The sequence below is a fragment of the Canis lupus genome, chromosome 12 (assembly GCF_011100685.1).
Source record: "Canis lupus familiaris isolate Mischka breed German Shepherd chromosome 12, alternate assembly UU_Cfam_GSD_1.0, whole genome shotgun sequence".
NCBI lineage: Eukaryota > Metazoa > Chordata > Mammalia > Carnivora > Canidae > Canis > Canis lupus.
Window position 1 is genome coordinate 2,551,763 of NC_049233.1, and position 56,913 is coordinate 2,608,675.

Here is a 56,913-nt window from a genome sequence, read left to right on the forward strand (position 1 = left end):
TCCAAACTCATTCTATGAGGCCAGCATTACCTTGATCCCATAACCAGACAAAGATCTCATGTTCCTGATGACATGGTTGCCAAAACACTCAACAAGATACTAGCCAATAGGATCCAATAGTACATTAAAATGATTATTCACCAAGAGCGAGTGAAATTTATTCCTGGGCTTCAAGGGTGGTTCAACATTCACAAATCAAGGTATGATATACCACATTAATAAAAGGACAAGAATCATATGATCCTCTCAGCTGATGTAGAAAAAGCATTTGACAAAGTACAGCATCCTTTCTTGATTAAAACTCTTCAAAGTGTAGGGATAGAGGGAACATAGTATCATAAAAGCCATCACTAAAAGCCCACAGTGAATATCATTCTCAATGGGGGAAAACAGAGTTTTTCCCCTAAGGTCAGGACCATGACAGGGATGCCCATTCTCACTAGTGTTATTCAACATAGTACTAGAAGTACTAGCCTCAGCAATCAGACAACAAAAAGAAATAAAAATTCAAATCAGCAGAGAAGTCAAACTCTCACTCTTTGTAGATAACATGATACTTTACAAGGAAAATCCAAAAGACTCTATCCCAAAATTGCTAGAATTCATACAGTAATTCAGCAATGTGGCAGGATATAAAATCAATGCACAGGAATAAGTTGCATTCCTATACACTGAGACTGAAGAAAGAGAAATTAAGGAATCAATCCTATTTACAATTGCACTGAAAATTCATAATATACCTAGGAATATGCCTAACCAAAGAGGTAAAGGATCTGTACACTAAAAACTATAGAACACCTATGGAAGAAATTGAGGAAGATACAAAGAAATGGAAAAACATTCCATGCTCATGGATTGGAAGAATAAATATTATTTAAATGTCTAAGCTACCAAGATCAATCTATACATTTAATGCAACCCCTATTAAAATACCATCAACATTTTTCACAGAGCTGGAACAAATATTCCTAAAATTTGTATGGAACCAAAAAAAAAACCCCAAATAGCCAGAGGAAGGTTAAAAAGAAAACCAAAACTGGTGGCATCGCAATGCCAGACTTCAAGCTCTATTACAAAGCTGTGATCATCAAGACTGCATGGTACTAGTGCACAAAAAGACACAGAGATCAATGGATCAGAATTAGAGAACCCAGAAATGGACCCTCAACTCTATGGTCAACTAATCTTTAATAAAGCAGTAAAAAGTATCCAGTGGGAAAAAGACAGTCTCTTCAATAAATGGTGCTGGGAAAATTGGACAGCCACATGTAGAAGAATGAAACTGGACCACTTTCTTACACCATACAAAAATAAACTCAAAATGGATGAAAGACCTAAATGTGAGACAGGAATTTTTCAGAATCCTAGAGGAGAATGCAGGCAGTAACCTCTTTGCTCTCGGTTGCAGTAACTTCCTGTTAGACACGTCTCCAAAAGCAAGGGAAACAAAGGCAAAAATGAGCTTTTGGGACTTGATCAAAAAAAGCTTCTGCACAGCAAAGGAAACGGTCAACAAAACTTAGAGGCAACCTACGGAATGGGAGAAGATATTTGCAAATGACATATCAGAGAAATGACTAGTATCCAAAATCCACAAAGAATTTATCAAAGTCAACACCCAAGAAACAAATAATCTAGTAAAGAAATGGGCAGAGGACATGAACATATATTTCTCCAAAGAAGACATGCAATGGGCAACAGACACATGAAAAAATGTTCCACATCACTTGTCATCAGGGAAATACAAATCAAAACCAGAATGAGATACCACTTTACACCAGTCAGAATGGTTAATAGGACAGGAAACAACAAATGTTGGTCAAGTTGTAGAGAAAAGGGGACCTTCTTACTACTGCTGGTGGGAATGCAAGCTGGTGCAGCCACTCTGGAAAACAGCATGAAGGTTCCTCAAGAAGTTAATAATAGAGCTACCCTATGACCCAGCAATTACACTACTAGGGATTTACCCCAAAGATACAAATGTAGTGATCCAATGGGCACCTGCACCCCAATGTTCATAGCAGCAATGTCCACAATAGCCAAACTGTGGAAAGAGCTGAGAGGTTCATCAACATATGAATGGATAAAAGAGATGTGGTGTATACACATGATGGAATATTACTCAGCCATCACAAAGGATAAATACTTACCATTTTACATCGACATGGATGGAACAGGAGCGAAATAAGTCAATCAGAGAAAGACAATCATCATATGGTTTCACTCATATGTGGAATATAAGAAACAGCACAGGAGTCACAGGGGAAGGGAAGGGAATCTACCATTCAGGGAAAACCGAATGGGTAGTCATTAGAGAGGGAGAAAAATCATGAGAGACTCCCAACTATAGGAGACACACTGAGGGTTGCTGAATGGGAGGTAGCTGGGGAATGGGGTAATTGGCTGAGAAGGAGGATAGGTGATGTAATGAGCACTGAGTATTATACAGAACTGATAAATTCTTGAACACTATATATGAAACTAATGATGTACTCTATGTTGGCTAATTGAATTTAAATTTTAAAAAAAGAATTTGGGGTGCCAGAAGCAAATTTGTGATCTTAGTGAGTAAGAATACATTTGGGAATGAGGAACCAAAAGTCTGGGTCTAATCAGCTTCTTCTTTGATATGACTGCTGACGGGGTGGATCCACCCAATGTATTAATTTGTGCTTTAGTGTCAGTATTTCTCCTAGGATGGTTTTGTCTATCACATTATGCTGGAAAAGTGAATGTTGGTGGCATTTTGTTTTGCTTATTTGTTTATTTGAACTCATTATTCTTAGGAAATATCCACTAAATTATAATATTATGAACTTTAAAAAGGCTCTGTGAAACAAACTCAACCCTATTTTGAGGTGTTTTTTTTCCAACTTGTGCTAGATTCTGTTGTAAACAGAATATTGTAAATATTTTTAAGAATTTTTGTATCAATATTAATAAGTAAATTCATTTAGGTTTTTTGTTCTCTCGGTTTTTTTTTTTTTTAAGATTTTATCTATTTATTTGAGAGAGAGAGAGTGCACAAGAGAGCATGAGCTGGGGGAGAGGCAGACGGAGAGAGAGAGAGAGGCAGACTCTGCTGAACAGGGAGCTCAATCTCAGGACCCAGGGACCATGACCCTAGCTGATGACAGCTGTTTAGCCAACTGAGCCACCCAGGTGTCTCTCATTTATAGTTTTTATTTTTGTGCACTGTCATAGTTTAACATTGATATTATACTTACTTCACTAAAAGAATACTGTTGGAATTACTGCTCTTGAACCATTTATTTAGGATTAGAATTCTCTCTCTTTTTTTCCTTTAAAGTCTTTATTGCATTGCCCTAAATATCTGTACCTGGAGCTTTTACTGGGGTAGCTCTTTTACAATTTTTCCTGTTTCTTCGTTGGAAATATTCTATACAAATAGTCCACCTCTTTTTTTTTTAAAGATTTTATTGATTTATTCATGAGAGACACAGAGAGAGAGGCAGAGACATAGGTAGTGAGAAAGAAGCAGGCTCCCCACAGGGAGCCCAATGTGGGACTTGATCCCATATCCCAGGATCATGCCTTGAGCCATAGGCAGACACTCAACCACTGAGCCACCCAGGCGTCCCACAAATAGTCTACCTCTACAGGGATTGGTTTTGGTAAACTTTTCAAGACAATTCATTTAATCCAAATTTTCAAGTGTATTTTTATAAAATTGAACAAAGTAATCTATAATTTTCCCCTGTTCATGTATTAATTTTGTCCTTGTCATTTTTTATTTTCTCTACTTTTTCTTGATTAGGTTTGTCAGTGGTTTATTTTACTGAAATTTCTTAAAGCTTTTGAATTTATTCTATTTTTCCATTTTCTAACTCTTTAATTTCTGCTTTTATTTTTATGACCTGTGATTCATTGTATTGTTCTTTTCACTTAATCTTGGTTTCATTCTTTCCTTTAATCAATTTAAGCAATTAAGTCCATGAATTCTCTGCTGAGTACTGCCTTAGCTATATCCCATGACTTTTGATATATGATTTTTAATTATAATTCTTCTAGAAATTTTTCATGTTTGTTTTTCTCTCTGATCAAGAAAGACACAGTTTCTTTAAGTTTCTATGTGGAAAAGTATTTCTCTTTCCTGATTTTTTTTTATTGTTATCTGGCTTGTTCCATTATGGTCAGAGAATAGTATTTATATCATTTCTACTTTTAGGAACTTATTGGGGCTCTTTGTACCATAGTATGTAGTCCATTTTCATTAATGTTTTGCTGGAATTTGAAAAGATGTATTCTCTACTTTTAATGAAGAAGTCTTTTTTTTTTTTTTTTTTTTTGTTCATGATAGTCACACAGAGAGAGAGAGGCAGAGACACAGGCAGAGGGAGAAGCAGGCTCCATGCACCGGGAGCCCGACGTGGGATTCGATTCCGGGTCTCCAGGATCGCGCCCTGGGCTAAAGGCAGGCGCCAAACCGCTGCGCCACCCAGGGATCCTGAAGAAGTCTTAATATAGATCCATGAGATCTAATTTTATACTGTTGGAATATCTTCTGTGATCATACTTATTTTTGTTCACTGAGAAAAGCAAATTAAAGTCACCTAATATTAGTACATTTCTGAATGTTTTCCTTGTATCTCCCTTAATTTCAGGTTAATGAGAGTTACTTATGTGCTGTCTGAACTTAAATGCACATCTCTTATGCTCTTATATACTCATTATGAATTTTACATTTTACATTAAAAAGTGCCTTCTTGTCTCACTCAATTTTTTCCGTTTGAATTTCACCTGTTATAACAATGGTGTTGTTACCTCTGTTTCTTTCTTGTTTGCATTCTTTTGTTATGCCTTTCCCATGATTTTATTTTTTGAATAAACAAATGAAACTTTCTGAGTCACTCTTAGGTGTGTTTTTTGTATATTACAAACAGTAGTTTTTCTTTCAATCTAATCTAAAATGATTTTTATTTTATATATCAGTTAAGCCCATTTGCAATTTTAGCAAAGATATTCAGTGTAATTTGTGATTTGTAAGTGATACTATTTTCTGTTAAATATACCATTTATATGAGTTTTTTTTTTTTTTAGAAAATCTTTCATTGTGCCTCGTGTTTTCTAAATTGCAGTTTTTCAGATATTTTAAAAGGTGTATATTTTGGGATTGTCCTGATAATTTTATTCTTCATTTAGTTTCCTCTTTCTTTAGTTTCTGTTAGTTATGAACATCATAAAATTGACAGCTTAAATCCTCTCCTTTTCCATTTTTTTGTGTTTACCTTTGTACTCTTAATGTGTTCTAAATGCTAATACTTGGCTTATCCATTTTGTGAGATAATTTTAGACTCCCGGATAATTATAGACAAAGTCACCAATAGGTTTATCCTACATCCTTACTCATTTTTCCATTTAATCTGTAATTATTGAGAAATAAGTTTGTTTGTCAATTTCTTCTTATAATTCCATCTATATTTTCCTACCTATTTTGTATGTATATTTTGTGCTATTTTTTGCTACGTGTAAACTGATCTGTTTTAATATAATGTTCTAGTAACTTCTTAACATTATTCAATGATCATCTTTCTACTAATTCTTTTGATGTTAGACTACATTTCTAGGTATCAAAGTAACTACAAACATTGTCTTCTGTTGGTGTTGATTGTTTATATCTTATTGCATGTTTTGATTTTAACCTTTTCCTGTCTTTAGGTTTTCTTTGTGATTAATGGGAAGTGTGTAACTGGACTTTGTGATCCCCTTACTGACTGCTTCACCTTCAGTGATACATGGTTATTGCCACCCACAAGTCAATGATCCTCCTCCTGACATCAGAAGGTCAGGTCAGTAGTCTAATGCTAGGTCACCATGCTCACATCATTTGCCTCACTTCATCTCATCACATAGTCATTTTATCATCTCACATCATCATAAGAAGGGTGAGCACAGTAGATGAGATATTTTGAGAGACAGAAGCAATATATAACCTTTATTACAGTATATTGTTATATTTGTTCTCTTTTATTTTTAGTTACTGTTGTTAATCTCTTATTGTGCCTAATTTTTAAATTAAACATTATCATAGGTGTGTCCATAAAGGGGAAAGCAAAGTATACATAGGGTTCAGTTACTATCTGTGGTTTCAGGCATCCATTGGGAGGTCTTGGAACATATTCCCCACAGATAAGAGCAGGACAACTGTATTGGTAATCCAATCTGAAAACCTCTTTTAACTTCAAATTTAATCTATTTATTGGGATTACTAAATTTTCTGGATTTGCTTCTACTAATACTGTGTTTTCTATTTTGTTATGCTCTTTCTTTGCTTCCTTTTTTTCTCCATCACATATTAAATTGATTACATTTTTAAGTATTCTCTATTTTCCTCTTACAGGCATAGTAATTTTAAATTTTAATTATATTAGTTAAGAGTTACCCCTACATTTAAAACTTTTTTAAATTTAAATTCCATTTAATTAACATATACTGCATTATTAGTTTCAGAGGTAGAATTTAGTGATTCACCAGTTGCATATAACACTCAGCACTCATCATATCAAGTGGCCTCCTTACTACTCATCACCCAATTACCTCATCCCCCCACCCATCTCCCTCCAGTGACCCTCAGTTCATCTCCTATAGTTAAGACTCTTATGACTTGCCTCCCTCTCTGTTTTCATTCTATTTTATTTTTCCCTTCTTTCTCCTATGATCCTGTTTTGTTTCTTAAATTCCACTTGAGTGAAATCCTGTTGTATTTGTCTTTCTCTGACTGACTTATTTCGCTTAGCATAATACCATCTAGTTGCATCCATGTCGTTGCAGATGGCAAGATTTTGTTCTTTTGATGGCTGAGTAGTATTCCATTATATATATGCCACCTCTTCTTTATCCATTCATCTGTCAATGGATATCTGGGCTCTTTGCATAGTTTGGCTGTTGTGGACATTGCTGCTATAAACATTCGGGTGCAAGTACCCCTTTGGATCACTATGTTTGTGTCCTTTGGGTAAATCCCTAGTAATGCAATTGCTGGGTCATAGGGTAGCTTTATTTTTACTCCTGCATTTTTAACGTCACTGCCTAAATTAGCAATATCCGAAGTTAAACTCTACCCTCCTTCCAAATAAGGCAAAGACTTAATTTTTTTTTAAGGTTTTATTTATTTACTCATGAGAGAGAGAGAGAGAGGCAGAGACACAGGCAGAGGGAGAAGCAGGCTCCATGCAGGGAGCCCAACATGGGACTCGATCCCGGGTCTCCAGGATCATATCCCTGGGCTGAAGGCGGCACTTAAACCGCTGAGCCACCTGGGCTGCCCAAGACAAAGACTTTAGAATGTTTTACTTTATCTGCCTCATTCTCATGCTGTGATCATTCCATCATGTCCTTAAATTTAATAGTCATAATTGTTGGTGATTTTTATAGACATTTTTCATTCCTCATGCATATTTTAGGCAGATGAGTTGTTGTTGCTGTTGCTTTGTATATGTGTGTGTTTCTCATCTTTGCTTCCTGTGTCCCAATTTTTCTTGCTGAATTTAGTATCCTTATGTATGTGGTAATAAAAGAAAAACAAATGACAACTATCATATGATGTCACTTTCTTTCCGTAAGATTGACAAAATCTAAAAAGTTAACACTCTGTGTTGGTGAGAATATGGGGAAACAGATAAACTTATATTGCTGGTGGAACTGTGCATGAATATAACCTCAGTAAAAGCAATTTTTCAACATATATCAATATTAGTAATGTATATACACTTGGACTCAGCAACTCCCCCTTTAAAATTTGATCCTATGGATATTCTTGCACATGTGTATTATAATGTCTATAGAAGGCATTGCTTATATTAGCTAAGGACATCCAACCGCCCAACTACCCATCAATAGGAGAAGACAAGCTAAATGAAATATGATACTTCCATAAAATAGAATACTATATAGCCATATATTTCTGAGTGTAAAAAATAAAGTTCAGAACAGTGGATCTAAGGACTTGCTCTTTGTAAAAATAGGGAACAAGAGCATATATACATATTTGCTTAAATATACATGAAATTTCCCTAGAAGGATAAACACAAGGCTTACGCATGAGTTGTGTATACAAGGGGTCTTGGTAAACCACGAGAAGGATGGGAGTGAGGGTTTCCTCTGCATACCTTTTTGTGGCTTTTGGATTTTAAATCGCATTAGTGTATTGCTTATTTGCATAAATGATATCTTTTAAAAAGAGAATAGTAGGAGAGTAAGCAGATAGAGGGAGTATAGGTAACTCTTTTGAGGAGTTTTGTAGTAAAGCTGGGCAGAGTCCATCTTTTCCAAGCTTTGTGACCCAGGCAAGTTAGTAAAAGTGCCTAAATCTCCATTTTCTCATTCTCAGAACTAATACAGTAATATCTGCCACTTAGGATTATCTTAAAGTAGGAAGATATATGTCAGGCACTTAGCATAGTACCTGAATGATTATTGTCATTAAAGTTATTACAATTCATAAGTACATAAAACTCTAGTTTCAAAACCTACTATTTGCTAGGATCATTAGATGGACACCAGACTCAATCAGATGGGTGCTTTTATTGCTCACTTGGCACCAAAAACTGGGAAGATCTTTGTTTTCCTCACTCCCTACTTCTCCAAGATTCTGACAACTGTACTCTTCCTCCTCTTGAATCACAACTACCATGTGGACTACAAGTGGCTATCCGACTCAGCTAGGGCATAACGGACTTGGAATTCAACACTATTTCCACATGGGGCAAAGTAGATGGGGTGGGAGGTCATCTGGGAGTTCCAAAGAAATCCATGAGACTTTCCTAAGGTTTCCCCTCTCCATTCATATCTTCCTTTGGAATGAATAAAATATGACCTAATGGGAAAGATGACAAAGGTACATAAGGAGGAGAAGTTAAGTGGTGGACAGATGAAATGGTGTTAGATGGTAGGCAGGGTGATTACTATTATCTGTGGTTACAGGACCAGAGCACACTTGTTGGTATTTGCCTAAGTTCCACACTTTGACCTCCAGGGAACATTTTCAGAATGTATCCCTGATATAGGACATACTTAGGAATTTCCCTGAGGTAACCAACTTTCCAGACCTTAAGGTCCTGAGATTTGCCACATCTTTCTGAACTGCCCCACTGGATGTCTGGGTTTTCTTCCCAGCTCGATCACTGAGTAGCCATGCGATTTCAGTCCAGTTTCTCTTTTTGTAAAGTAAGATTTGACTGCTATGTTACTTTTAAGATGCCTTCTGGGCTTAAAGTATTAGGAGTCTATGGGTGTCATTATACTGAGGATATCAAAGAATTTTAACAGACCATCTTCCATGAGGGCAACAGTTTCCATTAGGTTGGGAGATACAGGAATTATTATTCCCATCATATACATAGAGGAAGGACGTTTGGTTGAGGGGGGAAGGAATTAGGCCAGATTTCTCTCTCTCCAAATGGGTGAGGGGATGGGATAAGTAGGTGATAGACATGAAGGAGGGCACATGATGGGATGAGCACTGAGTGTTATATAAGATTAATGAATCACTGACCTCTACCTCTGAACCTAATAATATATTATATGTTAATTAATTGAATTTAAAGTAAAAAAAAAATGAAGGAAAAGAAAAAAGTGGGTATTTCACGGTAGGTGATATTCAAGACACAAAAAGCAGACTGAAGCAAAGGTTGATCTGCATAAGAAGCTCCCTACTCTGACCCCACCCTATTCCCAAGGGTTGCCAAGCAGGAAAAAAAAAAAAAGCAAAACAGCAGAAGTTCTGGCTAGTTCGTTTGAGAACTGGAAAGTACCTGCCGTCTCTGGGAATGTGAAACTTTCTCTTTCCTAGAATAGGAACCTTCAAAGGTAAGTCCCTCCCAAAAGGCAGTAATGAACACAGCCTTGAATCTTCAGTGGTTGGCATGTGAAGGGAGGACTGAAAAGCTTTACTAATTTGTGTGGTCTACTATGAATCGAGCCCTGTGCCAGGTAGTTGATATAAAGCTTAATAAGATATATGGCCTTCCTCCCAGGAGCTCATGGTCTAGTGAAAGAACGGAGGGGTGGGAAGACAAAGAGTTTAATCCTTGAAAGAGGTAAACCCCGGAGTGATAGAAGAGCCTGGAGAGGACACTTTCTCCAGACTGAGATCAGGAAAGGCTTCCTTGAAGACCTGACCCCCTGAGTTCAGTCTTGAAGGACTTGGGGTAAATCGGAAAGGGTGGTTCAAGAAATGGCAAGCACACACCATAGGCAAAGGCACAAAGACATGAGGAGGGCAGGGAATTTACCACAGCTGGAGCTTAATGCAACAGAAAGGGTGCTGCAAGTGAGCTGCACAACCTCGTATGCTCTGAGGAAGATGTGAGCAGAAAGGAATGAAGAACACTTGAAGGATGTTACAGAAGTGACGTTGCCCTATGTGTCTGCTAGAAAGAAAAATGACTTCACAAAGAATGGCCAGAAGAGGTGAACCAATGGAGGGGAAGGCTCTTTGGAGATGAGATTGTCTAAGACTAAATGAAAGTTATAATAACAACAGAACTAGAGAGAAAGCAGTGATTTCAGAGCTATTTGCCTGATCTGATTATGGATTCGAGACTATGAACACATGATACAACATAATTTATTGGTTAATATTGTGGACTCAGGGGTCAGGCCTAGATTCAACTCCAACTCCACCACTGTGTAACCTTGGGAAGTTATTTAATCTCTTTGAGACTCAGTTTCCTTGTCTGTAAGATGAGATAACCAATCTCACAGGGTTGAGGAAAAGGACTAAAATGTCTGAAAAGCATTCAGCATAGTTCCTATTCACATGAAAACTCTATAGACAGATGTTATTAATGTTTTATTAACACTATTAATTAGGAACCTGCTCTACCCCTCCATACCTTAGCCTCCTCCAAAATATCAGACATCAGTGTGAATGGGGAAAGACACAGAAAGGCAACCTCACAAATATTTATGTCACAATGGCTAATATCTATCTCAAAGAACACATAAGACACAAGATAGCTGGCAAAATAGTAGCTATAGCGACCTCTGGGAAATGAAACAAGGGTTAGTTTTACTTTTCTTGATGAATACGTGCTATTTACATAATAAGGAAAATATTTTTAAATAGATGTATCATGCCACAATACACTATGCAGCACCAGGGAAATGAGGCTCTTGGACACAGAAAGCACCACCACCTCTCCCCACCTCGACTGCCAGCCGTGGTAGGAGCACACGTGGTCCAAACTTCCATCATGCCCCAAGCTCCAGGAGCAACTATCCAGGGGCACAAGCCCAGGGAAACTCGGAGCACAAGCTCCTCTGGATCATGCAGATGGCCAGGAGAAGGGCCCTAGAGCCCTGGGGCCTCAGTCCTCCAGTAGCTGCTGCACCAGGCGGGAATAGAGGTCTTGCCCCTCCAAGATCTGTGCATGCTCTAGCAGCTCTCCCTCCCTGAGCACCAGGATCTGGTCAGCACTCTGCACAGTCTCCAGCCTGTGAGTGATCACCAGCACCGTTCGGTCCCCATGAGATTTCCAATCCTGCAGCTGAAGAGGGAGGATCATAATACCTCAGAGAGATAGGAACAGGGGCACCTGGGTGGCTCAGTTGGGTAAGCATCTGCCTTTGGCTCAGGTCATGATCCCGGAGTCCTGGGATCAAGCCCCAGCTCCCTGCTCAGCAGGGAATCTGCTTCTCCCTCTCCCTCTGTGCTCACCCTGCTTATGTTCTCCCTCTCACTCTTGCTCTCTCAAGTAAATAAATAAAATCTTAAAAAAAAAAGAAAGAAAAGAAAGGTAAGAACAGGATGGGCACCATATCCCAATTGGGCACCATCTCTTGTAGCATCAGGTAAAGGAGGTGTGAAAGATGAAAGTCAGGAAGAGTAGATGATAGAGTCTACCCTGCACTTCTCTATCAGCTGTCCAACTGCAGGAGGCAGGTAGTAAAGGAAGCTGTGGAAGAAGGGTGTTTCCACACCCCATGTCCTCCATTCCACTCCCTGCCCCCCGGGGAAGCACAGATACCCCTCCACCAGTGATTACCCTCCACCAGTGAGCCGTTCATCTTCTCTCTGCCCAGTTCTGTGTAGGCTGATCCTTCAGGGGTGCTCCTCAGGCGCCCACTGCCCCCACCCTCCCACACCAGTACTCACGGCGGGCTCACACTGGACATCCAGGGCACTGGTGGCTTCATCCAGGATGAGGACTCGTGGGTCCCGCACGAGGGCCCGGGCAATGGCCAGGCATTGTTTCTGTCCCACAGCCAACTGGTTCCCTTTCTCCCCTACATCTGAGAAAACCGAGAAATACCTTTCCTCAGACACAAGTGGCCTCGACAACATCCTCCCCAGGAGCAGGGACAAGTGCACACCAGCAGTTCCACTAGCACCCATCAGGAGTGCTCACAAGAGAGCAGGGGCAGGGAGGACAGGGCCTGCTAGGCTGCCCTCAGAGAGGGAACACTACTACCAATGGCTGTGAGGCTGTCAGGAACAAACCAGATGGGCAACTTGAGAACTTCTGGTGCTGGAGAAGGTGGGGAAGTCGGAGCCAAACATCGGGCAAGGAAACAGCAGATAGAGTCACAGGGACACAACCCGCGCCCCCACGAAGCAGCTCCAGGTCCTCCACTGACTGAAGTTACCTGTATATAGTCCATGTTCCATCTCCTGTATGAAGCTGGATGCGTTGGCAGCCTGGGCAGCTGCCAGCACCTTCTCGTCACTGCAGCTCTGCAGCCCGTAGGCAATGTTGTCTCTCACAGAACCTGAGAACAGCACAGGCTCCTGCCCGACTGAAGCCACCTGTGCAGAGGAGATGGGAGCATGGGACTGCGCATCAACCCCCGTGGCAGGGATCCCCTTCTCCTCTTGGCCTACCTCTCTCAGAGTGGACTCCTTGGGTTTCTTCCCACTGACCCCCCCTTCCCATGCTCTCTGCACACGCTTCTTCCCTCCTTTCTTCTATCCCTCCTCCTCCTCTATGACCACCCACCTGTCGGTGCAGGTAGCCATGCTCATACTGCCAGAGGGGCTTCCCATCCAGCAGCAGCTGCCCCTTGGTGGGCTGGTACAGATTCTGCAGCAGGGCAGCCACGGTGCTCTTCCCAGACCCATTGGGCCCCACCAGCACCGTCATCTGGCCAGGACGAAGGGTGAAGGTCAGCCCCTGGAAAGGCCAGGAAAGGGTTAGAGGCTTACCTCAGTTCCCTACCCTTCTCTCTCTGTCAAAGGTAAGATCAACTTCTCAGAGGCCTTGCTGCCTGAGAGCCACGGGTCCACATTCCCTCCTTGTGGCCCCTTTCAGGCACCTTGAGGACAGACTGGTCAGGGCAGTTGGGATATGCAAAGGAGACATCCTGAAATTCCACCAGGCCCTGCAGAGTGGGAGGGGCCAGCGTCCCCGGAGGATGCAGGTTTGGCTTTCGTTCCAAGTACTGAAACACCTTCTCAGCAGCCCCTATGTTGCTGAGCATATCCCCACACATGTACACCAGGGTCTGGAAAAGAGAATTGAAGGAGTCAGCTAATCAAATGTTGCTTCACCAGAAACCAACTCCCCAGCTTTCACACACTCCCAGGCCACACTCTGCCCAAGCCAGGCTTCTCCTTCCCTCATCCAAAAAGGATTGCCTACTTTAAATGTGCAATTGGTTGTTTTTTTTTTTTTTTTTTTTTTTTTAATGATAGTCACAGAGAGAGAGAGAGAGAGGCAGAGACATAGGCAGAGGGAGAAGCAGGCTCCATGCACTGGGAGCCCGACGTGGGATTCGATCCCGGGTCTCTAGGATCGCGCCCTGGGCCAAAGGCAGGCGCCAAACCCCTGCGCCACCCAGGGATCCCTTAAATGTGCAATTTGGATGGAATATAAAGGCAACTCAATACCCCAGTATGCCAATTTGCAACACAAAGGATAGAGAGGTCCATACTCCTGTTCAGCGCTCCTTCTATCCCCAGACCTTCCAATTACTGTTCTGTATTACTTGTGCACAGTAAGTTCTGTTTTGCCTAACTAGACAGGGAGCTCCTTAAAACCAGGCACTGTGGGCAGCCCCCGTGGTTTAGCGGTTTAGCGCTGCCTTCTGCTCCAGGGGTGATCCTGGACACCAGGGATCGAGTCCCACATCGGGCTCTCTGCATGGAGCCTGCTTCTCCCTCTGCCTGTGTCTCTACCTCTCTCTCTCTGTTTCTGTGTCTCTAATAAATAAATAAAATCTTAAAAAAAAAAAAAAAAAAAAAACAGGCACTGTGCCCACCTCATCTTTGCAGCCAACAGAGTACCTAGCACAGTTCTCCATACATAAAAGACATCTCACAAATATCTAGGAAAATTATAAAATAAAGACCAAGATGAAGTAACTATTTTTGAAATCTGGTAAATATAGGGAAAAAACTAAATGCTATTCCACCTTTCCTACTCAGACTGTACCACTGGTTTACCAAAGAGTGGATGAAGAGAAGTCTCCTTTCCTGGATAGATGTATTCCAGCGAATAAATGGAGGAATGGTAAAGTGTCACTGTCTTGCAACCCCTAATAATGGATCTAGGCAATGAACATTGATGGCTGATGCTACCACAGACATACATGAGAGAGATAAAGTGTAATATATGCAGTGCATAAATGTATACATATGTTACATGTATCAGACAAGTGGAAATATAAACACTGTATTTGATAAATTTTAGGAATTACTGTTTTGAACTTTTTTGGTGTGATAAGGGCTTCATGGCTATATTTTTTAAATGTTTATGTTTTAGAGACATGTATGTACCGAGGCTTTTATAGATAAAACTGTATCTTGAATTTGCTTCAAAATAATATGGGTAGGGGTACAGTTGAAATAGATTGGCCATGAGTTGATAATTTTAAAGCAGGTGATGGGTACATGCAGGCTCATTATAGGTTTTCTGGTCTTTTTGCATATGTTTGAAGTTCTCCATAACACAATCAGTTGGGATTTTGTTTCATCTGTATTATATTTTTAAGGGGAGCAAATAAAGCTCAAGGCTCACCAGAGAGAAAAATGGGGGAAAAAAGAGTATGCCCAGGCTCCTGACTCACCTGCACATAATGGCCCAAGTCCTCCTGGTAGAGCAGAAAGGAGAGCAGCCCACCTTGGGTGAGGTCCCCAGCCTGGATCTGCTGCCGTCCACAATTCAGCATCAACACGTGCATGCCCAAGTGCAGCATCTGGAGGGCAAAAAGAAAGTCACTGAAAGAGTCTGCATTCTTTGCCTTCTCCACTCCTACCACACTGAGCAGCAGGGTCCCCAGGACGCCCTGAAGTTTCCCATCGCTCCCCCTGCCCCACACTGGGTCCTCCTGCCAGCCACCAGCCTCTCACCCTCTGAAAGAGTAAGTAGAGGGCACGTTCCAGGTCTCGTTGCCACCGCAGCTTCCGGCATCGCTCCACCGCCTTCTTATACAGACAGACCTCGTGCTCTTCGGCCCCAAAACTGCGCACAGTCTGCAGCCCTCCAACTGCCTCCTGCACCACCTGTCCTGCTTTTGCCACAGCATTCTGGATCTCCCGAAGCACTGCCTGCAAAAGCAGGCCAGGGGATGCAAGGGGCTGATGTAGCAGAAGACAGGAGACCCCCATGTCTCATCCCTGCCCTGGGAATGCTCCACTCATTGACCTAAAAATATCAAACTGTCCTCTTTCCTCCTTCCTCACATTTCTTTCCAGAAAGACTAATGAGAAGAGAGGGAGGAAAGAAAATATGATGAGTTCTCAGTGCTGGATAGGGCAGGGGATACAGGCTTTTTCTGCTCCTTCATTTAAGGTAATTCACACCACCCTCATTGTCTGAACGAAGAAAGAAGGGATAATTTTCCTAAGGAGCCACATCTAGCTAACTGGGACAGGGACAAGGTGGGAATGACACTCAAAATGGATCAAAAACCTAAACCAGAGCTAAGACTCTTAGAGGAAAACATCAGGGCAAAGCTTCATGACACTAGATTTGGTGATGATTTCTTGGATATGAACCCAAAGCACAAGCAACAAAGAGGGAAAAAAAACAGGTAAATTGGTCTTCGTTAAGATTAAAGAAGATTTGTGTATCAAAGGACTCTATCAACAGAAAAGGAAACCCACAGAATAGGAGACAAAATTTCCAAATCAGGTATCTAATAAGGAGCTAATATCCAGAATACTGAAAGAAGTCCTACAACTCAACAAATAAAACACAACCCAATTTTTAAAAAATGAGCAAAGAACTTAAACAGACATTTCTCCAAAAAAGATACAAAAGTGGCCAACAAGCACAGGAAAAGATGTTGAACGTTAGGTAAATGCAAATCAAAACCATGGTGGAAATAAAAATCACCTCAAAAATATAAGAATCGCTATTATTCTTTAAAAAGCAGTGCATAAATGTATACAACAGAATTTCACTCAGCCATAAAAAAGAAGGAAATCCTGCCACTTACAACACGGATAGACTCTGAGGGCATTACACTAAGTGAAATAAGCCAGACAGAAAGACAAATACTGTATGATCTCATTTATATGTGCCATCTGAAGAAAAAAAAATCATAGAAAAAGAAATCAGATTTGTAGTTACCAGAGACCAAAGGCAGGGGTAGGGGATTGATTGGAGGAAGGTGGTCAAAAAGTACAAACCTCCAGTCTTAAGTAATTACAGGGGAATGTAAGAAAGAAGAAACAAACAGAAGATAACAAGTATTGGAGAAGGATGTGAAGAAACTGAAACCCTTGTGTATTGCCAGTGGGAATGGAAAATGGTGCAGGCACTGTGAAACTAGTACACTGGCGGCTCTTCAAAATATTAAAAATAGAATTACAGTCAGATCCAGCAATTCTACTTCTGGGTATCTATCCAAAAGAACTGAAAGCAGAGACTCAAGCAGATATTTGTACACCACGTTCACGGTAGAATTATTCACAAGAGCCAAAAGGTGGCAGCAACCCAAGCGTCCAGCAACAGAAGAATGGATAAACAAAATGTGGTCTATACCTCCATGGAATATTAGCCTTAAAAACGAAGAAAATTCTGACACATGCTACAACATGGATGAACCTGGAGGACATTATACCAAAGTAATAAGCCAATCGCAAAAAGACAAATACTATACAGGGATCCCCGAACATCCCCACATACCTGATGGCGGACATTGTACACCTTTTCAGCAGTTATTGCCAGAGGCACCTTGAGCAGAGAGAGGAGGGCAAGTCGAGGTGACAGGCTCAGCATGAAGCCATACAACCCCACCACTTTGACCAGACTTCTCAAGAGCACATTGGCATTAAGAGGAAGCCAGCAGCTCATCAATTTGGTATCTGAGCTCAGTCTTGAATTCAGCTCCCCTGTAGAGGACAGTGCCAGTGAGGAAACCAGGTATAATGCAGAACCCCAGGGACTCCCCGTCACAACCTTCCCCATTGACAGAGCCTCCACTTCCAAACACCCCCCTCACTTGCAGAGACCAGTGGAGGCCACCTCACTCCCCTGTCCCAAAAGAGAGCACAGAAGCTCCTTGCCCTGGCACCATGGGTACAGGTGGGAAGAGAGGCTGTTTACGGGTGGAGGTAACTAAAGGACAAGAACTGTCCAGGGGAATCCTAGACCTGGACTCCAGGCCCCACCTGTCTTAGTCTCCTGGAAGAAACCAAGGTCCTGGCGCAGAAGGGAGGAGAAAAGCTGCTCCCGGACCCGCACATTGGTTCTGGACATGATGAAAGTGAAGCAGCTCCCTCGGCAGCCAGCACACAGTGAGCTGTGGAGGAAAAAGGAGATGGGGGAAGAAGGGGACACAGGTGCAGAGAAGGAGAGAATAGCGAGAGAAGCAGAGGAGAAAGCACAGAATGAAAAGAAATATAAGGTTGGAGAAAGTGTACCATGAGAGGCAGAAGAGAAGCAGAGAGAGAGGGAGACAAGGGGAGGGGCAGGAATAAACAGAGGGAGGAGAAACAGGCCAGGGAGAGCTAGATGTGGGAACAAAATCATGACATGTACAAATTCACGAGTTTTTATGGAGCTCACTCCATGCTAGACATAGGGAAGACTATAATAGAAATTAAGAGATGTTATCAAGAGAAACAACCTATGGCTGGCTTCCATCTGATCTCTTCAGATTGTCCCTCCAGTCTTCCCCCTCTGTCTTGGTGTCTTTCCTTCCCACCCCAAAGTCCTTCTTCCTACTTTATTGTAGGAATTGCAGCAATGAATTCCCTTGGCCACCCCTTCTCTGGAGCCCCAGAGACATGCTATTCCCTCATCTCTACCGTCCCTGGAGCTGAGGATTTCTCTTAGACCAACCATTTTCACAGCAAAACTTAAAGGAAAAATGTGAAAGCAGAGAAGCAAGTATTTCACAAATATGGTTTCTATGTTTAGAAGGCTGTTGGCACAGTCAGACATAAAATGAGGAGGGTTTGAACTCCGGCAATCACAGAGAGAATGCCAGAAAAGAGCCGCAAGAGAAATACCTTGAAAGCAGAAACCATTGGGGCTAGTGTCTAAACATCAGAATGGCATCAACATGGGTGTTATACTATATGTTGGCAAACTGAATTTAAATAAAAGAAAGAAAATGAAAGAAAAAAAAAAAAGAAAGAAAGGCATCAACAATACTGATGCTTGGAGCCTAGGAAACTGATTGTTTCCTACGTGGGAATAAAGGACGGGGCCACTTTCAAGAAGACCAGAAGGGAGTATTAATACATTTGAAGCTCTGGGTATGTGCGGTGTAAGTTAAGAGTGGGTTTTATCCAATGAGAATGTCAAGGAGGCAACTGGATTACAGGATTGGAGCTGGGTGTAGAAATATGGATCTGCAGAGAAAATCAAAGAACTGAGTCATGAGGAAAGGCTGTATTTAAGGGTCCAGAGAAGGAGAATAAGTTTTGCAGGGGCAGTAGATTGGATTGGCAAGTAGAAAGGGAGTCCATAAAAACTAAATGAAGAAAGGGATCAATAATAATAAGAGGCTATTCTAAGGCCAAATGCTACAAAGAAGCAAAGAGAACTGAGGACTGAATTAAAAAAAAAAAAAAAGGCAGTGAATTGATCAATGGGAAGTACACTTTTGAGTAACTGCTTTCAGCAAACAGCAAATATGGATTGGAAGCATGATTTGGTAAATACAGGGATTGAAAGAATGAATGGATGAGTGTGTGAAATAGAATGGTGAATAAACAATTCACACATATTTTAAGTATTTTATGCTTGGTGTACAAAAAGGATCTGAAAACAGAGCTAGGAAACGGACAGCCCTGTAAAGATGAGGCGCTAGCAAATGGGTCCAGCCGAGCATCACCTACCTTCCAATGGAGAAGAGGCACATGAAAAAGATGGCGGTGGCAAAGGCGTCAGGGTTGAAATCACCTCTCAGGATATCAATGACACGACCAGAATAGTAAGGGATGACCGTCTCACCTGAGAGAGGTATGGAGGAGAACAGATGACCGTGCTGGCACCAAGGGCCCTTGCCCACCTCCGGTCCCCAGTGCCCTCTTCCTGACTCACCCAACACAGCGACAACAAGGAAGAAGAAGGCTGCGACGAGGTAAGGCAGGTCTGGCCAGGAGAGCCTCAGCAGCCTCCACATCAAGTCTGTGTTCTTCTCCTGGCCCTGCTCCCCCTCCCGGGCTTCCGGGGAGCTCAGCAGAGCCCACATTGCCCAGCTCAGCCACGCAGCCCCGTACCCCACCAGCCGCCCGCTCCAGGGGGCTGCAGCCACTCCGACTAGGGGGGCGCTCAGGAGCCCTGGGACCAGGGCCCTCAGGGAGAGGAACAGCGGAGTCTCCAGGCAGAGCGGGGGCAGCAGCGCTCCCACCTGCCCCAGCAGTCCTCCCACTTTTAGCAGCCACCAGAGCCCCCCAAGCCGCAGGGTCCCCTCCAGCCACAGGCCTGGAAGCCCCCGGGGAAAGCGAGCGCCCAGGGTCCCCTGAAGCAGCCAGAGCAGAGCCCAGTCAGCCAGCAGCAGGAAGGCCCAGGGTCTCAGGTCAGGGAACCGCATGGTGTTATCTAGGGGAAGAAGATGAGCAATTACAGAGCTGGGGTCCCCATCTTTGCCCTTATGCTCACCACCCCGACTAGGCCCAGCCCGTCCCTCGGCTCCTCATTTTACCCAGTCGTACCCCAAAAGGTCCGCCTGCGTCCCCGGGGCCCATCAGTACGTCCCGCTTATGACAGAAGGCACCCGGCCTACGGAGGGAGCCTCGTCCCGCATCAAATTCCCGTGACCCCCTCCCCGCACGCCCCTGCCCCGCCCGCCGCCGCCGCCGCCGCCGCCGCCGCGTTCCGAGGAGCCGCCTGCGCTCCCCGCCCGGCGGCTGGCGCTGCCCGGGGGCCCGGAGAGGGGGCCGTGGGGGCGCCCAGCGGATGCGTGGGTCCGCGCTCGCGGCTTCCGGCCGCACCGACCCACCCGCGGCTTCGGGACGGCAGCTCCGGAGCGCTCTCCGCTACGTGCCGAGCACCGGGCTCTGCAACGCGCTCGCCGGGCTCACCTTCGTCCCCGCCGGCGACACTCGGCAAACTGGGGCGCCCCGCACCCAACACTTTCACTTTCGCTTCCCCAGCCGGGGCCCCGGTTCCCAGCAGGGCGACCAGCGGGGGACGCGCGACACCTGCCGGTCGCCGAAGCCCAGTGCGGAGCCCGCGCTCGCTCGCCACGCCGGGCCGGGCCGGGCCGGGCCGCGAGCCTCCGGCGCTTAGCAACAGTTACTCCGGAACAGAAAGCTCCTGCAAGGGTTTTAAATTGTTATTAAGTGAAATAAAGCTATTTCAGGGATTGCAATGTTTTGTGATTGGAGGACAACTGGGTTGTCTTGCCTCAAGCTCTGATTCTCAAGCTCTTACTGCCTCAGGCTCTGATCCTGTGTTGAGAACTGCCTCTTCCTCCATCCAGGCGCCAGTGTTAGGGTCTGGGATCAAAACAGAGCCAGATTCTGAGCGAGAAACACTCAGATCTCTCCTAGATATAGGGTTCCAGACACGTTCACCAGGGCCTAAGTGGGTTTCCACTTGCACAGATTTTGAGCTGAAAGGCCCTGATTCTTTTTATCTTCATCTGCTCTCCTCAATACGGCACCTTGAGCAGAGCACGTGTTCAGAATGCCTCTAGGTCGTTTCAAATTATGTTCTCGGAGCACCTCTGTCATATGAGGAGAATGGACTTTGTTTCCTGGTCTATTGTACATTAAGCCCTAAACAGGATTCTATAGTTCCTGCCTGACCCACAGCCCATCTATGGAACATGCTGGTTTGTTTATCCCAGAAATAGCTCTTCAGATTGAAACTACTTCCCCAAAATAAAATCTTTAAAAAGGTGGAGTGTGGTACCTGGGTGGCTCAGTGGTTGAGTATCTGCCTTTGGCTCAGGTTCTGATCTCAGGGTCCCAAAATCAAGTCCCACATCAGGCTCTCTGCAGGGAGCCTGCTTCTCCCTCTGCCTATATCTCTGCCTCTCTGTGTGTGTCTCTTATGAATAAATAAATAAAACCTGAAGGGAAGAAGAAAGAAAAGAAAGAAAGAAAGAAAGAAAGAAAGAAAGAAAGAAAGAAAGAAAGAAAGAAAGAAAGAAAGAAAGAAAGAAAGAAAGAAAGAAAGAAAGAAAGAAAGAAAGAAAGAAAGAAAGAAAGAAAGAAAGAAAGAAAGAAAGAAAAGAAAAGAAAAGAAAAGAAAAGAAAAGAAAAGAAAAGAAAAGAAAAGAAAGAAAAAAGAAATTTGCCTCTCCAACTCAAAATATCCCCAAAGGAAGGATCACTTGAATTCCAAACCACCCTTTTGAAATGTTACTAGTATGTTTACCAGTGAGTTCCTTCTAGTTTAAAGGCAGGGGTGGAGGGGTATTTGAAGTAGAGGATTATTAAAATTTCTCCAACCTTGCCATTCTGGGATTTTAAGAATCTCTTCAAAATGGGGGGTGGGGTGGGGGTAGGAAGCAAGCTCTGTATTCAGCTGCTAACTACTTTCAAGTTTTTTCTTTGCCTCACTCTCCCTAAGAGGTGACATTGTCTGTGCTCCTTGCAGCTCCAGCATGATTCAGAAAACCTCATTATGTCTGTCTCATTTTCCTAACCTGCTTACTTTTCCCTCATATCTCCCTCCTCGGGGAGGCAGTCCTCTTCCTCTTCAATCATGGTCTTGTCATCTTGCAATTGAGCATGACACATCATGAAATTGAACCCCTAATGTCCAACTTTGCATTGAATATCCAGTGTCCCCAAACTATTATTTGAAGTAAATGTATCATGCTTACAATCACCATAGACATGTGAAATAGAAGCTTTTTCAGTGGACTCCACAAACTCAAAGACAGTTGGTCTAGCACTCTACTCCCAGACACCCAAACCATTAATAATGGACCACACAGGAGTCTTCAGGTTGTGTCCCTATAAGGAGAACCCTGACCTAAATTAAATGGCACGTATGTGTCCACAGATCTTGACTGACCTTCCTGAGGGCATGGAGAAATGAGCTCGGAAGGAAAACCCAAGAGAAATATTTGGTGAGGCCCCATTTCGTAGGTTGGGGTTCAAGTCTCTTCTCAGGGAAAGCCTTTCTATCTCCCATCCCCTTCCCACAATCCCAGCCCCAACCCCACTCACCCAAGACACAAATGAATTTATAACCATTTTCCTTTATTCTACTTAGTGGGGCACCCAGAGGGTGGGGTAGGGGGGAACTACCTGAAACAAGAGAACACACAAGAAGGTAAACTCTATCCTACCCCCACTGGCCCCTGGTTCTTTCCCTCAGGGCTCAGGTTAGGCTTCCCTTTGCTCTGGGGTATAAGCCAACCCAAGCCCCTGAGTTGACCAGGTTTTGCCAGAAAAGGCATGCCCAGCCACCCCTGTTACTGATTGGCCTCTTGGTATTGGTGCAGTAGTTCATTGACATCTGTACTTTCCACTTTCACCCAACCATCTTCCTTCATGTGGTACACTGTAGGCAAATGAGAATGAACATGGAGTCACCTTTCACTTCAAGTTCCTGTCAATGATGTTATGTGGAAGATGACAACATCATAGGCCCAAACATACCCTCAACACATACTTTATTACTGACACTTCAATGCCCCTCTTTGGATGCCAAAAACCTCCTCCTCATGCCTGAGTGGTTCAGTCCGTTAAGCATCTGACTCTTGGTTTTGGCTCAGGTCATGATATCAGGGTTGTGAGTTCGAGCCCCTCATCAGGCTCTGCCCTCAGCGTGGGTTCAACTTGAAGATTCTCACCCTCTGCCCTCCCCGCCCACCACTCTCACACATGTGCTCTCTCTCTCTCTCTCTCTCTAAAATAAATAAATAAATCTTTAAAAAGATTTTCTTTATTTCTTTTTTCTTTCTTTCTTTCTTTCTTTCTTTCTTTCTTTCTTTCTTTCTTTCTTTCTTTCTTTCTTTCCTTTTTAAAGATTTATTTATTTATCTCTACCACTCTGCCTCCTCTAACTCTCCCAATCTCAAATCCCCCTTCCCCACCCAGGAGGGTGGTAGCATTGGTTTCTTACTGTTGATAATACCGCCAGAATAGCTGTCTCGGTGGGTGGCATAAGTAATAGCCCTGCGGCCCAGTTCATAGGCCTCTTCAGGGCTGAGACTGGGCTGATAGCCACTATCCATGACCCCATAGGCATAAGTGCTCCCACTGCCAGTGGAGAACATATTTCCTGAGAGCCGAGTCCCATTTTGATCCACATAGTAGAGTCCAGGACCCTATAGGAAGCAAGAAGTTTCCAAGTTGGAGTCGGAGAGGGAGTTTTTAGTAACTTACAGGTTCAAGTGTGAGCCATAAAAAGTGGATAAAAGAATAAGAACTACCCAGGAACATTTGAACTAGGAGAGCACTTTAGTAACAACCATAGAACCATAGGGGGAAAAAGTTGGAATCAGCTATTTCAAAAAAAGGAACAAGCTTACAAAACAATGGTCCATATCTGGACCCAGAAATAGTCCATGGATATGCTGGAACAATTCTATGACCCAGTGTTCTATGTGCCACCCATCCTTTAAGCGAGGGGATGGAAGTGTATCATGGGGAATCTGGTCCCTCATCAGTTGAGGGGGAATATGAAGAATGGAGAGCACGTACCTTCTTATCCCAGCCACAGATCATACTGCCCATGGAGAGGTCCATGCCCCGGTACTGGTACACCATGTTGGAGAGCAGTTTGGAGGCTGCTGACACTGAGATACGCTCCCCGTTCCGCAGGTAGTACAGCCTGGGTACAACAGGGTGGTGGGGGCAGCAGATTCAGAGGTGGCAGGAGAAGGCTAGCTGTCTGAGCAGCCCACTTGATGTGCAGGAAATAATTAAAGAGACAAGCATTTAAGAAGAATGGTTTTGGGATCAGGGAGAGATCTGGAATTTAAAGAATCTAAACCACATAAAGAAATCCTAGTAAATGACACTGTCCCACCAGGGTTGATGATGTCAGTGCTAAATAACTGATAAATTATCTGGCTTATTGGCAAGAGTAAGCTGAGATCTGGGACAAGGTTTTTAATCACCAAAAGGCTCTTTTGTGAAATGCTACATTAGTACCAAAATGCTACATTAGCACAGGGGCGAAAGGATGAGCAGCAGTGATCTGGAGGTTCCAGGATCCAGGACTGACCACTGGGCTTAGGAGAGCAATAAGAGGCCTGGCCTACCTGCACTCTTTGGCCAGCAGACGCTCCCAGTACTGACAGTCTGCAGCACAGCCAGACATGGTGCCAAGCAGGGAAGGGTTAATCTCAATCACCTTGTTAACCCTTGAGGAGCCTGCAAGAAGATGGAGTTTTGAGAGAGGTAGATTGACCCCCACAGCTCTCCCTGTGTGTCCAAAATCAGTATCTTCTTCTGCTTTGGTGTAGATGTTGGGTTCCTGCTGAGAGGCGCCCCAGCTCCCCATATTCTACCGGGGGGAACACACACACTCACTAATATAATTCCCAGCAGTAGCCCGAGAATCCACCGCCACAATCACTCCATGCTGGAACTTGAAGGCCAGTGTGGTGGTGCCATGGACCATCTCCTTCCGAATGTTCTTTTCTCCATTCTCACCAAGGGACTGGAAGAATTCAGTGGGCTAATGAGAGAGAAAAAGCAGAGAAATGGGCACTGCAAACTTCTGAAACACAGGGCTCTAAGAAAGGATAAGGATTTACTAGGATTTGGGAGTGAGAAGATAGGCAGAAATTCTCCAACCATTAACAACCGGAAGAGTTAATAACCCATCTCTACAAGGATGTGACTTGGGAAAAGGAAAAGAAGCAGCAGGTGACGCCAGCCTTTTCCATCTTCCAACTCAATGGATAAGAAAGGAAATAAATGTTAACCATAACTAAACATTTTAAGGCCGACTTTAATGCTTTTTTTTTTTCCATTCATAGGTCATTTAACCCTCACAACACGTCTTATTAATAATATCCCCCCATTTTACGGAAGCGACGCCCCAGACCTAAATGAAGTGATTGAGCCAAGACACACAACGTTGAGTGGCTGAGAGAGGCCAACAGTCAAAGTTCCCCGGTCCGAGGCACTCCACAGCCCCTAGAGCAAAGGAAAGCCCCAGGAGAAAGGCTTGGCGATTCTGGTCTCCCTCTGGTCTCCCTCCACCACACCTCCAACTCTTTGTCCTAATCTTTTCTAACCCTCAAGCGGTCAGCCCCAATTCCCACGTGGCCTCCTCCCTGGCACCGGGTTCTGGAAGGTTCTCCTTCACTAAAGGATGCCCCCTCCCCTGGGTTCCCGGCGTCTGGGTGGTCTCAAGGGCGACCCTCCACTCCTCTGCGCCCTCCTCCCCGCCTGCTAACACACACACACGCCCCTTCCCCGCCCCGGTTTGCTTCGGAGCCCCGACCTGCATTCCCCGGGGGACGGCGAGCTCCGGAGCTCGGAGGGAGAAACTGTAGTGTCCGGGGTCCGAGCGCAGCTGGCTTCCCAAGGCGGGGACAGCGCAAGCCTTCCGCAGCCCTCGGGGGGCTCCGCACACCTCCAGCAGCGCCATTGTCGCCGAAGGCCCAGAAATCGTCGGAGAAGGAAGCGAAAGCGAAAGCCCCGCAGCCCTAAGGGGAGGGAACCAGAATTTCTTCCACATCCCCCTGCCCTTTCCAAGAAGAGGCCAGTGGGCGGCTGGAGACCAGGGGTATCATACTGGGAACAGGCTTCTCTCTCCGCCCTTACGGAGGTCGGGGAGCAAAGCGTGATAGACTGTCAGAAGAAGAGGAGACGGGGAGCGAGCGGCTCGAGAGCCGCCTTGGCGCGGAGATCCCGGTGGGCGCACCAGCACGCCACCGGGTGACCCCTGGAGCGGCTACGACGTGGGGTGGGGCTGTTACCGCCCCAGCGCTTAGTTAGCCTGGACCAGAAAGCTGCGAGTCAGCAAGAAGCTGGGGGCACTTTCACCTCCGGGGCTTGGGGCGTTCGTAGGAACATCATTTTATAAAAGTCGGGGAAAGAGGAGTAGGTGGGGGCAGTGAGTCTTGAGGGCAGGTTCTGGGGCAACCGGCAGCAGAATATACTCGCAATGTGGGGAAGGCGGCACCAGGGCGAGGACGCAGTCTCTGAATCTTTGGACTTGGTCCTTCAGGGCCTCTCCTCGTCCAACGGGCTCCCTAACCTATGGCCACCCGCAAGAACCGCCCTCTGTGCGCGCACCTCCTCGCAGGACTCTCGCTCCTCTGAGCGCCACCGAGGAACTCCTCTAAACGCCGCCCCTCCTTGCAACCCGGCTGGGCCTAACCTACCCGGCAACTGTTGACGTCACACACCGAGGCCCTCCCAGAATGGACGAGACTCACTAGACAACCCCGCCCATTATGCTGAAAGGACCCGGCAGGTGTCACGTCTGAGAGGGGCGAGCACTCCGGGGAAAGGACCAGGGCGGGGGAGGTGGTAGAGTCAGTTTCTCGGTCGGCGCGCTTGCACTTCCTCTAGCTACGCTCACTCCATCTTCTACTTCAGAAAGGCCAGGGCTTTCTGCAGCTGCAGCTGCTAGTGCCTGGAGGGTGCCATATCCCACTCTGGTTCATCCTAAGGGCAGACGTGGGGGCATGGGAAAGTGGTGGGGGCAACCGTAGGAAACAGAAAACTTAAGGGAGGAGATGGCCCACTTAGGACTGTGAACAGCATTGGGGCTGCTGAAGGAGGGCGACACCAGAAAAATGCATTGCAGAAGCTGATGAGCCATTTGGTATGGTATGTTGATGAGCCATTTGGTATCCTGAACACATGAGAAACCACAGTACGAAACACCAGTATCAGTTTTATTATAAATATCAAGAATCCAGAGTGTGTTATGGGTCAGCATATGACTTTAGCCATATTGGAAAGTAGCCGATCTTCCCTTCTCTGTACCTATTAAAGTTCTTATTTTCGGGGTTCTATCAACACCAAAATCCTGGCTCTACACTCAGTTACACTAAGGTGTTCTAGATCCTGTTTTCTTCCAAGAAATCTGCATCATCAAGAGTTGTTTGGAGAGGGCACAACACTCATGGCAGAATTTTAGGTATCAGTTATGGAGCTGTGCTCTAGGATGTCACTCCTCCTAGAAGCAGCTGCCTCCTGTGCAGCTCTGGTAAGCCCTTTGTTCCCAAATTCTCCATTAGAGAGGTGAAAAGAAGGGAGGGAGATAGCCTATGCAGGTCTAAGCAGTCTTTCATTCCGGAACACCTGACCCGCCAGGAGCCTGCATCATGGTCCAGAAGCATCCCCTCCTCTCCATGAGTTGCCGGTAGGTTCCTGCTTCACAGATGGTGCCTCCTTCCAGAAAGAGGATTTGGTCAGCCTGCTCCAACAAGCTGAGACAATGGGTGATAAGAAGCACAGACCGAAAGCGCCGCTCAGGACTTTTGTACAGGAGCTGCTTCACCTGAGAAAAGACACAGACTCTGTCAAGAGCCCAGGGAGACACCTGTGTTCCAGAGCCCAGACAGCTCTCACCAGCATCACTGCCACCTGTGCCAACAGCCCCAAAGAATCGAAGATTCTTGTTCTGAATGCTTCTCTGTCTGACTTTTGACTTATTAAAGACTATTTACATGAGGTGGCAACAGTAGAATAAAAGTTAAGAGTCCTAAGATGAAACCCATAAGAAAAGAGGGAAGGGTATCAAATAGTCTCTCCTCTCTATGTATAAACTGGGAATTTTATATTCTGTTGTATTTTTTTTATATTCTGTTTTAAAAGAAACATAACTCAGTGGCAAAAAGAATGAGCATTCAGGTCAGGCAGGCTTGACTCTGGGTCCATGCTCTGCTACTCAACAACTCAATGACATTGAGTAGGTCATTCAACCTCTTTGTCCCCTTTTTATCCTCTATAGTATGAGGATAACAATGCCCCAGCTCACAGGCATTCACGATGAATAAATGAATGAGATAGTAGAAAGAAAGGGCTTAGCAGCATGTCTGGCACACAATAAAAGAGTAAGAGCTCAACTGACATTAATGTTATTAGGATGGTCAGGATGCCTGGGTGGCTCAGTGGTTGAGTGTCTGCCTTCGGCTTGGGGCATGGTCCCAGGGTCCTGGGATCGAGTTCCACATCAGGCTTCCTGCAGGGAGCCTGCCTCTCTTTCTCCCCGTGTCTCTGGCTCTCTCTGTGTCTCTTATGAATAAATAAATAAAATTAAAAAAATATATATATATATATAATTAAGATGGTCTTCTTATGTTTGGCTTCAGAGATTTAGAATCTTTAGACAGTCTCTTTGAATTGGATCTTGGGGAGCAGCTATTGGGAACTGAGGATTGCAAGGATTGATTTAGATAATTATGCTAGTACAACCATAAGTGAAGGAAGGAAGATTGGGGAGGTAGGGATATAGTAGTCACTAACAAAATGTCTCTCACCCGCAACTGGCTGTTTGCATCAAGGGCACTGGTAGCATCATCTAGGATGAGTACACGTGGTTTCCGGATCAATGCTCGAGCCAAGGCCACTGCCTGTCGCTGACCCCCTGAGAGCTGGCTCCCAGCCTCGCCCACCTCTGCAGAGACAAGAGCCAAGGTGAGGGCTGGATAACCCACACACCTCCACATATACACTCACACATATACACACCAAGGACTGATGGATACAGCTGGATAGGGAAGGTGAACAAGTTCTGAGAATGAGGAAGCCCATAGGAACAAGATCCTACAGCTTCAAAGTGATGTCAGGGGGTTGGAAGAACTACAGAATAAAAGTTCCAGCGAAGATGTCTGGGAGGGGATATGAGCTGAAAAAGCACCTGTGTCATAGCCCTGCGGGAGTTCAGAGATGAAACTATGGGCTCCAGACACCATGGCAGCAGCTATGACTTCCTCCATAGTTGGCTTCTGGACCAGGCCATAGGCAATATTTTCTCTAAAACTCCTTCCAAATAGCTGTGGCTCTTGTCTCACTGCAGCCACCTAGGACAAAATACATGAAGAGTCATAGGGGCAGCCCAGGTGGCTCAGCAGTTTAGCGTTGCCTTCAGCCCAGGGCCTGATCCTGGAGATCCCGGATTGAGTCCCATGTCAGGCTCCCTGCATGGAGCCTGCTTCTCCCTCTGCCTGTGTCTCTGCCTCTCTCTCTCTCTCTCTCTCTCTCTCTCTCTCAATCTCTCTCTGTCTCTCATGGATAAATAAATAAAATCTTTAAAAAAAAAGAGTCATAGAACAAGGAACATAGGAGTATGGTTATCTAGAGATTGACAACTCAAAATCTTTATTGAAAGCATATCACAAAATTACTCTCTCTCTCCTGACACCCCATCTCCACCCACGGTCTGTCATTCCCGGGTCCTCCTTTCAGAGTGCTCGGTGAGAGTGTTCAGTGAGAGTTCTCATTTGATGTCCCCTGCCCTCCCCTCTGCCATCTTCTTGCTCACCTGTGTGTGCAGGTAGCGGTGCTCATATTGGGGAAGGGGCTCTCCATCCAGCAGCAGCTGCCCCTTAGTGGGCTGGTACAGATTCTGCAGCAGGGCAGCCACAGTGCTCTTCCCAGACCCATTGCGCCCCACCAGCGCTATCACCTCACCAGGACGAAGGGTGAATGTCAGCGCCTGGAGGCCAGAGAATCAAAAAATAAGAGACACAGTAAAGCCTTTAACCTTGAGGCTTCATTGTCTTATTACATGGCATGAGGTCTTACCCCTAGGAAGAAAGGGGGGGAAATTGGAAAAACATAGCAATTCCTACTCTCCCACAGGCATAGATTTCTGTTCCTCAGGGATGATGGCTCCCCAAGGAGTAGAGATGGATGGTGAGGCAAAGGCCAGAGCAAAGACCAAGCACCACTATGTCACACCCTTGATATCAGATGTCATGAGAAAACAGAAAGAAAAAAAAAATCCCATTCTAAATTACAAATGGAAAGAAAAGGAAGAGATAGAAGATGAGAGGCAGATTTTGCTTTAGCAGTTTCTTGGGATGTAAGACTCTTCTCCCGGAGAGCCTCTTCTCCCGTCCCCCCTTAGAAATCCAAGCCATTCTAGAGTTTGGGGCAGTTGTATGGAGTAGACGGGGCTCATCTTTGCCTTTGAGGGGTTAGGAAGTTAGAAAGGATCTATCTGGACCTTGTGTTAGGCAGGCTGAAGACAGGACCAAAGTTTAGGATGGTAGAGGTGAGAGTGAGGCTGGTGGAAAACAAGGATTGGTAAGTTGTACCTGCAGCACTGGGACATCCGGATGGTTTGGGTAGGCAAAGGAGACATCTTGAAACTGGACAAGGCCCTCCAAATTTAAAGAAGTCAAGACACCACTGGCAGGACAGCGAGGGATCCGGCCCAGGTATTCAAATATTTCCTTTGAGGAGCCCACAGCCTTCTGTACACTGGGGTAGGTGGAGAATAGTGCCTGGAGGAGCGGTACAACTACTGAGAAGAGGAAAACAAATCTGCTTGCCAGATTTATGTGATATGACAAGGATAAAGAATGGAAGGAAGGTGACACAGACGGTGACGAGACCCAGGAACGAAAAACCCTGGGTAGTGACAATGGAAGGCTCTCACCTCCACAGCTGAGGTGAACTGGATCTGGTAGAGAATAAACGTGACAAGGCTCCCGCTGCTTATAGTCCCATTTGTCACCAGCTGCCCACCTATGTATAGAATTCCCACCTTCAGCAGCATCCCTGAGATCTGTGAAAAGACCACGGGGGTGGGGGGAGGGGAGGGATTGTGGTTGAAAAATCTAGAAGGGGGTGCAAAGAAGCAGACTCATTAGCATTATGGAGATATCAAGTTCTTTTCCCCCAGGTAACAGTAGGAGGCACCACAGGGGTAAAGGAAGCATGCACCAGTGGAGGCTCCATGGAGTCTTGCTCAACTATGACTGTCCTCCCCATCACTGCTGTCGTCTTGTGTGAGGAGCATGTGGCTCCTCACAAAAGGCTTTTATTAATGTAATGTCATCTACTATTCATAGCAAGAATCCTACAAACAAGGTTATACTATTCCCACTTTTAAAAATGAGAAAACATGGGCACCTGGGGGGTGCAGTCGGTTGAACATCCGACTCTTGGTTTCGGCTCAGGTCATGATCCCAGGGTCCTGATATGGAGCTCTGCATTGGGCTCCCCACTGAGCAGGGAGTCTGTTTGCCCTCTCCCTCTCCCTCTGCCCCACCCCCTGCTTCTGCTCACTCTCTCTCTCAAATAAATATATAAATCTTTTTTAAAAAATAAAAATAAAATTAGGAAACAATCTCAAGAGAAAATAAGTTACTAGCCCATGGTCACAGAGCTAGTAAGTGGCAGCATTGAGCCAGGATTCCTGAATGCTGCTCTCAGACTCTTTCAATGATGTAACAGATGTCCCTCACCCTTGGCTTCTGCTATTCCCATGGCTCTCACTAGCACATCCACATAGTCCCAGCATGATGCTGGCACAGGTACAGGAATTTATGATTCCCCGAGTTCTGCCTGAGAGGCAAAGGGAAGCCCTGTGACTGGAAGATAGGGCATCTCCCCAAAAGATGGCGCGGGGTGGATTCAGTGTACCATGGTGACATGAAGCCATCCAGCGGGTCTAAAAAAGAGGGAGGCAGTTAAGAACACTAGGTAGGGTAATTGAGCTCCAGCCTGCTAGGATGAGAACACCAAACCACTGCCGGGGTGTGTGGAGCAGGATTAATGGAAAAGGGAATGGAGTCGAGGCATCTCAGGGACAAGGGAACAGGCATTCTTCTCCAGGTGCTCACACTGGTGATCCAGAGGTTGACTGCATAGGCCAGAGCCTCCTTCTGATGGAGGGTATTCATTTTCTGCAGCTTTTGGCTAAACTTCTGGGCCTCACACTCCTCATTGGCAAAGCTCCGGACTGTGGGCATTGCTGACAGCACCTCAATGGCCACCTGGCTAGACTCTGCCAGAGATGTCTGCACCTGTGTGGACAACACCTGCGGAGACATGGACAAGAACTGTCACCCAGGGTTGGCAAGCCATCAGGGACACTACTAGCACCTGAGTTGCTTAGTCGGAGATTAAAGGTGAGAAGAGGCAGGTAGATGAAGGAACGAGAAAGGGGCACAGTTATACCTCCTGGATACTGAAGAGTTACAGTGGAGAGGAAATTTTTACTGAGAAGGGTCACAGGGAATCATAATCTTGAGAGTGGTGATCATGTTCATAAAGATGGATTGTGGGCAGAAGTTAGAAGACACAGAGAGTATGGAGCCCAACACTGAGCAATCTGGGGACATGGACTACGGGGAAAGGGAGTCCCATGGAGATGGGGAATCACTTGAGGGTGCCAGGAAAGAAACCTCAGAGGAGTTAAATCCACCCAATCTGGGAAATGAAGGACTGCAACTCCCTGGACATACCTGGTGCCATCTTCCTAGCTTCTCAGGCAGAAGGAAAAGCAGAGGCAGGGTGACCACGGTGACCATGGTGAGGGACAGTGACTCCCAGAGCATGAGCCCCAAGAGACACAGCCCCCGTACCAGGTACCACAGCAATAGGCTCAGCTTCTCACTCAGAGACTCACTCAGGGTGGATGTGTCCTCTGTCACCCGAGAAGTGATGGCTCCTACCAGGGGTTGGGGAGAAGAGAGAGGATGAATGAGAGGTTCAGAGTGGTGGGAGGGACTAGCAATGACCCAGGGAGGCGGGAGGGGGGGTGGAGGGGGGTGGAGGAGGAGTGGAGAGGGGGTAGAGGGGGTGGGAGGAACATGGTGTTCTGAGGAGGCTGAGGAGGACAAGGTAAGGGGAATAGGGGAGTTTAGGGATCTCCATGCAGGGAGAATGAGTATTGGAGAGGAAAAACCTGGCTAAAGACTTTCGTTTTAACTATAAAGAAATTGATTCCTATGTGAATTTCCATTTCTCTGACACATCTCTGTTCCTTAAAGATGTATACCCCATGCCGCACACGAGGGCGAGCTGGTCACATAACAAAGCTGGACAAAAAACAGAGAGTGCTGCTAGAAAGCAGTCCAGAAAACTCTACTGAGCTCTGGGCTGGGAATCAAAAGATGGGTTCTGTCAAGCTCATCTCTATCCATATGTGACCATACCAATTTCAGCATTTAGGGTCTGGGCCTCAGGTTCCTTCTCTGCAAAATAGGCAATTGGACTCTGTGATCTCAAAATTTTCCAGGTCTTAAATTCTATAGTTTCTATCTAAATATACGCACAGGGATATATTTATGGAAAAATCTTAGATGGAAAAATTAGGTTTTTCTGAAGGTAAAGAACATAATACTCTTGAGGTATACCAAGAATAAGAAATGACAATGTGGCAATGTGTGTGTGTGTGTGAGAGAGAGAAAGATCATGGTTATAAGTAAAAGATGGTATATGGGGAATATAAAGAGTGTACAGATGTGTAATGAGTTTCATGAAACACCTGTTTGGTTCTGTTGGAAAAACTCTGTTTCCTGGCGCAGGACAGCCTGAAATACCTCTCCCTGCACCTGGCTGTGCACACGACCCATGATGCTGTTATAGACTCCATCACCCAAGAACTCCAGCACTGCACTAGAGAGAGATGGGGAGAAGAAGGATCAGGGTGTATTCAGGGGACAGAGAGAAGGTCCCAGAGAAGTGCACTCTGGACAGCATCACCAACTTCCAGCTCCCTCTTTTTCAGGGTCCCCCATCCTCAGCTTCCAGCTGCAGCCCCCAGACCTGGTGGTGGTGAGAATGGACATGAGCGTTATGTTTCGTGTGAAAGCAGAGGCCGTCTCATCTTGTAAAATCCAGTCAGTGAGGTGGCCAGTGAAGAATGGAATGGCCATTTCCCCTGGAGGGGAAGAGGAGGGAGGGGTCAGTCACAAATATCAGGTCTAAGCAGATCAGTTCCAACCAGACTGTCTCCTCCCCCATCCGACTCTTTCACCTGTCACCAGTATCCTGGAGCCGGCAGAAAGAGCACACTGAGGACCCAGCCCTGCACCCTGGAACCCACAACCCTGAACCCCAGCCCCACCAGACCTTCAGGGGGTTATTTAGGAAGACCAGCGGTCATAGGGCATGCTGCCCAGAAAAAAGGACTTGCCCAGGGTGGCTAGTCCTAGAAGACACTGGAGTGGTCTTCTCACGACCAGAGCCCGGCCGCCTTCCCCTGATCCACATTTCCCAGAACCCACACCAACCGATCTCACTGCCCCTTAGTAGGATTCCTGCCCAGGCTCCTGTGGCCGCCCCTCTGCCCCTGCACCCTCTTACCAAGACTGGAGAGAACCAACAGGGCCAGCAGGAGCGGGAGGCGGCGCATCTCTGAGCCCAGGCAGCCTAGAAGCCGGCGGACCGCGTCCCCTGAACCCCCCCGCCTTCCCGGCGCCCAGAGTCCGCTGAGCTTATGCCACAGGGCGGCTGCGGACAACGCTGCCAAGTAACTGAGGGCGAACACATCCAGGCGACTCCCCCAGTGCAGGAGCCTGGGGCTGTCGGAATCCCGGGGGGCTCTCCACGAGCGCAGCTCTCGGAACAAGGCAAGGCCGGGCAGGGCCAAGCCCAGCGCCGCCGCCGCGGGCTGCAGAGCCGCCAGCCATCCCCCGAGTCCCGCGCTTTCGCTTCCGGAGCCCACCGCCGCCCCGAGCACGCCGCGGGCGCCCAGCCACAGCACAGCCGCGCGGCTCAGGCCCACCACCCAGGCCCGGAGCAGGGGCGGCGCCGTGGGGACCAGCACGGAGCAGACGGCGGGGAGCGCCTCCCGGAGCAGCGCCCAGTCGGCGAGAAGCAGCAGCGCCACCCCCAGCCACGCCAGGCGAGCTCGGGGCGCGCAGGGGCGCCCGCCGGGACTGGGGGGCCCTGAGCCGGCCATGGGGTCGCGCCCCGGCCTGGGAGTCTCCGTCGTCCCCGCCGGGCCGGAGGCTCGCGGTGCTGCCCGAGGCTGTGCGGGGAGAGGGCGCTGAGGCCCACGGCCGGGAGCGGGGGGCAGGGCGGGCGGCGGCGGGGTCTCGGAAAGTCCCGGCACCCGCGGGCTCTGGCCGCGCCGCCTGAAGCCTGAGGTTTCGCGGAAAGGGAAACCGAAAGCGGCCGCCGGCTCGGGAGGTCCGCCGGGCTGCAGGGGGAGGCCCGCCCAGACTATTTTGGGAGAAGGCGTGGAAAATAGATCTGAGGTTCTGGGGAGCAGCCTTGCGGCCCCACCTTCTCCATCATGCACACCCGTCCTTCCTTTCTTTGCTTCCTCTGGCGAATTCCACTTGTCGGGCTTCTCCCGCCCCCGCCAGCCTCCGGACCGTGTTACCCCAGCCCCTTCCGTCACCCGTCTCCGGGCAGATCTGCCCCGGGCAGGTTAGCGCCGGGCGCGAAGCCTCACGCAGGACCCAGGCGCCCCTAGCGGGCGGGGCGAAGGCGCGGGGCTGGAGCGGGCGCGCTGCCCGCGGTCCCGGGAGAAGAGCAGCGCCGCAGGCGGCAGGCAGCGCGGCGCCGGGATGCTGCGGGCGGGAGAAGTCCACACTGGGGTGAGGAGTCTGGCTGGGGGGTCAGCGGAGAGGTGGAGGAAGGGGAGCGACGGGGGGGCCCCAGAGGCCCCGCGGGGTGAACGCGGGGACCAACAGTGAGGAGGGAGTTTGCACCAGCCAGTGCTGGCAGAGGTGCCCCGCGTCGAACCCAGGCGTCGCTGTTCTGGAGGGGCTCCGGCGGGAGTCCGCGGAGGCGCTGCGCGCGCGACGCTGGGGGCGGGGGTGCAGGCGCTTTGGCTCTTAGCGCAAGCAGCGAGGGAAGCTGCTCTAAAGCGCTTTCGCTTTCACCTCCGGACTATAGAGAGGGGCTGAATAAATCAAGGGAGGGGGGTGGAGAAGGTGCAAACTGATGCAGAAATGGTTCCCTGGGTGAAGTAGGGCAGCACTCGGGCGAGGGCAATGTGGGCACTGATTGGGAGGGGACAGCTCATCACACACACCTTTGATACACTGGCCGCTGGGTTACCCAGAGCCACAGCCCAGATAGCGGGGGTTCCTTGTGAGCCGGTGGTGCCCTTGCCCATCCTCCCCCAAGAAGGCTCCCGCTTGGCTGCCCAGGGGCTGCCACGCTCTCTTCCCTGTGTCCTGCCGGCCTGCCCAAGGCTGCCTGGCTTCTGCTCCCAAACTCCTGCCACAACTGTCCGCTTGGGGGTGGCTTTACTTTAGAGAATGACCTCTGGAGTGGGGCTGCCCTTTTTCAATGGCCCTCAATTCATGGTGAATCAGTCTGTGGGAAAGCACTGGCAGGGCAATGGCCCTGGAGCCCGGACCCACAGAGTGATGAGGATTCACTGAAACCATTTGTCAGGTGAGCAGTGGGAAATAGGAAGCAGAAGTCAAAACAAGAGATGGGAGTTAGACCTGGGTGTTAGTCCCAATCTGCTATTAATTCTAGGTGACCTTGACTAGTCAGTCACCCTCCTCCATGATTCAGTTTCTTCATTTGAACCAAGGATCTTTAAGGCTCTTTGCAACTCAAAGAGGAGTAGAAAACGTAGCCTTATGCCTTTCACCTTCCTTAATTCTTTTCCTTAATTTCTTTTCTTGGCCTGAAAAGTCAACTCAAACTCCCCAGGCAAATCCTCTCTTCGTACAGAGCTCTTCCCCTGGCTACTGAGATGCACATTGACCTCTTGATCAGAAATCCTTAAATGAGGGGTGCCTCGGTGGCTCAGTCAGTTAAGCAACTAACTCTTGATCTCAGCTCAGGTATCCATCTCAGGGTCCTCCTGTGTTCAAGCTCTGTGCTGGGCTCTGCACTGGGCATGGAGCCTACAAAAAGAGAAAGGAAAGGAAAGGAGAGGAGAGGAGAGGAGAGGGGGAGGGTTGAGTGGGTGAGGTGCGGTATTCATAAAGAACAAAAGACACATAAAATAACGCCGTACTTCCTTCCTTCCTTCATCCTTCCTCTTCCTTCCGTCCTCCCTTCCTTCTCCTGCTTTCTCTCCGTTCCCTCCCTCCCCTCCCTCCCTCCCTCCCTCCCTCCTCCCCCCTCCCTCCCCTCCCTCCCCCTCCCTCCCTCCCTCCCTCCCTCCCTCCCCTCCCTCCTCCCTCCCTCCCTCCTCCCTCCCTCCCCTGCCCCCTCTCTCTCTCTCCTTCTTCCTCCTTCCTCCCTTCCTTCCTTCCTTCCTTCCCTCCCCTCCCTCCCCCCCTCTCTCTCTCTCTCTCTCTCCCGCTCCTCCCTCCCCTCCACAGTAGTCCCTGAAATCCTTAAATGAAACCATTTTTTATTTTATTTTAAACCAACTCATGTGTTCCTAGGCTGCCTCCTTCCTTCCTTAATGCCTGACCCTGCTAACCACCATACCACTTGTTGATTCTGTTACTTAATAAACTGGTTAAGGAGTATGGGGGTGGAGAATTAGGGCCAAAAAAAAAAAAGACATGAGCTTGTTTCCCAAGGTCAGAGTAACCTTCCCTGTGTTGGGGCTGACCACATCTGCAGCAACAAGCACATGTGGTGGTCATTCACTTGTGGGGCTGCCTCACCCACCAGTGATTGGAAGCACCCCATCCCTCCTCCCCACGCCCCGAGCCAAATGTCTACCTCTGCAAACCTCATCCTCACCTCTCTCCTTATGGTGGGAAGGATTCTACTTAGGAAGGTTGGGGCCTAGAGATAGGATTCTTTCTATGTTGTTGCCACCACCAGGCTCTGACATTCCCCTGCAGTTGGGAGAGGAGATGGAGATAGTGGAGAGATAGAGGGGATATCCTATACTGGGAGTCTGCTCTGGCCTAAATTGCTAAATGATCTTGAATCGGTGACCTCCTTTCTCTAGGAATGTTTCCTCATCTGTAACATGAGGGAATCAAAGCTCATCCTGCTATGACATTCCATCCTCTGTGTCTCCACAGACAACCATCATGGCGGTAGAGTTTGATGGAGGTGTTGTGGTGGGTTCTGATTCCCGGGTGTCTGCAGGGTAAGTACCAGTCAAGGTGAATGCTTCTGGAAGGAAGCCAATGGCCCCAAGTACAGATTTTTTCTTACCCATTCATGAAGTTATTAGTAAAGTGGAGCTTCGCAGAAACTGAGTTAACCTTTTAGAAAGGCCCCTATAATGAGATACTGGGCAAGTGCTTGGGTCCCTAAATTCATGGAGAATCTGGGGCCTAAAAGCTTATGTGGCCTGTCCCTGCAGGGATGGGTATAAAACGATAGGGTATGAGAAGAAGGTAGGATGCAAAGATTTCAGGGGCCTGCCTTCCTTTTATGTTTAGAGATAGAAAAGATGGCTCTGCCAGGAAGATATTCTGGTTTTTCATCCAGCACATGTTGATCTGGTTCTGTCTCCTCCATTCTGGCCAGTTTCCCCCTATGCAAAATGAGTATATGGGATTAGGTCAATATCACTTACTTTACATCCCATAGAACACAAAACTTTCTCAAGATGGATAGAGCAAAGAATTTCTTAAGAATATTATTCTTAATTTACTATTTTTTTGTTTTATTATTAAATATAAGCCTGAAAATAAGTCTAACTTTGATCATTACTTTCTGTTTCATTTATTTGAGATTGTTTTTTTCTTCCTGTTTTAATCCAAGTATTAAATATCATGGACTCAGGGATCCCTGGGTGGCTCGGCGGTTTAGCGCCTGCCTTTGGCCCAGGGCGCGATCCTGGAGTCCTGGGATCGAGTCCCGCCTTGGGCTCCCGGCATGGAGCCTGCTTCTCCCTCCTCCTGTGTCTCTGCCTCTCTCTCTCTCTCTCTATGTCTATCATAAATAAATGAGTAAATCTTAAAAAAAAAAAAAAATCATGGACTCCAGTGCTCTTCTCTTGTCAAATAAATTTGGGAAACACTGATTAACCTAAAAAATTCTGGCGTTGCTAATGTTGCTGCCTGCTGACTCCTTCCCTGCAGAGAAGCAGTGGTAAACCGAGCATTTAACAAGCTGTCCCCACTACACCAACACATCTACTGTGCTCTCTCTGGCTCCGCTGCTGATGCCCAGGCCATGGCTGACATGGCTGCCTACCAACTGGAGCTCCATGGGTATGAAGCTTTGGGGATCTTCAAGTCCACACTCACTACAGTTCTCCCAACCAGCAAACCCTGAGACAGTGTCATTCCTGTTCCAGGAACACTGCTATGAAAAATGAAAATTTCTCATTTGGGCTCCTGTTTTTATTAGCTTTGAACTGGCACTTGAAACCTGGTTTCCACATCTGTAAAGTGGAGATAATTAATAGTACCTACCTTACCTCACCGGACAGTTTTGTTGAGAATCAAATGATCTATATGAAAATGGCTTGAAAATTGTCAATCACTATCCTACTAGAAATAGCGAGAAAGAAAATGATGGTGTGCCCACCATATGCCAGGCAGTTACTGTGTGAGAGACCAAGGTCATTAGTGCAGAAGTAAAGCTTATTTGGTTTTACTCACACGGGCAAGGCCCTTGCAGCTCAGAGTTATATAACTGGGAGAGGGTGGGTGGGGCAGTAAAGGAGGAGAACGTTGAAATCTCCTTACCGGTCAGGACGAGTGCGAGACTCAGCCTCCTGTGCATGTGGGAGAGGAGCTGGAGTTTGAACTATTGCAGCTCTAGGTTTCAGGTTTCACATGTCACCTGGCAGGGACAATGGTAATGGGCACAGGAGGGGGGAACTTCAGGAAACTCTATTGACCCCTATTACTAATATTTCTTTTAGGTTGGAACTGGAAGAACCTCCCCTTGTTCTGGCTGCGGCCAACGTGGTGAGGAACATCAGTTATAAGTACCGGGAGGACCTGTCTGCACATCTCATGATAGCTGGCTGGGACCGACGAGACGGGGGCCAGGTGAGGGTCTTCCCACGTACACCCTCCCTTGGTGTTCCTCAGTACCCTACAGAGGGCGATCGAGGTTATATGTCATTCCAGCAATGGGCTCCAAAGACCCCGCCTCTAAAAGTGTAGTATAATCGCAACCCATGGGGGTAGGAGACCGTGGGGCTTCATTGCAGAACACGGAGACACGCTGACTGTCTCAGTGGCAAGGAGAGGATTGACGCTTCCATGGTCTAACCTGAGGATGCCTTCCCCAGGTGTATGGAACCATGGGAGGAATGCTGACTCGACAACCCTTCGCCATTGGTGGCTCTGGCAGTACCTATATCTACGGTTATGTGGATGCAGCCTATAAACCAGGCATGTCCCCTGAGGAGTGCAGGAGCTTCACCACAAATGGTAACTCACCAAGGGGAAGGGTACCTGGGGGGGATTTTTAAACATGAGAAGGAAGAAGAGTATGAGGAATATATGGGTGACCATTCAATTTAATGTCCAAACTGGAACACTTTGAGTGTGAAAGGAGCAGGACAATGCTAAACTAATTGGGACTTCAGAACCAAAGGCATCAACCAGGACTGTTCTGAGTATATTCAGAAATATATACGGTTACTATAAGAATTCAAATTCAAATTCAAATATACGGTTACTATAAGAATCAGTGGTGTGCTGGAGCTGACTTGGGCCAGCTCATGAGAGCCAATTGTTAAATATCCAATGGTTCCTGAGCTGCTCATTTAGCTGTTTATAACTTGAAATCAATCACGGTAGGAGTTTTGAGTTTGGATACCAGGAGATGTAACACATAAAGGGTTTTGTGTTGTTGTTGTTTTTTTTAAGTTGATTTACTAGCACATTACTTGATGTGTGTTCCAAAGAGATGGGTTTTGAGGTCTGAGAGTGGTAGTAAGCATATGAGCGGGAGAGGAATGTAAAGATTTCTGAAGTTAAGTTATTTTCTCTCCCCCTCTCTACCCTGAAACCCTCTACAGCTATCGCTCTGGCCATGAACCGGGATGGCTCCAGTGGGGGTGTCATCCACCTGGTCACTATTACAGCTGCTGGTGTGGACTATCAAGTAATCTTGGGTAACGAACTGCCAAAATTCTATGATGAGTGAATCGTCCTCCCTTCATTATTTTGTAATAAACTCTTTCAGACCAGAACCTGGTATGGTCAATGGAAAATGGGTGCTCAGGGGGATGAAGTTTAGGTGGGGGCTTCTTCCTCCCAGATGTTAGATATCCTTTCACAATGCCTTCATTCACATTAGAGATCAATACAAGATAAATGCTTAAAACTTAGGGATTTGTACATTTCAAAGGATGATAACAATAGCCAAAACACTGACTAAGGCATTAGCTTAATGCTTATAAGCTTTATCTCTTAGAAACAAACAAAAGACCTTTATAGCTTATACTACTACATCTATTTACAGACAGATGAAGGCTTAGAAAAAGTAAGTCCCTTGACCAAAGTCACAGTGAATTCAAAGCTGAAAACTGGGATTTAGTTGGGTTTTTTGTTTTTTGTTTTTTTATCATATGCCCTTCCTCTCCCATTACATAAAACTTTCATTCCCTCAAGCTTCATGTATCATGTCCTCCCTTGAAATCTGCGATAATTAGCCCAGCACAGTAGTTGACACTTAGGAAGTTACGAGCAGATGCCTGAGTAACTGTTTTAAACAGGCCAAATTCTGGCCCCCAATCTTTGCCAGGCACTTCTCAAGTGAGAGGACAAATTATTTACTTTCTGTGAGCTCTCATTTCCTCTTCTGTCAAATGAAGGTATTGAGCAACTTCTAAGGTGGTTTACAGCTAGAACATTCAATGCCATTTTCCTAAAAGGTAAACAGTTAAGAGGTATATTTAACAGCAATCATAGTGAGATCCCAGGGAGCCTCTGTCTACTTTTCTTTCTGGATCTCAGGCTTAACATATAAATTCAAAAGTACCACAAACAAACCTATGTCCTTGGGAGCGTGTGTTTGGTTTGGAGGGGGAAAATCGAAAACTGTAGAGACTTGACTTCTTTCTAGCCAAATAAATTGGTTAGTTCTTTCTAATCAAATAAATTTAAATGATATTTAATTTATTTTGAGGTTTAAAATAATAGTTTAAGAGCCGATTTCAGGGATCCCTGGGTGGCTCAGCGGTTTGGCGCCTGCCTTTGGCCCAGGGCACGATCCTGGAGTCCCAGGATCAAGTCCCGCGTTGGGCTCCCGGGATGGAGCCTGCTTCTCCCTCCTCCTGTGTCTCTGCCCTCTCTCTCTCTCTATGTCTATCATAAATAAATAAATAAATAAATAAATCTTAAAAAAAAAAAAAAGAGCCAATCTCTCCCATGGATCACAACTAGAGGAACTCTGGAAAGCAGACAAAAAGCAGGCGCTGAAGGATTCCAGAAAGTAGACAAAAGCAGGTGGGGTATAAGGAGAGCCAAACTTGGACAAGCGACACTGCCCAGGAGTGGTTTTCCATTTTTCCCCCTCTTTCATCTCCCGGCTTTGCCCTGAGAAGTCAGGCCTCGGGTACAAAGCTGCGGTGCCCTAACTTGCCAAGAGAAACACCAAAGTTGGTTCTGGCCAGAGGAATGGAGGAAGCAGACAAAAGGGGCCCAGGAGGTGGGAAAGCGTAGGAGGTTTCCCACATGAGGGAACTGATGAAGGGGATTCCTTAACTCTAGGTTGGAACTCTCACAAGTACCGGTGACCCCTGAGCTACACAAACGTGAGGCACACCCAAAACACCACAGCGTGGACTTTGAGAGCTGAACTAAGGTTTAAGCCTTTTAAAATTAGGAATCTATCTTTTTATTTATTGACCAGAGTCTTATCCTTCTGTCCCTTATTCCAAAGAGTGCTTGTAGCAGCTCCCAGAGACAGGCACAATTTAAAAAGAAAGAGAAGGGGATCCCTGGGTGGCGCAGCGGTTTGGCGCCTGCCTTTGGCCCAGGGCGCGATCCTGGAGACCTGGGATCGAATCCCACGTCGGGCTCCCGGTGCATGGAGCCTGCTTCTCCCTCGGCCTGTGTCTCTGCCTCTCTCTCTCTCTCTCTCTCTCTCTCTCTGTGACTATCATAAATTAAATAAATAAATAAATAAATAAATAAAAAGAAAGAGAAGAAGAAACTGGGCAAACTGAAAATAAAGCTAAGAAATAATAAAGCCAAGGTGCCAAACTAAAATACAAATTAAAAAGATTTTATTTATTTATTTGAGAGAGAGAACACTCACAGAGCGAGGGAGAAGCAAGCTCCCCGCTGAGTAGGGAGCCCAATGCAGGGCTCCATCCCAGGACCTTGGGATCATGACTTGAACCAAAGGCAGACGCTCAAGCAACTGAGCCACCCAGACTCCCCACAAAATAAATATCTTTTTAAAAATGGAGTACGGGAGCTGGCTAACAAGAGCAAATTGTAAAATATTTGGTAATTTTGGTTTTTTTTTTAAAGATTTTATTTATTTATTCATGAGAGACACGGAGAGAGAGGCAGAGACAGGCAGAAGGAGCAGCAGGCTCCATGCAGAGAGCCCGACTCAATCCTGGGACCGCAGGATCACACCCTGGGCCGAAGGCAAGCACTCAACTGCTGAGCCACCTAGGCATCCCATATTCGGTAATTTTGAAAGAGTTGTTGACCACAGGTACCTTCACGTTGGCCTTGATGGAAGTATTTATTCTACAGAAACCAGGAATATTACATGTCAGAATTGTTTTGTTTTTTTTTCCCCAGAGAGCCGGTTTAACAGGACATATATTTATCACCCAGCTACAGCTGAGTAAGAAAACAGTTGGCTCTGAGTTAGAAGGTAGTGAAAGCACAGAGGAAAAGGAAACTAGGTACAAGGTTCAAAAGATTCATTTTAAAAGCACGGCATAGGGAATGTAGTCAATGACACTGTAGTGGTGTTGTGACAGACGGTACCTATACTTACAGTGAGCACAGCATAACATAGCATATAAACTTGTGGTATCACTATGTTGTACACCTGCAACTAATGTAACATTGTGTGTCAACTATACTTCAATTAAAAAAAAAAAAAAAGGATTCATTGAAAAGAAAACAAGCCAATGGCTGCTGGGTGGCTTAGCTGGTTAAGCACCTGACTCTTGATCTCAGTTCAGGTCAGGAACTCAGGGTTGTGTGACTGAGCCTTGAATGGGAGGGTCCGTACTCAGCCGGGAGTCTGTCAAGGATTCTCTTTCTCCCACTGCCTCTGCCCCTCCCCACCAAGTAAATAAATAAATTTTTAAAAAGCCATCCAACAAAAACAACTCCTCTCTATAGATGTATATTTTTCACATCACACAGAGGATTGATTTGCTAAAACAGAATATGCATTATGCCATAAAGAAAACTACAATAGATTTCAAAGTACCAGTATCTTTGAAAAAAAAAGCTACATTTTGTAGTCATGTTGTAAAAAAATTAGAGTTTTATTTTAAAAAACGATACCTAAAATTCAGTGTGCAAACAGAAAATATTGATAAATTACATGGTTTTATAAGGCAGTCATAAAGGAAATTAACATATTTAGAACTAGGTGGTAAAAATGTTGCATATCAAATTTTGTGAGATACAGTTAAAGCAGTATTCAGGAAGAACATTTTTTTAAAAGATTTTTTAAAGATTTTATTTATTTATTTATTTATTTATTTATTTGACAGAGTCAGAAAGAGCACAAGCAGGAGAAGTGGCAGACAGAAGGAGAGGGAGATGTGGACTCCCCTCTGAGCAGGGAGCCTGATGTGGGGCTCTATCCCAAGACCCTGGGATCATGACCTGAGCTGAAGGCAGACACTTAACCAACTGAGCCACCCAGGTGCCCCAGCTTCGTAAATGACCTAAAAGTTCTCCAAAATTTTGAAAAAGAGCAATTGAGCAAGCTTAAAGAAATAAGAAGGAAGGAAATAATAAAGATAAGACTAGAAAGCAATTTAATAGAGTACAAAAACTATGTAGTAAAAATTCACAAAACCAAAAACTAGTGACTTAAATAAAATTGTAAGATATTCAGATTTAGAACAAGACTGATCATGAATAAAGCAGAGAAAAAAATGAGGAAACAAAATACAGAATGAAAAGGAAGGGTATAGGTACAGATATAACAGATACAAAACATAATACAAGATGTAATGAACAAGTATATGATAATAAATTTTAAATTTTTTGATGAGATAGGTAAACTCCTAGAAAAACTTAATCTAATGCAATTCACATAAGAAGTAAAAATTTAAGTACAGCAATAAACATTGAAGAAATGAAAAATGTTGATAATGGCATCTGATAAAAATAATTTTTTATATGCCCACATGGTTTCATGGGGGAGTTACACCAAACATCCAAACATTCAAGGAACATACAACTCTTATCTTATGTGGTTTTTTCCCCAGGAAATAGAAAAAACATTAAAGTTGTGTAGCTAATTTTATCAGGCTAGCATAATCTTGATTTCAAATTGAGATAGGAAATTCAAGGAAAGAAGACAATAGGCCCATCTCACTTTGAACATAGATGGAAAAAATAAATAATTATCTATTAACTGAGTTCAACTGTATTAAAAATAATAATACACACTATAGAAAAGAAACTGATGGTTACTAGAGGAGAGGTGGGTGAGGGGATGGGTTAAATAAGTGATGGGGATTGAGGTGTGCACTAGTGATGACCACCGGGTGTTACATGGGAGGGTTGAATCTCTATATTTATTATATACATGAAACTAATATTACACTGTATGTTAACTAACTGGAATTTAAATAAAAACTAGAAAAAATAATAATAATATATTGAGATCAAATGAGAAATCCTTAGAATACAAGAATACTTCAAAATAGTAAAATATTTTACTATAATTCACCATAATCATAGACTAAAGAGGAAAAGATCATCTGCTTTTCTTAATGCATAATTTATAAAGTTTAATTTACAAAGTTAAATATCCGTTTATGATTTTTGAAAAACCAGTCTTAACTTGTTCCTTAGAACCCAGAATCATATAAAACTTTCTTATCATTGTGAAGTTTATATTCCAAAAAATATATAACAAGCAGTCTGCATAATGGAAAAATCTTAGATGCCCAAGACCACTCACTATAATTACTAGTAAAATATAGCACTAGAGTTCAGACTGGTGTATAAGGAAAGAAAGGGATGTGAGTGAAGCAGATAAATTTGCAGATCATATGATACTCTGCTCAGAAATAATAACAGAAGCAGCAAACTATTAAGATAACAAAAGAGGCCAGCCCGGGTGGCTCAGCGATTTAGCACGGCCTTCAGCCCAGGGTGTGATCCTGGAGACCTGGGATCGAGTCCCACGTCAGGCTCCCTGCATGGAGCCCACTTCTCCCTCTGCCTGTGTCTCTGCCTCCCTCTCTCTGTGTGTCTCTCATGAATAAATAAATAAAATCATAAAAAAAAAAATAGAAAGGTGGATCCTGACCTACTACCACATACAATAGCAGGTGAGTTGAAGCCTCAAAAGGGAAATGTGTAGCTTTAAACATAACAGAATAAAACATAAAAATTATCTTTGGGACTAGAGACAGGGAAGGACTTCCTTATATAACCTCTGAAACCATCATGACAAATATTTTATTATTTCATTACATCAAAAGTGAAGACTTTTTTAACAGACACCATAGACAACTCTAATAAACAAATTGCAGAATGGCAGAGGATATTTACATTATCTGAAACCAATTAAGGATAATATCTAGAATATACAATGAAATGCAAAAAGTAACAAAAAAGCATCAATACCCTAGGAAAAAAATGCACAAAAGACATAAACATGAACTTTATAGAGGGAGAAACAAGGAAGCTAATGAGTGTTTAAAGAGATAATCAAACTCGATAAAAATCACAATAAAACAAATTTATACATTACTTTATACCTATTAGACTGGGAAACATAGGAGTTTGCTAATGCCGAATATTGATGTACAAATAGGGAGGAGGGAAGCCTCCTACCCTGCTAGTGTAAATGCAAACTGGTGCAGCCATTCTGGAGAAAATTGTGCACTACTTAATCGAGTGAAAAACATATAAGGACCCAACAGTTCCACTCCTGGAAATACATCTACCCTTTGCAACTGTTTCCCTGAGGAGACCTGTAAGAGGGAGTTCTTTATAAGTCATCTGTGATAGCAGAGAGCTAGAGGCCATCTTCGTGTCTCCCAGAGAGACAATAGGACAAATGCTATGAGTACACACAGTAACATGGATTGGTCTTTGAACCAGAGGACTAAGGAGCAAAATAAAACCTAACAGAATGAGCTTTAAGCACAAAGCAACTCACTTTGAATAAAAAAATACACACAAAGCCATACACATTTTTCAAGAATACGTATAACAAAAAGATAGATACAAAGCACATGAGAAGGGTTGCCTTTAGTGAAAGGAAAGGAAACTGGAATTTGGGAAATGTACATACAAAGGAATAAATAATAACAAACATGGAAAAGATTTTGTATGGACCAATGATGACCATGCACCATGAACTGAGGAATATGATTTTTAAGTTAATGAGTCAAAGAAAACCATATCTCTGAGAGCAATTTATTCTATATTTCCATGACAGGTATTAGATAGTTCCCTATTTTTTCCATCCAACTAAATAGATATAGTTAAAGTGTTCAGTTTGGAGATTAGGATTTAGAAAGGGAGGATAGAAATTAGAAAAACTGAGATTATTCCCTACATTTACAGCATCTCTCTCCAATAATATGCATTACTTGTTTATTCTAAATCTTTTGGAATCTAATAAACATGTTCTTTTTTATATAATGAGCCTATATGAATGATCTTTGGTCCTCTTTACCAAATTCTTAATTCTGCAGGTTACGGACATACATTGTAAGAAGAAAAATGTCTTAATCCCATTGAGCTTATTCAGAAGCACTGGGAATTGGTTCAACAATATTCAGTTTTACCCAGCAATGTTTATGACAGAGTTGTATGTGTACTACAAGCATGTATGATGCAGACGATACGTTCTCAAAAACTCAGAGATGAAGTATATCCATACTACATCAATTTTTATCGAAACTCTGTGGACATGCAAGAGAGTGGATTTCTCTGGGAAGTGCCTTCACTAGGAAATGTAATAGGGTTCTCCAGAAAAATAGAACCAATAGTATGTATATATGGAGAGAGACTTATTTTAAGAATTGGCTCATGTGATTGTGAGTACTGGTAAATTCAGAATCTGCAAGGAAGGTTGGGTATGTAAGGGAGAGTTGATACTGCAGCCCAAGTCCAGTGGCAGTCTGGAGACAGAATTCCCTCTTTTTCAGTGAGCCTCAGTCTTTTCCTCTGAAGGCCTCCAACAGATTGGAAGTCCCACCCATATTATGGAGGGTAATCAGCTTTACTCAAAAATCTACTGATTTAAATATTTCTCATCTTTAAAAATACCTTCACAGCAATATCTACACTACTACCCAAATATCCGGGTACCTTAGCCTAACTCAGTTGACACAAAATCAGCATTCACATGGCTCAAGGCGAAACTTCAAGATAAATATGGCGGGAGTCCTGAGGAAGGAAATGGACTCCAAACTAACCCATTAGGGCAGTGAAACATCACTGAAGTGTCGGACTAACCTCACATCCCAAGTAACGTGCAACCAGGTTTTAGATTAGGAGAGGTACCAGACAAATGCTGGGTGATTTCCTTGAGGCTTTTTGTCCCTACCTTTATAGGCTGACTGTTTTAGATTACCCTAGAGAGCATACAAAGAAAAAAAGAGTAAATTAAAAGCTTTTCATCCAAACTCAAAAAATGAATGAGAAATTTTTAAAAACCACTGTAGCGGCTTCTTCTATAACCTAGCACAGGTATAGATGAGGGTCATAGAGCTATTAATTGTATAAACCCATAGGGTATTTTATGCTAAGATAAGGCCACTAGTTGGAGTGGATTTGAACTCTGAGATATGAAATGGAGACATATGAACAGACACAGGGAAGTCAGACAACTGTGAATCACCAAATCCCTGAATATCTTTGCTAGAAGAAGCAGACCCATTGCATTAGTTATCTATCACCCTGTCATACCCACTGTATTGGTTACAATACAAACATTTACTATGGGGCATTATTAGGACTATAGGAGAAATTTGAATGTGGACTGTGTATTTGATAACATTGTATCAATTTTAAGTGTGTTGGGGGTGATGGTGGTATTATGGTTATGTGGGAGAAATGTCCTTGTTCTTAAAACACACATGCCCAGGGATCCCTGGGTGGCGCAGCGGTTTGGCGCCTGCCTTTGGCCCAGGGCGCGATCCTGGAGACCCGGAATCGAATCCCACGTCGGGCTCCCGGTGCATGGAGCCTGCTTCTCCCTCTGCCTGTGTCTCTGCCTCTCTCTCTCTCTCTGTGTGACTATCATAAATAAATTTTAAAAAAAATTAAAAAAAACAAAAACAAAAAAACACACATGCCCAAAAGCCAAAAACAAAAACAAAAAAAACACACGTGCCAAGCTATTTAGGGGTGCCTTGTCATAATGTCCACAGATTATTTTCAAACGGTTTAACAAAAATAATTCCTCAACAATAAACAGATAAACAAAATGTTGTATATTCATACAATGGAATACTGTACAAGTGATGCATGTGAAAAAATTAATAATTCAATAACATGGAAAAATCTAATAGAAACAATACTGAGTGAAGATTGCAGACACACGCAGAATATACAATGTATGTTTCAGTTATCTATTGCTGTGTAGAAACCACCCCTAAACTTCATGGCTTAAAACAAAAACAATCATTTTATTATCTCTTGGGAGTCAGTAGGTTAGGTGGGCTTTAAAAAATACTGATGTAGCCCATGAACCAAAGCACTTATTCATAGCAGACTCTCCACACAGCATCTCTCATTCCATGTGTGAATACTGGTTATGTTTTCTGGCTGGCTATGGAATTTGGAAATCTTTAGAATATTCTAAAATTTTCCCTCCCTAATGAGTCCTGCCTCCCCATAGTAGAAATCAGAAAAGTCAATTCCCTAGCCCTCTTTGAAGCTAGGGCACCTGTCAAGTTCATCCACCTGAGACTTCCATTCAAAACTGGGCAGGGACACCTGCATGGCTCAGCCGTTGAGCATCTGCCTTTGCTCAGGTCGTGATCCTGGAGTCCTGGGATGAGTCCCACATCGGGCTCCCTGCATGGAGCTTGCTCCTCCCTCTGCCTGCGTCTCTGCCTCTCTCTCTGTGCCTCTCATGAATAAATAAATAAAATCTTTAAAACAACAACAACAACTGGGCAGCAGGAGGAAATGGAGATCCACTCTACATTCATTTCACTAACAAAGGTGACAGAAGAAGCAACTGGCTTTTGGGGAAATAGTGATTAAAAAAAAGGAGAAGTTCCTGGAACAGAAGTGGTTGAGGAGGTGTCTTCAGAATTGGTTGTGGTAAAGGAATAGAACAAAGAGCAACATTTAGAAGTAGTGAGGCAGCAGCAGTGATGTTGTTTACCAAACGTACACTGTGTGTGTGGCGGGGGGAACAGCGTGGTCTTGTTCTGTTTATAATCAATTGTCTCAGTATTTCCACCCCAAAATCCTAATTCTGAGAGACATGTATATTTTAGACTTTTTGAAGTCTTATCAAATTCATTAATGAAGGAGCCAGTAAGAATAAAGGAGACATGATTCAAAGACCAAAAACAATTGCAAAACCAAGATATACCTAGTCAGGAAAACTTGCTGTTAGAGATTAAAAATGGTTAATGTACAACAGGGCAATAAAATCATAACCTTGACCTTATCTTCTTTGCCAGAGAAAAAGCAAAGCCTCCATACCTTGTCAACTCTCTCCAGATTAATCTCTAATAGCACAGCGCTGGCTGCGTTCTTCTTACTCAAGTTAAGACACCCAGATTTTGATCAGGCAGGATTATGAGAAAGTATCCAAATATGATATTAAGTAATCAAGCCAGCAAAATTTTGCCTTATTTCTAATTTTTAGAACAATTTTTCCTACACCATTCCTGTCCCCAAGGTACAGAATTGACCAAATAAGATTTTTCAGAAAAAATTTTTAAAAGATTTTATTTATTTATTCAACAGAAAGAAAGAGCACTAGCAGGGGGAGCAGCAGGCAGAGGGAGAGGGAGAAGCAGGCTCCCCACTAGCAGGGAGCCAGACATGGGGCTAGATCCCAGGACCCTGAGATCACAACCTGAGCTGCAGGCCGATGCCTGGACTAAGCCACCTAGGCGCCTCAATTTTTCAGAAATGTTTCAATTCAATATCATTAATGGGATTAGTCTCTTTTATTTAGCCAGTTTAGGACTGAGACATAAAGAGCTCCTTGTTACATGTTTGGCAAAGCAAGAGTCTTTTTTTTTTTTTTAATTTTATTTATTTATTTGAGAAAGAGACAGAGAAAGTGCATGGGCGAGGGCTAGGAGCAGAGGGAGAAGGAGAAGCAGACTCCCCACTGAGCAGGGAGCCCAAGGCAGGGCTGGATACTAGAATCCCAAGATCATGACCTAAGCCAAAGGCCTAGACGCCCAACCAACTGACTCACCCAAGCGCCCCCAAAGCAAAGGTCTTATTATTTTTATTGAAGTATAGTTGACATACAATGTTATGTTAGTTGCAGGTGTGCAACATAGTAATTTGACATTGTAAGTCCTATGTACCATCTGTCACCATATGTAATTATTATGATATGGCCTATATTCTCTGTGTTGTACTTTACATCCCTGTGATTTATTTATTTTATAACTGGAAATCTGTACTTTTTAATCTCTTTCATCTTTTCACCCATCCCTCTACTCTCTTCCTCTCTGGTAACTACCAATTTGCTCTCTGTGTTAATGAATCTCTTTCTGTTTTGTTTGTTTGTTCATTTCTTTTCTTTCACAGATTCCACATTTAAGTGAGATTATATGGTATTTGTCTTTCTCTGACTAACTTCACTTAGCATAATACCGTCTAGGTTTATCTTTGTTTTCACACATGGTAAGATTTTATTCTTTTTTTATGGCTGAATAATGTTTCTGTGTGTGTGTGTGTGTGTGTGTGTGTGTGTATAACCACATCTTGATCAGTTCATCAATTGATGGACACTTATATTGCTTTCATATAATATTTGGCTATATATATAATGAAGATTAATTTCTAAAAGTCAACTGTCTATTTTCTTTTAGGATTTTCCTGGTTTCAGGTCTTACATTTAGGTCTTTAATGCATTTTGAGTTTATTTTTTTAAATGGTGTAGGGAAGTGTTTCAGTTTCCTTCTTTTGTATGTAGCTGTCCAGTTTTGTCAACACCATTAGAGGTTTTTTTTTTTTTATTTATTTAAATTCAAGTTAGGGGCAGCCCGGGTGGCTCAGCGGCTTAGTGCTGCCTTCAGCCCAGGGCGTGATCCTGGAGACCCGAGATCAAGTCCTGTGTCCGGCTCCCTGCGTGGAACCTGCTTCTCCCTCTGCCTATGCCTCTGCTGTTGCTCTCTCTCTCTCTCAATCTCTCTCTCTCTCTCTCATTAATAAATAAATAAAATCTTTTTAAAAATAAATAAATAAATAAATTCAAGTTAGTTAACATATTAAGTAGTATTGGTTTTAGGAGTAGAATTTAGTGATTCAGCACTTACATGTAACACCCAGTGCTCATCCCAACAAATGTCCTCCTTAACACCCATCACCCATCTAGCCCATCCCCCTATTCACCTCCCCTCTAGCAACCCTCATTTTGTTCTCTATATTTATTTATTTATTAAAAGGTTTTATTTATTCATTCGTGAGAGACACACAGAGAGAGAGAGAGGCAGAGACACAGGCAGAGGGAGAAGCAGGCTCCATGCAGGGAGCCTAATGTTGGACTTGATCCCGGGTCTCCAGGATCACGCCCTGGGCTGAAGGTGGCGCTAAACCGTTGAGCCACCCGGGATGCCCATGATCTCTATATTTAAAAATCTCTTATGGTTTGTCTCCCTCTCTGTTTTTATCTTATTTTATTGTTCCTTCCCTTCCCCTGTTTATCTGTTTTGTTTCTTAAATTCCACATATGAGTGAAATCTATGATATTTGTCTTTCTCTGATTGACTTATTTTTCTTAGCATCATACTCTCTAGTTCTATCCACATTGGTGCAAATGGCAAGATTTCACTCTTTTTGATTGCCAAGTAGTATTCCATTCCAACACCATTTGTTAAAGAAACTGTCTTTCCCCCATTGTATATTCTCTTTTCCTTTCTCAGAGATTAATTGACCAAATAAGCAAGGGTTCATTTCTTAGCTTTTTATTCTGTTCCACTGACCTATGAGTGTTTTTGTGCCAGTACCATACTGTTTTGATTATTATGTATAATTATCGTACTATAGTTTGAAATCAGAGATTGTGATACTTCCTGCTTTGTTCTTCTTTCTTAAAATTCTTTGGCTTTGGGGGGTCTTTTGTAGTTTCATACAAATTGTAGGATTATTTATTCTAATTCTGTGAAAAATGCCATTGGTGTTTTGGTGGAGATTGCACTGACTCTGTATATAGCTTTGGGTAGTATAGACATTTTAACAATATTAATTCTTCTAATCCACGAACACAGCATATATTTCTATTTATCTGTATCATCTCCAGTAACTTTCATCAATGTCTTATAATTTTCAGACCACAGGTCTTTCACCTTCTTGGTTTAATTTATTCTTATGTATTGTATTCTTTTTGATGCAATTGCAAATGAGATTATTTTCCTAATTTCTTTCTGATAGTTTGTTACTACTATCTAGAAATTCAACCAGTTCCTGTATATTAATTTTGTATCCCACAACCTTACAGAATTCATTATTCTTCTAAAATTCTCTGGTGAAGAAGTGCCTGGGTGACTCAGTTCATTGAAAGGCCAACTCTTGATTTCCACTCATGTCATGATCTCAGGTTCTGAGATCAAGCCCTGTGTTGGGCTTTGTGTACTCAGTGCAATCTGCTTGAGATTCTCTCTCTCCCTTTCCCTCTGCACCTTCTTCTCCTTTCTCTCGAAAGAAAGAAAATCTGTATTTAAAAAATGTTATTTTTTTTTACCTGAACAGAATTAATCAAGGAAGGTTGAACTTCTATTCTTTATTTGTCAGCTTTTTCTACATCATGGGTTTGATAGACAGGGTAGCTCTTTTGATAATACAGAATTAATTTAAAATATATAGAGCATGCTAAATGCACCTAATTACTTCCATTCCTCCTACATTTTATGATAAAATATTAAGTCTTTGGTGCCACCTTGTGGTCAAGTGGGTAATGACTACCTAGTGGAAAAAAGCTTTTTTTTTTTTTTTTTTAGAGTCAAAAGGTATCATCAACAGTTGTAATATCCTGAATCCAGGATCTGGGTTTCAGGAAAGCAACAACAACAACAACAAAATTCTGGTCCAAACTGATTACTTAGTCAAATGCACAACTATCTGAGAGTGAGCAATCGTTTTAGCTTTTGCTTTCCCAATAACCAGAGTGACAATAAAACATTTTAAAATAAATATAAAGATGGTAACATGAAAATTATAAGCAAAGGAATTTTACTTGTTTTAAAAATAATTTGAGAAGATTACACTCAACACAAAGCACTCAAAGGTATCAGGTTACTGAGTGAGAGTATTCTAAAATAAATCTTCGCTAGCTAGGCAGATTATAATAGAGGTAAAAAGAAACTTTTTCTACCTCTTTTTAAGAGTATAATGAATATTCTATGGGCAGCCTGGGTGGCTCAGCAGTTTAGTGCTGCCGTCAGCCCAGGGTGTGATCCTGGGAACCCGGGAACGAGTCCGACGTCGGGCTTCCTGCATGGAGCCTGCTTCTCCCTCCACCTATGTCTCTGCCTCTCTCTCTCTGTCTCTCATGAATAAATAAATAAAATCTTTTTTAAAAAAAAAGAGTATAATAAATATTCCAAGACCAAGTTTGAACTACAAGTTTTCTACTTTTTTGGTTGTTAATTTTAATCTATCATTATGTATGCAACCATACAAAAATATGTATATAGTTAGATGACAGTACTATTTAACTTTAAGATGTAACTAATTTTATTAATACAATACACTAATATGTATGCCACATTGAATTTACCACCTTGATTTCAGTTGTGCAACAATGAACACAGATAACAGTGTATATATAAAAGCTGCTTAATGACCCAGTGCTTTCTCTTTGTCTCTATGAAGTACCTCTTTTTGGGGGAGGGGGGGTAATATAAATTCAAATTAATTAACATATAGTGCATTATTAGTTTCAGGGGTAGAATTTAGTGGTCATCAGTTGCATGTAGTACCAGTGCTCATTTTATCACATGCCCTCCTTGATGCCCATCACCCGGTTACCCCATCCTCCACCCACCTACCCTCCAGCAGCCCTCAGTTTGTTCCCTAGAGTTCACAGTCTCTTAGATTTGCCTCCCCTCTTCTGGAATGAATTCTTTTCAGAATTTTGTGGGTAATCCAAAGTCACTTATTCATTAACTTAAATTAATCCGAAGACATAAAATTCATTTAAGTTGAAATTATAAAGCAATATAATTGCTATTGATCTTACAAATTTTTCAAAGAAGCAAAATTTTTAGATTTCACAAAGAAAGTGGAGTACCTAAGTCAAATGATTTTGACATTGTCTAAAGTTCACAAGAGCCAGTCATTTAAAAAAATAGAGGCTGTCTTCTGACAATTTGGATTAGCTGCATTTGTTTACCTTTAGGTTTTCTTCCCATAAACTGAGACAACAAATGAGTCAAAGAATAAGGAACAAATCTCCATTTTTTCTCCCAAAACCAATTAACAGTGATTAGAATCAAATTAATAGCTGTCTGCAGTGGGGCGTCCAAAGGGGTAGAAGGAGATTACAAAAGGGCAAGAGGGAATCTGAGAGGCAACAAAAATATTTGTTTCATGTAAATTACACCTTAATAACATTGATAAAAACCATAAAATGATATCAAAAGTTTCAGTTGTGAAGTTTGTGAGCTTTAGCGACAACCAAAGAAGTCATGATATCGAGCATAGCACAAATATACCTTTTCCCTTTTCAGTTTTTAAAATTTAGTTTATTAAAACTAAAAAACAGGGGATCCCTGGGTGGCTCAGTGGTTTGGCACCTGCCTTCCGCCCAGGGCGTGATCCTGGAGACCCGGAATCGAGTCCCACATCAGGCTCCCCGGAGGGAGCCTGCTTCTCTCTCTGCCTGTGTCTCTGCCTCTCTCTCTCTGTGTGTCTCTCATGAATAAATAAATAAAAGCTTTAAAAAAATAAATAAACTAAAAAACAAAATACAACAACTCACCCATTTCTACCACCATCTATCCCCACAAATTTGTAAGTCTGGTAAGTTATAATTTGCTTCCAACCAACAAAATAGAAAGAGGACCTAACCAAGTTGTAAGCTGTTACAATATTTAAAATAATTTTTGATGATACATCACTATTTGATTTAGAAAATAAAGTTCTGCAGAAATTCAAAATTAAGCAAAATTGCTATGACAAAATTCCACCCATTACCACCTCCTTATCTATCTGCACAGTTTCCAAGTGCTTAAAGGAAAAATCAAAATAAAACCAATGTTGCATTTTTGTCTCATTCTAGAAATAAGTATTATTTATCCACTGATACATTAAACTAGTTGGGAAAAGCCTCATCTATCTCACTAAGAGATTCATTGTCAAGATAACTTTACGTTTTCCTGGTTGATAATTACTGATTAAAATGTCTAATAAATTTATACTCTTTTCAAATAATAAATAAATAAATAAATAAATAAATAAATAAATAAATAAATAAAAATTTATACTCTTTTCATCTTGGTGTACTATACCAAATTGCAATAA

At 44.1% G+C, this 56,913-nt stretch overlaps 4 protein-coding genes across 4 annotated transcripts; 1 reads left to right on the forward strand and 3 right to left on the reverse strand.

Annotated features, from left to right (window-relative positions):
- Nucleotides 1-10,835: 10,835 nt before the first annotated feature.
- On the reverse strand, nucleotides 10,836-20,474 carry TAP2 (transporter 2, ATP binding cassette subfamily B member). Its single transcript, NM_001284495.1, is given in 12 exon segments — nucleotides 10,836-11,510; nucleotides 12,119-12,255; nucleotides 12,610-12,769; nucleotides 12,960-13,133; nucleotides 13,276-13,464; nucleotides 15,028-15,156; nucleotides 15,311-15,508; nucleotides 17,094-17,299; nucleotides 17,579-17,709; nucleotides 19,256-19,370; nucleotides 19,461-19,961; nucleotides 20,444-20,474. Coding segments are annotated over 11 exon segments (2,112 nt in total). The 5' UTR covers nucleotides 19,954-19,961; nucleotides 20,444-20,474; the 3' UTR covers nucleotides 10,836-11,330.
- A 2,087-nt stretch (nucleotides 20,475-22,561) lies between these two features.
- PSMB8 (proteasome 20S subunit beta 8) lies at nucleotides 22,562-25,953 on the reverse strand. Its single transcript, NM_001048085.1, is given in 6 exon segments — nucleotides 22,562-22,883; nucleotides 23,448-23,652; nucleotides 24,029-24,158; nucleotides 24,592-24,703; nucleotides 24,863-25,010; nucleotides 25,785-25,953. Coding segments are annotated over 6 exon segments (831 nt in total). The 5' UTR covers nucleotides 25,932-25,953; the 3' UTR covers nucleotides 22,562-22,794.
- Nucleotides 25,954-27,169: 1,216 nt separating this feature from the next.
- Nucleotides 27,170-35,364, reverse strand: TAP1 (transporter 1, ATP binding cassette subfamily B member). The gene is given in 11 exon segments (NM_001284496.2): nucleotides 27,170-27,797; nucleotides 28,780-28,916; nucleotides 29,160-29,322; nucleotides 29,784-29,957; nucleotides 30,562-30,750; nucleotides 30,906-31,034; nucleotides 32,095-32,292; nucleotides 32,719-32,924; nucleotides 33,744-33,874; nucleotides 34,025-34,139; nucleotides 34,565-35,364. Coding segments are annotated over 11 exon segments (2,253 nt in total). The 5' UTR covers nucleotides 35,163-35,364; the 3' UTR covers nucleotides 27,170-27,584.
- A 337-nt stretch (nucleotides 35,365-35,701) lies between these two features.
- PSMB9 (proteasome 20S subunit beta 9) lies at nucleotides 35,702-41,324 on the forward strand. Its single transcript, NM_001048086.1, has 6 exons — nucleotides 35,702-35,805; nucleotides 38,164-38,231; nucleotides 39,175-39,306; nucleotides 39,966-40,095; nucleotides 40,341-40,482; nucleotides 41,076-41,324. Exons 1-6 carry the CDS (start codon nucleotides 35,776-35,778, stop codon nucleotides 41,201-41,203), a joined length of 630 nt encoding a protein of 209 aa, NP_001041551.1. The 5' UTR covers nucleotides 35,702-35,775; the 3' UTR covers nucleotides 41,204-41,324.
- The last annotated feature ends 15,589 nt before the right edge of the window (nucleotides 41,325-56,913 follow it).

Excerpts from the sequence above, each read along its gene's own strand:
- PSMB9 (NM_001048086.1), top strand. The coding sequence starts at position 35,776 with ATGCTGCGGGCGGGAGAAGTCCACACTGGG. Across the intron at positions 38,232-39,174 it reads GATTCCCGGGTGTCTGCAGG|AGAAGCAGTGGTAAACCGAG; the intron begins GTAAGTACCAGT and ends CCTTCCCTGCAG. Across the intron at positions 40,096-40,340 it reads ACCGACGAGACGGGGGCCAG|GTGTATGGAACCATGGGAGG; the intron begins GTGAGGGTCTTC and ends TGCCTTCCCCAG.